Consider the following 72089-nt stretch of genomic DNA (forward strand, 5'->3'; position numbering starts at 1 on the left):
GTTACCGTTATATGGAGGCTATACCCAAACGTGGACCCAGGTCCACGATTTTTGGTGGATATGTTTTGTGACCACTAAGAACCCTAAGTACCAAATTACAGCTAATTTAGTAGGAAAATATGGCTTAAATATCCGAAATACCGAAGATCGGAAGGTACCGCTATAAAGGGGCTATACCAAAACATTAGTCGATATTGTTCATATTCATCCAAAAATGATGCTACAGCATCCACTAGTCAAATACAATACGCTAACGTTTAAAAATTAGCAAAAGAAGGAATTGCAGAAGAACGACAGACGCCGGCTTATTCAGTCGACGACCAGCAAGAAAAAAACCTTTCATATCGACTAAAAATGAAGGAGCCAGACTGGCATTCGCCAAGACCCATTTGAACTGTTTTCCGATGAATCTATGTTTAATTTAAAGTATTCAGATGGTAAAAGGCTTGACCAAATGGGCAACCGTTAAATCCTAAATATTGCAAAGACGCTGTAAAACATGGAGGCGGAAGGTTTTTTGCTGGTCGTCGACTGAATAAGCCGGCGTCTACCGTTCTTTTGCAATTCGTTCTTTTGCTAATGTTTAAACCTAAGGGATTTAGTATTTGACCAGAGAATGCTATAGCATCATTTTTGGATGAATATGAACAATATCGGCTAATGTTTTGGTATAGTCCCCTTATAGCGGTACCTTCCGATCTTCGGTATTTCGGATATTTAAGCCACATTTTCCTACTAAATTAGCTGTAATTTGATACTTAGGGTTCTTAGTGGTCACAAAACATATCCACAAAAAATCGTGGACCTGGGTCCACGTTTGGGTATAGCCTCCATATAACGGTATCTTCCGATTTTCAGTATTTTGAGGATTTAAGCTAAATTTTCCGAAAACCGATTATTTTGCCAGCAATAATTAATAATTTAGTATCCTTTATGACTAAAAGATGTGATTGTGTCATCCAGAATAGAGGATACGCAACGAAATATTGATTTCAATAGTTTTTGCTGTACCACAAAGGGGGGGGGGGGGGTGCTTTAGTTTTGTCCGCTTATATTTGCGACCTAAAATGTTTTTTGATTTTTAACTTTTGTTTATTAAATTCTGATCTCCTTATTTTTGTATTTTTCAATTATAAAGATATAAATAAATAAAAAGACAAATAAAAAATAAATTTATAATTTAGTTCTCATAAAAAAATTATCATTTCAAAAAAAATTACTAAGGGGGTGCTTTAGTTTTGGCCGATACTGTACCTTCAAAACGAAAATATATGCGACCGAAAATCTATACGAAATAACACGTAAACGTACACTTTTCCATGTAAGTTTGGGTTTAGGAATTTCGAATGGACTGTCTTTTGTAGAAAGCGAATGTCAAAATCACTCACTTGCTTTGTAGCTGTCGAGTAGAAAGCAAGCTCGCGAATAACACCGAAAATCTTAAATCAAATTTATGCAACATATTCTTGAAACAAAATAAAATTTTTATAGACACGTTTTAAAGGCGGCTTCATTCATTATTTTGAAGTAATTAAATAAAATATTTCAAAATACTGACACATTTTATTTTAGGGCTGCTCAAAGGGCGCACTTCTGCTGTCGGTGTGTGTCAATTTGCTCACTCACATAATTGAAAAAGAGAGCTTTTGTTTTTGGAATGAAAATTTTCAATACACACATTTTTTCCATTACACAAGACAATCCAACAAACCAACATTACTTGAACAAAACATCATATTTGAATTATAAATTCTTGTGTGCCACCGAAGAATAAACGAAACTTGATTCTCTTAAAAATAATGAATGTGTATGCTAGTTATTAGCTTATCCGTGTAATTGTAGAATGTATTTACGCGAATTGTTTTTCGTAAATATTATAAAATCAGACTGAATGGTATGTTGGGAATTGATAGTTTCCCAACGTTTGTGTTTCAAAACCAACTCAATAACAAAATATGTTTGTAATTGTATGAGCAGCCCTATTTTATTTTCTCAATCAAAACAAATCACACCCCTGCCAGCAATTGGAAGTGAGTTTCGCACTCCCTCGCCTAAGACGTCACTCAGGAGACACTCCAAGGAAGATCGTTGGTGAATTACACAAACAATTTCTATAGCCTTATTGTGATTACGTTTTATCGCGTATTCCGACACTTCGGAGTGACTTCCAAGGCGATTGTTTGCATTTATTTAATGATTCAACACATTTGAACAAATACAGAACATTTTCTATCTGATGATTATATGAGGCGGTGGTGCAGTGGTAAGCATACTCGCTTTGCACTCTGAAGGTCCGGGTTCGCTTCCCAAGTCAGGCAACGAAACATTACATTTTTAAAATTACAAAATTAATGTAGGCAGAAATTGCAAAATATAATGTCTCTAAAGGAGAAGAAAAATAAAAAAAAAATAAAATTAAAAGAAAATAAAAATAAAAAATTTAAATAAAAATAAACAGAAAAAAATATATATCGTCTGCTCCGTCGGCAAAGGTCGTAAGTCCACTTTTTGTGGAAATTGCGTTTTTGTTACAGGATGATAGTACAAGTCAAAACACGTCGTATGATTCACAGAAAATGGTAGTATGTCGCGTTTTTCTATATGTTTTGCCCCTGTCGGAAAAGGTCGTAAGTCCACAAAACGTACAAATTTGAGTACGAAAATGTCGTAAGTCCACAGGAAAATGTATACTTTAAAAGAATACTACAGCTAAAGTTGTTCAGATATGATGTTTAACGTCATCCATGGTTGGGGTACAATGTAAAGAACTTGCCTACACCTTTGGATGATAATTGGATGATATTTCGCGGAGCCTGTGGACCAAACTTTTAAAGAAATGTGATAATTTCTATATTGCAACGAAAATTTACATTTGAAATCTATTTTCCCCTATAAGCGAACTGATTATGAAAAATGGACTTCTGGCCTTTTCATTGATACAAATTTGGATGCTGTATGTGCTCAAATACCTCATATATTGAAAAATTTGTAAAAAAAAATCAAAATTTTTACAGTTTTTACTGTCGTATATATAACTTAACTTTATCAATTGGTAATTTGTTGTTTCTTTAGGGACATTTATTCACATTACGAGATTAGTATGTATTCTGAATTCAATAAAGTAATACCTTCTAACGGACGTTTAAGTGCAATGTTTATATTATTAAATGATTCTGAAACAATAGTTGATTGAAATGTTATTAAACTAAGGGGACATCATGGTTCTTGCTAACAAAGAGCAGTATGAATTTGGAATCGAATTAGACGATGGTGTCATGGGTCTTGTTCCCTATGGTTTTCACAGTGATTCTGAAAGCTCTGATGATAAACTTCCTAAACGCCGGAAGACATTACATGCTGAAGGTTCTACATGGTTTGCAGACAAAAACATAAGACGCAGGGAGTTGGGGCAGAAATACTTGGCAAGACAAAAAAGGACACTATTTGGGATTACAATGTAGCTAAGAAACCACGTACACTAAACACACTAAATATTACCCGAACCGGTCCACGTTGCTGGCCCTTGTAACAGTTTATGTTGCCTTTTCTTAGTCAATTATATTTTTTTGCACAACAAATTAGTTGGGATATGCAAGTGACTATCAATAACAAGTAAGAACGTCGTTAAAATCGGCCAGGCCGAACTTGTTATACCCTCCATCATGAGTTGTATTAAATTTTACTTTAATTAGTTTCCTTTCGTTTATGAAGTAGATTATATACCAAATTTCAGCGATTTCGGTAAAACAATGTGGCTAAGCTTCGAAATACTGAAATTTGGGAGGCACCGTTCTATAGGGCTATATGAAGGCATGGACCTATATAGACAAATTTATGGGAGAAAGTTTTATACCCCAAACGAAGAATAAACACCAAATTTCAGCCATATTGAGGCCACACCTTTAAAATCTTAATTTCAAAAGACGGACAGACGTTCATGGTTATACCGGCTTAGAATTTTACTCTGATCAAGAATATGTATAATTTATAGGGTCTCCTCTGAATATATCGATATGTTACAAACTGAATGACAAATTTAATTATGCCCTCCATATTATGGTGGAGTGTGTAAAAATCTTCAGAAATGTTGGTGTCGATATGCAATTTTGACATACCGCCAAATAACTGATGACTTGACTCATGCCGACTGTGTCCACCTTTATATAATGTATTTTATATACCTGATGAAACTATAGATATCAATATGTTGCCTTCTAATCTAAGCACTTGCTTTCCAATAAGACCAAAGCTTCGTTATGCATAATATCTGGTATTTCCATTGATTTGTAGCTTATTTAAGAAAGTGGGAATGGTCGGGTCTTATTGCTAAAATATGTACCCCAGATTAAGGGTAGATTAAATACCAAATTTCAGCGATTTCGGTAAAACAATGTGGCTAACCTTCAAAATACTGAAATGTGGGAGGCACCGTTTTATGGGGCTATATGAAGGCATGGACCTATACATCATCACCATGTTAAATTGCAAGCTTCTTCTTTGTCTTAAATTCACTTCATTCTTAAAATTTCGAGCCGATCGGAATATTACTGCGATCTACAGGAAAGCTACAAAGTCGGGAAAAAATTGTGGGTTTGGTCCATTTCACACCTTTCGATCATAACCAACATCTAATGGGGTCACTTCTTGTCGGAACCCGACCTCTCCACAAAATTTCGTGACGATGGACGGGCACACATAGCTAGATCGCTTTATCTCGTCAAGATATGAAAAAATAGCAAGTTTTGTAAAGTATAAATATTTTATTTTAAAAATGTCCGTAAATTGTAGGAAAATGTCGTAAGTCCCTACAAAAATACAAAACTGTACAAGGAAAAGGTCGTAAGTCCAAAGACATCCAATTATCTCCCAAACGCGACGGAATTTTTTCAAACAAAGTACAGGTATTGAAGCGGAATAAATAAACGAATAATACTGCTTTTACCACCATAATAAAATCTGTAATACAGAAAGCGCTGGAATGTTTTTTCTTCCTCCTGAAAAATTTATTGAGAGGGACTTACGACCTTTTCCGACGGAGCAGACGATATATTTTTTTTTAATTTCTAGATCTATCGCGAAAATGATCTTCTAGATGTGTCGCTGGAGTGACTTCCAAGACGACACGCCGGCGTGGTTCATTTCTTCACAACGGAGGTCACTTAAGAGTGACTTCTGCGACTATCGCCGCGACTGTTTTCATCGCCCTAGGCGACACGCCTTAGGCACTTCCGGGATAGTTTTTGCTTGCAGGGTAAGTAAACGTACACTTTTCCATGTAAATTTGGGTTTAGGGATTTCGAATGGACTGTCTTTTGTAGAAAGCGAATGTCAAAATCACTCATTTCCTTTTTGCTGTCGAGTAGAATGCAAACTCGCGAATAACACCGAAAATCTTATATCAAATTTATGCAACATATTCTTGAAACAAAATAAAAATTTTATAGACACGTTTTAAGGCCGACTTCATTCATTATTTTGAAGTAATTAAATAAAATATTTCAAAATACTGACACATTTAATTTTAGGGTTGCTCAAAGGGCGCACTTTTGCTGTCGGTGTGTGTCAATTTGCTCACTCACACAATTGAAAAGCTTTTGTTATAAAAAAAAAATAAAAATGAAAAAAAATTAAATAACAATAAATAGAAAAAAATATTTTTTAATTTCTAGAACTATCGCGGAAATGATCTTCTAGAAGTGTCGCTGGATTGACTTCCAAGACGACACGCCGGCGTGGTTCATTTCTTCACATCGGAGGTCACTTCAGGGTGACTTCTGCGACTATCGCCGCTACTGTTTTCATCGCCCTGGGCGACACGCCTAAGTCACTTCCGCAATAGTATTTGCTTGCAGGGACATATTCCAAAGTTTGTATGTATATGTGGATTTTGTTTTTATACCCTCAGCATTTATGCTAACTAGGGTATATGAGGAAAAGTCAAAATTTTTTAGTTTCCATGAAGCCAAGGTTTGCACTATTATAATACGCGAACTATTGTAGTTTACCAGTAACTATGACTATTGCTGGATTAATTTAGATGTTTTTGTACAAAGCTCAAAAATTTAGCAAACAAATTTAATTTACGTGGTAGTTACAACCGCATAAAGGAAAAAACATAGGTAAAAACACGTTGAAGCTAAACAAGTTTTTTACATTGCTATTCGATTTCTGATTAAACCATTCAAATGACGGACATCTGTCCAAAGTAAAAACAGGAGAATACAAAATGAAGATTACACTTCTAATGTATCACTTTCCAAAATTTCCACTGCATCCACCTTTTATGGATGCTGACATTTTGAAGCCGGATTTCAGGTGTTTTTTGTATTTTTTATGTAACTGGGACGCGCATTCGGATATTTCGAAAAACCAATTATAGGATTAAAGAACTCGCGATTTGGCATAATCTGATATGTATATTGAGTATGTAGCCCACACAGCAGCAGAGTAATCTACTGCCAAAGGCCAAAATTTAGTGCGATATTTTTTCTAAAAAACCTATTTTTTGGGTACAGTATTTACAATATCGTTTTGAGTGTGCTGGTACCCCGCGATATTTTAGTTTTCGACGATCCGGATCATATGAATCACCGATCGTAAAAATCCATCTACTAGAACGGCGGAAATGGCTACTGCAAAAATTGAAAAATTTGGGAAAAATGTTTTTCAAAATATCGCTGACTAATTCGCGTTTTATGTGGATCGTTTCCATTTCAATGAAGAAAGTGATTCATCACTCGCGTTTGTGCGAAAACAGCGGTTTGAAAAAGTTAGTGGCATGGGAGCTGTATCCGATTTATCCAAAAAATACTGTGTGATGCTACATCCACGGTTCTTGATGGATTTTATTGAAATATGTTTAGATCGATGTATTTTTTCACGGTTGATAGTGAAATCGGATGCGCATAAAAAGTGTATGCACTTTGTGCAAAATATAAGCGTAATACAGTTTGTTGCACACTAAACTGCAGACGATGCTACATCTTAGCGGCCAAACTAAATCCTGGCAAATGTGTACAAATTAAAAGAGAAGAATTCGCTGTATTGGTAAACCGCATGCGCATCAAGTGATTTTGAGGATTTCGCGATTTACACGCATTTCAAAATGAACATTACCCGACACAATTTTATTTCAAGATTATACCCCATTTAAAGCAACCCAACATTTATTTGAAAGATATCCATATCTTCCGCTAGATGTTAGCGTGTATTCGAGAAGTGATTAGAATAAAAAATGTGATTCTTTGCGTGAAAATTAACTAAAATAGAAAAATAATTCTAACCTATTTTTCCTACAATTTCTTCAACTAACTCACAAAATAAATTTTAATAAATATTTTCTCTTACAAAAATATTATAAATTTCCTCAATATATTGTTTTGTTTTTGCTATAATATGAAAACCACTAAACGCATTTGTATAGTTTTGGTTTCATTTGAATCTTCGCGATGTATAGATTACGTACATATTTTTTATATATTTTTCAGATGCATAAACAGCTTGAATTTTATTAAAACAAGTTGCAAAGTACCAATTTTTTTAACTCTTTCTCAAATTCCGCGAAAACTTAAAACTTTTTCACTAATGTTATGGGGCCTCAGTAATCATATATTACGTAGGAAGCCCCTAATTAAGAGAGTTTCTCAATATAATGATTAGAGTCTTTTAAAGATTTTTTTCTTTTTATCAGAATTGAAACCGCCATAACTTTTGCGCGCAACAACCAAAATTAGTATCTCGAACAGATTTAAGAATGGGATTTTTTTTCCCAATCTATGTACCAAAAATCTTTCATGTAGCTTAAAAAAAAATTTTTAATTTTTTTCTTATGGAAAACTAAAAAATTTTGTCTTTTCTTCATATACACTTTCATACGGGCAAAATGTGCCTCATCGAAATAATGGTTTCAGACCCGAAGTATGTTGGGCGAAATGTGTTTCAGACAATTTGGCGTTGATTTAGCCATGTCCGTCCGTCTCTGTGTCTGTCTATCTGGCTGGCTGGAGCGCACGATAATTCTCGAACGGATCAACCGATTAGCTCCAACATTTTGCTTTCGAAATATTTTGTCCAAACTTAGTTTAAGTTTCAGGATGGGTTAAATCGGTCCACTCCTTCCAGTACCTCCCCAACAAGAGTTCGGAAATGTTCGGAAAATTTGTGCGCACGATAACTCTTAAAGGATGTAACCGATTTGGTCCATACTTTGCACATTGTGAAATTTCTACCAGACATAGACGAGGTTTCAATACGGACTCAATCGGTCCACTCTTTTGGGTACCTCCCACACAAGATTTTGGAAAAATTCAGTTTAGGACCTGCTCTCAAATCGCTTTGATTTTTGTTGTAGCATCTTGTATTCACTGCCCCCCATACGACGCTATAAGTTTCATCAGGGACAAGTCCATACTTCCTGAGAAAATTGCCTAAAACGTACAAAAAACCCTTATGACACCGTGTGTAGTGGTTGGAGCGCAAGATAACTCTCGAACGGATCTGCCGATTCGGTCCAAAATGTGGCCTACGTAATATTTTGCGCAAACTTGGTTTAAGTTCGATGATAAGCCATATCGTTCCACTCCTTCAGGTATCTCCGCCACAAAAGCTCAAAAATGTTCGGAAAAATTGTGCGAACGATAACTCTTGTTGGGAGTAACCGATTTGGTCCATACTTTACACATCCTAATATATCTACCAGATATAGATCAGGTTCGAATATGGACTATATTTGTCCACTCGTTCGGGTACCTCCCTCATAAAATTTTGTATAAATTCAAAAAATTTGTTTGGATAGTTTGACAGTTTTTAGCATAGACTTACTCAGGACAGTTTTTCGTACGATCATTTTATGTGTTTTTTACAGCGACTTGAAAAAATCACTTTGCAAAAAAAAAATGGAATTTACATGTGAACATTTTCGTCCAAGAATTTTTCACAAATTTTGACGTAGATAATCACCGCAATAGTGTATCGATCAAAATAAATCTTTGCATGTCGCTAAAGGACCATCCTATAGGACTGTGAAAAACTGGTTTAATGAATTCAACCGTGGTCGGCACTCGCCAAGAAACGAAGGTCGTAAGGGTCGCCCAAAATCGGTCGTTGTGCCAGCAAAAAACTATTCCGTGCCTGAACGGATAATGCGAGATCTCAATGTTAAGTACCGTAATATAGAGGCATCCTTGGGCTTTTCTTTCACCAACTAACATTTGATATTGCACAAACACCTGGACGCAAAAATGGTTTTTTCTCGCTACATTCAGCGAAATTGGACAATCGCTCAAAAAAGGCTCCCGTGAACTGGTTCAAAGAAATTGAGCATAAAATCGATCGCTGTGCTTCAAACGACGATTATAAGATCGTCACAGACGACGAATCTAGGATCTATGCTTACGAACCTGAAACAAAATAGAAATGGACCTTTTGGGTCTTCGAAAGGGAGTCAAATAAAACGAAAGTTGTTCATGTAAGAAGCACTTCGAAGCAAAAGGTTGCTTGTTTCTTCAGAAAAACTGACCGTGTGGCGACTATACGGCTTGAGAAATATAGGACGGTTTATTCTGAGTGTTACACTATAAGTTGTTTGCCTGAAGTCTGCTGAGAAGTTCGAAAAACGAACAAGAGAAGACAAATCATTCTGCATCATGACAATGTGGGCAAAACCTGACAAAACGTGGAATTGATGGGTCATCCGTCGTACAGCCCTGACTGGGGATCCAATGACTTCATTTGTTTCCAGCACATCAAGAAAAAAGGCGTGGTCAACGATTTTTTGGCCTGAAGATGCTGTATAACGTTCAAAAACCATATTTTGGAGGTGTCTCAATCGGAGTGGAAAAAGTGCTTCGCCAATAGGTTTGAGCGCACGAAAAAGTGTATAAAACAATACAATCGTTTTTGATGGTAGGCCAGAAAGTTATCGTTCAGCCCTCTTATATACAAGTTTTCAAATTCAGCCTTTGTCTAGCACCACATCTAAATATGTCTGATGAGCTGAATTAAACCACCAGCGAAATGATCGTAACACATTGGTTGGATGTGTGTGGACTTCGCTAGATACCACTTTTTAATACAAAACTCCTTAGGGCATTAAATTTTAATGTTGTATTTAAAAGTTGGACGGTATCAATTACCAGTAATTAATTAAATATAATTAAATATCAAAAACATTATATCATGATCTTTATAGTTTGATATGAAATTAAAGAAATATATATTTTACTTTCTGGCTAATTTTAAGCTACAACAATCGTTCATATATTTTATTTTTACAGTGTTTTATTTAACTTGCTTTGGTGTGTGTTTAGTTCAAATCTGGTAACTCATTTTTTACACGGTTGCAGTTGACCAATCGAACTAAAACTTTGCACACTTTTCAGATTTGGATGACAATACACGAATATGAAACCAAAACTAATATTGGTCCATTTTTTCCTGTAGCTCCCATCCAGCGGTACCACTCGATTTAAGGTATTTTATCTTCATTTAAAGCCCGTTTTGGCTGTTTTTTGACAACTAGGTTTTCCTATGGTACAGAAATGTACCCATTAAAAATTATGGACATAGGTCCAGGTTTTGGTATAGCCCCCATATACCGGTACCGCCCGATTTCAAGTGTTTTAAGGATTTTATCTTCATTTTTATACCGAATTGCGTGTAACTTGGCATTTGGAGATCTCAATGGCACAGAAATTTCTCCACCAAAAATTGTGCCATAGGTCCAGGTGTTGGTATAGCCCCCATATTACGGCTCCACCCGATTTCAAGGGTTTTTTTGTCTTAATTTTTGGGCCGAAATGGCTGTAACTTTGATTACGAGTTCCCAACTTCTCCACCAGAAATTGTGGACATAGGTCCAGGTTTTGATATAGCCCCTATAAATGGTACCACCCAATTTCAGGCATTTTAATGTTTGTATCTACATTTTCGGCCTAAATTGGTTATGTGGCATTGAGTCGTGTAAGATCGCTGGATGGATTAAGAATAGAAGAACTGGATTACTCGAAACTAACAGGAAAGAAGCCATGCAATAACGAAGCGTTAACTGAAATCAATAGGATGGGAAACTACCAACCTAAATAAATTTTTACTAAAATTATACATTTAAGTAATAAATGTAAGCACATCATTAAATATCATTTATAGTCTCTTCTTCTTCTTTATTTGCCATTCCGTATTCGGGTTTTAGCGATCATACAATTACATAATGATAATTTGGTATATTTGACAAATCAGTTTATTAATTTATATATAAGTTTCTGTTTTTGGCGGCATTCAGAAGAGTTCTTTCATTATGATGTCCAGTCCAGTCTTGAATGTTTTTGAGCCATGATGTTTCCCGTCGCCCTCTCGGTCTTCTCCCATCGATTTTTGTTTGGATAATTGTTTGCAGAAGCTTATATTTTTCATGCCTCATAATGTGACCAAAATATGCCGTTTTTTGTGTTTTTATAATTTTTATTAATTGGCGTTCGACTTGCATGCGTTCTAACACTTCGTCGTTTGTAATGCGCTCGGTCCATGGGATCTTTAAAATTCGACGCTATATCCATATTTCAAACGAGTTCAGTCTTTTTTCATCTACAGCTTTCAAAGTCCATGTTTCCGCAGAGTACAATAAAACGGACCATATGTAACATTTTACAAATCGTATTTTTGTAGTAAGACTTATGTCGTGGCTAAGTAAAACTTTGTTATGTTTGAAAAAATTGCTTCTTGCCATTTCTATTCGGCATTTAATTTCTCTTGATATGTCCCATTTATCGTTGATTTGAATTCCGAGGTATTTGTAGGTTGTCACTCGCTCTATTTCATCGTTATTTATCTTTAGTGGCGTATTATTGTCGGCATGATTCCCGCTTACTACCATATATTTTGTCTTCTTAACGTTGATTTTTTTTAATCCGTATATTTCGCTATTTTGTGTTACTGCGTCTATTAATTTTTGTAGTCCAGCTATGCTGCTTGCTACTAATACGGTGCCATCGGCATAGCGTATGTTATTTATAAAGGTGTTGTTTAGTTGGATACCAATATTCTTTCCACGTACAGATTCTTCGAATATTTTCTCGGAATATATGTTAAATAAAAGAGGGGACAATATGCAGCCTTGTCTTACGCCTCTTGAAATTGGAACATCGTCAGTTAATTCATTATCTACTTGAATGTTTGTTATCTGTTTCCAGTATAGGTTTTTAATGCAGTTTATGTCACTGTCTTCCAATCCGATTGAAAGTAGGATCTCTATCAATTTATCATGATTTACCGTATCGAACGCTTTTTCGTAGTCTACGAAACATAAAAATACATCTTTTTGTACCTCTCGACAATTTTGTATTAATACTTGTACAGCTAGTAACGCTTCTCGTGTCCCCATGCCTTCCTTGAATCCAAATTGTGTTTGTCCCATGTGTGCTTCGCAGATCGGATAGATTCGTCTATGTATTATTTTTAAAAATATTTTAAGAGCGTGGCTCATTAGGGGTATTGTGATAAATGTTGATTTGAGCCAATCTTGGGGATATTGTCCTGTTTTATATATATTGTTGAATAGTTTTAAAAGAAGCTTGGTGTTATTTCCGTCTATTAACTTAAGTACCTCGGCAGGTATTTCGTCTGGACCCATTGCCTTTTTATCTTTCATTGACATAATAGCTAGTTGTAATTCATTCTCAGTAATGTGTGTCCCTGTAAAATTAATTTCATCCCCAGAGTTGGATAAGGATGTTCGTTGGTGATCGATAAAAAATTGCTTAATATATTCTTCCCATAGTTTTTTCTTTTCTGCAGTTTCATAAATTGCTACTTTATTATTATTGTAGATAAATGTTGACGATCTCTTTGGATAAATACCAGATGTCTCTTTTAATTTTTTGTGGAGATTGAAGTCGTCTTGAAGTATTTTAAGTCGTTCAATTTCCTGACATTGCTTATTTATTTGCTCATTTTTTGCAGCACGGGTTGCGATTTTAATTTCTTGGTTTATCTCCCAATATCTTTCATAGTTTACATTTTTGTGTTTACTTCTTTCTTTCCGAAGTGCTCGAATTTCATCCGTTATCCATGGATCTTCTTTTTTGCGCATGTTGGTTCCAATTATATTTTTTGTGACATCTTTTATGGATTTTTTCACTTGGTTCCATAGGTGTTCGACATTACATATTGTTGCATTTATTTCAATGAGATCGGCATTTAATTGTTCCTTTATCGTTTGTTTCGTTAATGGGTCATTCAGTTTTTCAATATTGATTCTTGGTTCCGGCTTTTTCTTGCGAGTGGTAGCAAGTTTAATTCTTAAATTGCACATTAAAAGGTTATGGTCTGAGGGGACATCAGCACCAAGGTAGGTAGAACATTTTGACACACACGTACAGTACCTCCTATTTATCAAAATGTAGTCTATTTGGTTTCTTACTATGTTGCCATTATTATCCTGAGGTGATTTCCACATATAAAGTCGCCTAGGGTGAAGACAAAATAATGTGTTGGTGATTTTGTATTTATATTCTTGGCAAAACTGAATCAATTTCTCTCCTCTTTCATTTCGTTTTCCCAGTCCGAATTTGCCTGTAACTTCAGCTGTTACTTCTTGCCCGACTTTGGCATTAAAATTCCCTTGGATTATTGTGATGTCGTGCGGTTTTGTCATTTTCAACAATTTTTCCAAGTCGTTGTAGAACTGTTCTATTTCGTCGTTATTGCTATCAGAGGTGGGTGCATAAACTTGTATTATGTTTATATTAATTGGTTTTCCAGATATTTTCACCATCATGACCCTATCTGATATTGGAACCCATCCAGTGACGCTGGCAGCTATTTTGTTCTTGATCAGAATTGCAACACCTCTTCTATGAATTCCTTCAGGATTTCCGGAGTGATAAACTTTTATATCATGAGATACAAATTCTCCATATTCGGTCCACCAAGTTTCACTAATGCCCAGCACATCTATCTGTAACCTTTTCATCTCGTTTATGGTATTGTCCAATTTCCCAAGTTCGTAAAGACTTCTGACATTCCACGTTCCTACGTTTAGTTTGGTTTTACCTCCGGGGATTCTTAGCACCCTCGAATTGCCGGAGACTGAGGGCCGTTTGTTATTTCCTGTATCCATTGTAATTGTATGGTTTTCAAGGGATTATACTTCAGTGGTTTCCCGTTGCCTTCTGCAGGGGTTTATAGTTTTCCGTCTTTTTTGTTCAGCCGTTCCTCTGGAATACAGACGCTGTTTGTAGCCGCCCAATATGGGCGTCCCTTAGGCTAGATTTTGGTCACCCCCGGGTATTTTATTTCCCCGGTGTCCTGTATGTTGTTGAAACACACCGAACGTCCCCAATTCGCCAATGGGAGGGTCCCGATGGAGGATCTAGCAAGCCCCACACAAATAAAATTGAAAATCTTAAAAACGTATTTACAAAAAAATTAAAAATAATTATAAAACTAATAAGTTTCAGTGTTCTATTTTTAAATGCACTAAAAACTAGAAAATAAGTATATAATTAAAAAAAATTAAGTAACAGTGTTTTATTTATAAATGCACTTAAAAGTAGAAAATAATTTTTCATGATGAAATCTATATATATAAAAGAGTAGTGTGGTGAGTGACTGACTGACTGATTGACTGACTGATTCATCAGCGCCCGGACGAAACCGCTGAAGCTAGAAAGTTGAAATTGTGGGTGTAGGTTGCTGTTGGTGTGTAGGGGTGAGATAAGGCTGGGTTTTTGGAAACTCGACCTAGAAGTGTACGAAAAGTACTAAAAGGTACTAAATATGGTACCCTTTGTATTAGGCAAACGGTAAGAGCTAGAATTCTGAAATTTGGAATGAGGGTAACTGATGGAGAGCTAGAAAGATGTACCAACGGGTTTTTGGAAATTCGAACTACAAGGGTACGAAAAGTACTAAATGGTACTAAATTTAGTACAATTTGGATTTGTGTGAACGGATAGAGCTGGAATCCTGAAATTTGAAATGGGAGTCACTAATGGAGAGTAACAAAGAAGGGTTTTTGGAAATTCGACCTATGAGTGTACGAAAAGTACTAACTGGTACTAAATTTAGTACAATTTGGATTTGGGTGAACGGATAGAGCTGGAATCCTGAAATTTGGAATGAGGGTCACTGATGAAGAGTAACGATGAAAGGCTTTTGGAAATTCGAACCATAAGGGTACGAAAAGTACTAAGTGGTACTAAATTCAGTACAATTTGGACTTCGGTGAACGGATAGAGATGGAATCCTGAAATTTAAAATAAGAGTCACTGATGAAGAGTAACAAACAAAGGTTTTAGAAAATTCGAACTATAAGGGTACGAAAAGTACTAAATGGTACTCAATTTAGTACAATTCGGATGTCGGTGAACAGATAGAGCCGGGATCCTAAAATTTGGGATGAGGATCACTGATGGAGAGTAACAAAGAAAGGTTTTAGAAAATTCGAACTATAAGCGCACAGAAAGTATCAAAAGTACCAAATGGTACTAAATTTAGTACAATTTGGATTTGGGAGAATGGATAGAGATGGAATTCTGAAATTTTAAGTGAGAGTCACTGATGAAGAGTAACAGTGAAAGTTTTTTGGAAATTCGAACTATAAGTGTACGAAAATTACTAAATGGTACTAAATTTAGTACGATTTGGACTTCGGTGAACGGATAGAGATGGAATCCTGAAATTTAAAATGAGAGTCACTGATGAAGAGTAACGATGAAAGGTTTTTGGAAATTCTAACTATAAGGGTACGAAAAGTACTAAATGATACACAATTTAGTGCAATTTGGATTTGTGTTAACGGATAGAGCTGGAATCCTGAAATTTGGAATGAGGGCCACCGATGAAGAGTAACAAAGAAAGGTTTTAGAAAATTCGAACTATAAGCTCACAGAAAGTACCAAAAGTACCAAATGATACTAAATTTAGTACAATTTGGATATGGGTGAAGGTATAGAGATGGAATCCTGAAATTTTAAGTGAGAGTCACTGATGAAGAGTAATAATGAAAGGTTTTTGGAAATTCGAACTATAAGGGTACGAAAAGTACTAAATGGTAACAAATTTAGTACAATTTGGATTTGGGTGAACGGATAGAGCTGGAATACTGAAATTTGGAATGAAGGTCACTGACGAAGTGTAACAATGAAAGGTTTTTGGAAAGTCGACCTATTAGTGTACGAAAAGTACTAAATGGAACGAAATTTTAGTACAGTTTGGATTTGGGTGAACGGATTGACCTGGAATCCTGAAATTTGGAATGAGGGTTAGTGATGGAGATTAACAAAAGTACTAAATGGTACTAAATTTAGTACAATTTGGATTCGGGTGGACGGATAGAGCTCGAATCCTGAAATTTGGAATGAGGGATCACTGATGGAGAGTAAAAAAGAAAGGTTTTTGGAAATTCGAACTATAAGTGTACGAAGCGTACTAAATGGTGCTAAATTAAGTACAATTTGGATTTGGGTGAACGGATAGGGCAGGAATCTTGGAATTTGGAATAAGGGTCACTGATGGAGAGTAACAAAGAAGGGTTTTTGGAAATTCGAACTAAAAGTGTACGAAAAGTACTAAAAATAGTACAATTTGGATTTGAATTAACGAATAGAGCTGAAATTTGGAATGAGGGTCACTGATAAAGAGTAAGAAAGATGCACCAAAGGTCGAAAAGTCCTAAATGGTAGTGAGTTTAGTATGGATTTGGGTGAACAGATAGAGCTGGAATCCTGAATTAAGATTACTGTTACTGTTACTTGGAATTAAGATTATTGTTAGAATGTTGAATTGAGATATGGAGGTAACTTTGGAAAATTATACTAATGTGCACGAAGCAGTACTAGATGGCACTAAATTCGATACAATTTGTATTTGTGTGAACAGATTACTGTTGGAATGTAGGATTCGTACTTATGGAAAAGTTAAATGAAACTACAATGGCTGTAATTTGGATTTAGGTGAACGGAAAGAACTGAGGTATGAAAGTAGTTTTTGGAAAATCGTGTACGAAAAGTGGTAAATGGTACAAAATTTGGTACCTTTTGGTATTTGCTATATGTGACAGAATTTTGTACAATTTGTGATTTTGTAAAGGGGTAGAACTGGAATTTTTAAATTTGAAATTCGGAATTAGATTAGCAATTGTTGTTTAGAGTGGAGGTAGGGAGGAGGTTTTGAAAATTCGAACTTATTTATACAACAAGTGAGAAAAGGCTATAGTCGGTACGGGGCCGACTATGTGATACCCTACACCACTACCTCTGTGAATAATCTTTTCACTCGAAAACATTTCTTTCATGAGATACGAAAGTTTTCACCTACCTGGCTTTTATACCAAATGACTTAAGGCGAACTGAACCAAAATAATTAATATTTAATTTTATATTTTATAATTTTATATTTGACTGAGAAAATTTCGTGATGATCCGATCAAAATTCCGACCTGTAGTGTGATTGCAGAAAAAGTGGAAAAAAGGATGCATTAACGACTATTGCGATATCTCTATTATTTGACTACCTACGCCAACCTACTTTGCATAATTTCAAAGATGGGATTTTCTACTTTCTTAGTCTGGCTTTGCTTTTAGAAGGTCCCCAACCAAAGGTGTGATGTCCGTCATTATTATTAAAATCGCAAAAATGAGAAGTTGGGTTTTATTAGCGACTATTGCGATATCTTCGTTGTTAGACCATCTACGACAACCTACGTTACATTGTTGTAAAGGTGATATTTTATATATATTTTATATATATTTATATTTATATTATATTTATATTTATATTATATATATTTTTTTCTCCAAATAAAGTTTTTGCTCATTCCGACCCCTAAATATTATCCGACCATCATCAAAATCATAAGGCTTCTTCCTCTGTGAGACCCTTATTAACTCTCGAAATTTCGTGACGATCCGATCAAAATTGCGCCCAGTAGCGGGATTTCAAAAAAAAAAGAAAAAATGAAAAATGGGATGTATTATCGAATATTGCGATATCTCCGTTATTTGGTCACCTACGCCGACCTAATTTGCATCATTGTAAAGATGGGATCTTCTATTTTCATAGTAAGGCTTTGCTTTTGGAAAGTATCCAACCAAAGGTGTGATATTCGTCATTATAACTAAAATCGCAAAAATGAAAATTTGGATTTAATTTGCGACTATTGTGATATCTTCGTTGTTTGATCACCCACGAGAACCTACTTTACATCGTTAGAAAGGTGATATTTTCTACTTTCATTGTCAGGTTTTGCTTTTGGTATACCCCTTACAGAATCTGAGATATTAGCTTTGGAAAAAAACGTTGTCTTTTTATCCAAATAAGTTTTTTGCTCATTCCGACCCCTAAATATTATTCGACCCTCACCAGAATCAATAGGCTTCTTCCTCTTTGGGATCCGCATTAACTCTCAAAATTTCGTGACGATCCGATCAAAATTGCGGCCTGTAGCGTGATTTCCAAAAAATGAAAAGATGGGATGAATTACCGACTATTGTGATATCTCCGCTATTTGGTCACCTACGCCGACCTAGTTTGCATCATTGTAAAGGTGGAATCATCTACTTTCATAGTCAGGCTTTGCTTTTGGAAAGTCCCCAGTCAAAGCTGTGATTTTCGTCATTATAACTAAAATCGCAAACATGAAAATTTGGGGTTTATTTGCGACTATTGTGATATCTTCGTTGTTTGATCACCTACAAGAACCTACTTTACATCATTAGAAAGGCGATATTTTCTACTTTCATTGTCAGGTTTTGCATTTGGTATACCCCATACAGAAGCTGAGATATTCGCTTTGGAAAAAAACGTTGTACTTTTATCCACATAAGTTTTTTGCCCATTCCGACCCCTAAATATTATCCGACCATCACCAAAATCAATAGGCTTCTTCCCCTCCGGGACCCCCATCAACACCCAAAATTTCGTGACGATCCAATCAAAATTGCGACCTGTAGCGTGATTACAAGGTTTAGATGGACAGACGGACAGACGGACGGACGGACGGACTGACGGACGGACACACATAACCAGATCGACTCAGTTCGTCGAGACATTCATTTTGATATATATAAGTATGGGTCTACGACCATTATTTCGATGCGTTACAAACTTTTTGGCCAAAACCAACTTATAATACCTCCCCACATAGTGGTGTAGGGTATAAAAAGTACTAAATAGTACTACGATTGGTTTCAGGGGAACATATAAAGCTGGAAAACTGAATTGCGGTTGGGATATATGTTAAATATAAGGAAGTAAGTTTTGAAATGTTTAATTATGTGTACGAAAAGTTTGGTAACATGTTGGTACCAAAACCATTTTGGTATTTTGTAAACAGTTAAAGTGAGAAATACCTACTATAGGGGAACGAAAAGTACTAAATGGTACTAAATTTGGTGTTAGGTGTAGGAACAAAGCTTGGATTATATAATTTGGACAAAAAATACGAAATGGAAAAATATTTGTTATCAAGATCACTCTGAAATTTGAGATAAAGATCGGAGTTTGAAAAATTGAACTGAATATTGTTCCATTGATTTTATGTTAACGCGAAGGCGTTCCTAAATAATGTACTAGAATTATGCAGTCAAACGTGAAGTATCTTTTCAAAAAATATTTTTTGTTTTTTGTATGTATGACAATTTGGAAACGTGGTCCAATGCGACAATTTTGTTGACTACAATGTTTTCAACAGATAATAAAAAAGCCTAAATTGAAATGCATCAAAAAATGTACCGTTTACCGGTTGACATACCCGTGCACATTAAAGACATTTTTTTAAAATAGTTTTTTTCTAACCTTTCATGCCACAAGTTCTGAATTTCGGTTGGAACATGTGCATAAAATCTTGAAAATGCTCTAAGTCTTCAAAATATCTCTTCTAATAAAAGTGGATTGAAGTAGACATTTTTTAAGCGTTTATATCCTCTGAGTATTCAATGTCCAAATGTAAAGAAAATTGGACAGCAGATTTTTGTTCTATTTTTAAAACACACTAAGTCGAGGGGTACCGTTATATGGGGGTATATTCCGAAAATTTTACGAACCTATTCGGGTTCTTGGCGAAACTGCTGAAGCTACAACCTTGAATTGTGAATGTGCGCTATTGTTGTTGTGAAGAGGTGAGATAAAGTTTCTCGTAGTGTTTGGAAATTCGTATTGGGAGGGAATGCTGTGTTAGTGAAGGAGTAAAACCAGAAGTTAAGTCTGAAATTTGCAATATGAGTCGCTGTTGGTGTATATCAGTGATATGAGGTCGTAGTTTTGGAAATCCGAAATAAAAAATATGGTAGCTGTGTAGGGGTGTGATACGGCAGATATGTTTTTTTTTTTGGAATTAAAGGAATTAAATCAATTAAATGATGGTATTAAAAATGGGTTTTAGTACAACGTCAGTCAATCGTCAGTGTTCACCACTTCCATATTAAATATTGTTTATATTTATTTTATGCCCTTTCCGCATACGAAGTAGCGGGCATTTGCTAGTCTCTCAAATAAAACGCTTGCATTTGAATTAAAAATTGTGACAATATTGAACGGCAAGCGTTTTATTTGAGAGATTCCATCATGAAAAATTATTTTCTACTTTTGAGTGCATTTATAAATAAAACACTGTTACTTAATTTTTTTTAATTATATACTTATTTTTTTTTTTTTTTTTTTGAATAGTTAATATTTTAAATTTCTAAATATGAACCATTATGACAAACTCAACAGATTTTTTAGTAATACGGCATACTTTTTCACTTTACAGCTAAATATGGCAATTTATAAGCGAGCAAATGGTTATCGTCCATTTCTATACAATGTTACCAACGATATTTGCCAGTTCTTCTTGCATCCTTACCGTTATCCGGTTATGAGAGTTTTATTGTCAACTTTTATGAAGAATTCAAATATTAATCACACTTGTCCTTATGAGGTAATGTATCATAAAATTACAACGGAATATCTATTGCAATATTTTATTTTTTAATTTCAGGACGATATTATTGTAAAAGATTTGGTATTAAATGAAAATATGTTCAGTCTACTTCCTCTGCCCGATGGCCAGTATATGTATAAGTTGATTGTGTTCGCTTACAATGATCGTAAGGCTACAGTTGAAGCTATGTTTAAAGTATACGAATAAAAAATATGTGTTCTTTAAAATGCATTCTACGTTTTAAATACACATACATGTGTTAATATGTTTCTGCTTGAAACACTTCATCCCATTTGCATATTGTATGGTAAATTATTATTACTGTAGTCTGCTTGTTTATTAAAATAAATAAAAATTGCGCTTTTATGTAAAAAAAAAAAAACAAATACGTATCCCTAATCTGCATTCAGTCGTAATTAAACAATTTAGGTATTTTGGTACCAAAACCTGATCTGTTGATATTATATATTTTTTTAATAGAAAATACGGGTAATGGCGTGTAAATTAAGATTATTTTTAAAAATGTAAATGTAATATTAGATGTGGTCATTAACATGTTGTGTCAATAAGTGATGTTTTTTGATGTAGTCTGTATTATCGTCCATGTGTTCTTTGGAGTAGAACTTTCGGTATCGGGTCGTATTCTCGTAAATATATTATATTTGGTGTGAGGTGACGATATCAGCTAACAGTTTTTGAAAAGAAATTTTGCGTATACTTGCGAATTAAATAGAAATCAACTTCCAGATTTCGTAAAACTAAAATTTTTGGATATTTTTAATTTTTGGTTGGAAAACCAGCGAAGTTTAATAGAGGTGTCAAAGACAACTACATGACGGGAGTTAAACAAGGAAATTAAAAAACATTTGTGCACGCTTTAACCAAATAAATTACTTCTGTCGGACGGGGCCGACTATGTGATATATTGACAGACTCTTCTCTTGGCTGATTTCGGCCAGAAGTACCGAATTTAATCCGGATCGGAGTTATTTTACGAATTTACTGTACAATAAACATCAAATCGAATGAAAAATGTATATGGGAGATATATTCAAAAATGAACCGATTTAGACATAACTTGGCAAACTTATTTATTATTCGAATTCCGCAACATTTCCCAATTTGCATTAAAATTAGAAAAATTTTGCGTATTTGGTGCACCGAATACCTCAAATCTGTCGCTATATCCAAATCTGAAGCGATTTCAGTATAATTTGGCAAACTTTTTCCTAGTGCATTGAACGGACATAGCGTGATTGGTGCAGCAAATACCTAAAATCGGGCGAATATATATATATGGGAGCTCTATCCAATTCTGAACACATTTCAATATAACTTGGTAAACTTATTTATAGTCAGAATTCGGTAGCATTGTTCAAATTTCATCATAATCGGACAGAATTTGCGTGTTTGGTCCATCAATTACTTGAAATCGGGCGAACATATATATGAGAGGTATATCTATATATCAACCGATATCAACCAAATTTGGCAGATTCGTTTCTATGCTGATTATAAGCATCTGCACGAAATTTTGAAGGTCTAGCTTGCCCCTGTGATTTTTTGCCTCAAACCCCTGACTTTGGCCCCACACTATAGTGTATTAAAATAAGGTTGTTTTTGTATCAGATTACCTTCCTCAGAATGTGGATCATATTTCCAAACCTTTAAATGGCACACTTGTTCGTGGAAAAATCAATTTATTGAACAAAACGTCAAGGTTTTTATAAGAAATTTTGACATTTTTCATATTTATTTTGAAAATGTTCCATCTTATCAGCATCCGAAGCACTCGATTGTATTCGTCGAGGTTATATGTGTTATATTCTATCTTATTCTGAAGAAATATGACATAACTTCGCGACTCCTATTTATATTTGGAGAGGTTTCAATTATCTGTAAATTTAACCCATTTTACGCTGTTATTTCGGTGTCCGCGTTATTATTTATTGGTTTTGTTTGGTGAAAAATGATTAGAAAGCCCTGCTTTATCGACTGAAAGAAAATTTGAAAATTTGTTTCATATGGAACATTAGCTGTGTCTTTTTATGTGATAATTAGTAATAATTATTACTAATGTTTCAGATATTGACAGTTGTATAAAGGAAAAGTTGCTGAAAAAAATGTTTCAGCAACATTTAGTAAGTAAAAAGACACCCCTATTATCGACATTTACAAAGATTTAGGTGTTCTGTTCTACTGACGTGGAGTGTATATAAAATTCTGTCATGATGTTCAAAATTAAACTCCTCCAAAACGGCTGGGCCTAATTTGATGAAATTTTTCATGTGGAATTTTTAGGCCTAAGAAGCTATATTTAGTGGAGGGTCCGGGATACCTCCCAACAAAAATGATAAGAAAACGCGAAATCCAAGATATTTTTGAACGCATTGTTCAAAAATTGCTTGCAATACTATGGTAATAACGGTCTTGATCCTGAATGGTCATCTCAGTAGTAGAATATAGCGATCAGCCCAATTTTTCAAAAATGTTAAATTACAGATAACATCCTTAATTTTAGTAAGTTTGACTACAAAAACGATAAAAGCACCGGCTTTAATAAGTGGGAAAGCGTAAAACCCCGATAATGTAAAATGTCGATTGATCAAAATTCCAAAAAATCGATTACGAAATCCGGCAAAATTATTCAAAATTTAGTACGTTAATATATAACCTGATTTAACAAACCAACTGGGTTCCAAACGACAATTGCATTGGGTATACGTCAAATAAATCCTTATAAAAAAGGTTAACCCGGCAAAAAGCTATTATATAAACAGCCTATAATATAGCTGCTTACAATGCAAACAAGAACGTCTAAAACTTTTACATTGCTCACCAATAGGTGTGCCCAGAAAAATATATGTTAGAAATATGTTTGGATCCAAACAAATATTTGTTTGGGACTGATTGCAAACAAGTATATGTTTGGATCCAAACATAATTTGTTTTTTTTTTTTTTTTTTTTTTTTTTTCTTTTAAAGTTTTTGCCTTTTTAGGGGCGAAGGCCATTATTTGTGTTTTTGTCCAAACAAATGTACGTTTACAAAATTTGGTATGTTTGGGTACCAACATATTTTTATACCCTACACCACTATGTGGGGAGGGTATTATAAGTTGGTTTTGGCCAAAAAGTTTGTAACGCATCGAAATAATGGTCGTAGACCCATACTTATATATACCAAAATGAATGTCTCGACGAGCTGAGTCGATCTGGCTATGTCTGTCACGCTACAGGTCGCAATTTTGATCGGATCGTCACGAAGTTTTGGATGTTGATGGGGATCCCGGAGGGGAAGAAGCCTATTGATTTTGGTGATGGTCGGATAATAATTAGGGGTCGGAAAGGGCAAAAAACTTAGGTGGATAAAAAGACAAGGTTTTTTTCCAAAGCGAATATCTCAGCTTCTATACGGGGTATACCAAAAGCAAAACCTGACAATGAAAGTAGAAAATATCACCTTTCTAATGATGTAAAGGTAGTGCTCGTAGGTGTTCAAACAATGAAAATATCACAATACTAGCAAATAAACCCCCAATTTTCATTTTAGCGATTTTAATTATAATGACGAAAATCACAGCTTTGGTTGGAAACTTTCCAAAAGCAAAGCCTGACTATGAAAGTATAAGATCCCGTCTTTACAATAATGCAAACTAGGTCGGCATAGGTAACCAAATAACGGAGATATCGCAATAGTCGGTAATACATCCCATTTATCAATTTTTTTGGAAATCACGCTACAGGTCCCAATTTTTATCGAATCGTCACGAAATTTTGAGGGTTAATGGGGGTCTCACAGAGGAAAAAGCCTATTGATTTTGGTGTTGGTCGGATAATATTTAGGGGTCGGTATGGGCAAAAAACTTATTTGGAAAAAAAGTCATCATTTTATTTCAAAGCCAATATCTCTGTTTCTTTAAGAGGTATATCAAAAGCAACACCTGGCAAGGAAAGAAGAAAATGTCACCTTTACAACGATGTAAAGTAGGTTGTCGTAGGTGGTCAAATAGCAGAGATATTGCAATAGTCGATAATGCATCCCATTTTCCGATTTTTTTGTAATCACGCTACAGGTCGCATGTTTGATCGTATCGTCACGAAATTTTGGGGGTTAATGGGGGTCCCAAAGAGAAAGAAGCCTATTGATTTTGATGATGGTTGGATAATGTTCAGGGGTCGGAATGGGCAAACACTTATCTAGAGAAAGGTCAACGTTTTATTTCAAAGCCAATATCTCTGTTTCTTTAAAAGGTATATCGAAAGCAAAACCTGGCAAGCAAAGTAAAAAATATCACCTTTACAACGATGTAAAGTAGGTTGTAGTAGGTGGTCAAATAGCAGAGATATGGCAATAGTCGATAATGCATCCCATTTTCCGATTTTTTTGTAATCACGCTACAGATCGCAATTTTGATCGGATCGTCGCGATATTTTGGGGGTTAATGGGGGTCCCCCAGAGGAAGAACCCTACTGACTTTAATGATGGTCGGATTTGGAGAGTGGTCAACGTTTTATTTCAAAGCCAATATATCTGTGTCTTTAAGAGGTGTATCAAAAGCAAAACCTGGCAAGGAAAGTAGAAAATATCACCTTTACAATGATGTAAAGTAGGTTGTCGTAGCTGCTCAAACAACAGAGATATCGCAATAGTCGGTAATGCATCCCATTTTCTGATTTTTTGTAATCACGCTACAGGTCGCAATTTTGATCGGATCGTCACGAATTTGTTGGTAGTTGATGCGGGTCCCACAGAGGAAGAAGTTTGGTGATGGTCGGATAATATTCAGGAGTCGGATTAAGCGAAAAGCTTATGTGGAGAAAAGTCAACGTTTTTTTCTTATGCGAATATTTCCGCTTCTAGTAGGAGTATTCCAAAAGGAAAGCCCGCCAATGGAAGAAGAAAAGATGTCCTTTATATTGACGCAAAGTATGTTGGCATAAGTGGGCAAACAACCGAGATATGGCAAAATATATTATAAAATATAATATATCCCATTTTTCCATTTTTTTGTAATCACGCTACACAGTGTCACGACCGTGGCCAAAAATGGTAAAAACTAAATACTTCGTTGAACAAATTTATTAATGGGAAGTGATAGAAAACATATTAATTAAGAATAATCTGAATTTTGGTACTAATACGTGAAGTAGTTTTTGCTATATGAGGATTTAAATCCGACAATTTTAGTTAATACGTATTTTTGTGTTTTTTTTTTTCTAAAATTAATAAATTATATTATGCGTTAATATTTAAAATTTAAAAGTAACGGTCGCTGCAAAAATTGTTCCTAAGTTCTCCTGGGATGTAATAAACTTGGCTATACTTTTGTTTGGATGTAAATATTAATCATTTGGTGTTTACATTTACCCAAACATTTATTACTAAGTTTATTAATTTTCTGAAGCAAATTTTAAATTGAGTGGAGTGGGAAAAAAATTGTATAAAAGTGTATATCGATATTTTTTGCTATATGAGTAGCAAAAAGTGAGTACTTCAAATATATAAAGGTCCCAGCTGCAGAGGTTTGCAGACGAATGTGTCATTTCTCTTTTTCAGCGACCACCTCACTGAGAGGAGACCCCCTTTTTTAACAAATCGTTTTGCGGTGTTGGTTATAGCGCGAAAACGAATGAACTGATCGTCATATATTTTTGTGGGCTTATTAGGTACCTAATAATCTTACTTTCAAACGAAAGAATTAAAAAAAAAACAATTTTTAAAAAAATTGTGAGCAGCGAATGTCAAAATTCGAATTTTTACAAAAAATTTACCGTTTTTTGACCACTAATCGGTCAAAATTTTTTTAAAGGACATTTCTCATATATAAAGACAAGAGTTTGATATATTCAATATGCTCACAAACAATATGAAGACTAAACACCAAATTTCAGTCATATCGGGTGGATATTGAGGCCAAAACACTCAAAATACCGAAAATGAGGAGGCACGGTTCTATGGGGGCTATAGGAAGACGAGGACCTATACCGACATATTTCTGGTGGAAGGTTATAAGTCCCCCAACGGACACTTAATACCAATTTTCAGCCATTTCGGTGTGATAATCAGGCTAAAACCTCCAAAATACCGAAAATCGGGAGGTACCGCCCTATGGGGGCTATATGAAGGCGTGGACCTATGCAGACAAATTTCAAGATGAAGGTATAATGCCCACTACGAAGACTAAATACCAAAATTCAGCAACTTCGGTGTAATAATGAGGCTAAAATCTTCAAAATACCGATAATCGGGAGGTACCGTTGTATGGGGGCTATATCAAAACGTGGACCTAAGCCCACAATTCTCTGTTGGAATGTTTGATACCTCTGCCGAAGGCTAACCACAAAATTTGAATACTTTCGGTTGGCCATTGTGTCTAAAAAATTCAAAATACTGAAAATCGGGAGGTACGGTTCTATGGGGGCTATATCAAAACGTGGACCGACCAACCCAATTTTTTGTCCTGAAGATTGCAAGTCAATAATAGGTACGTGTACCAAAATTGATGCACCTACGACAACTCCTTCTATTTTTGGCCACAGTTAATATGAACTCGCGACATTGTGCGCTACAGGTTGGAATTTTGATCGTATAATCACGAATTTTTGGGGGTTGATGGGGGATTCACAGAGGAAGATGCCTATTGATTTTGGTGATAGTCGAATAATATTTAGGGGTCGGAATGGGGAAAAACTCATGTGGAGACAAATTCAAAATTTTATTCTTTGTGAATGCATCGATTTCTAGTAGGGTTATTTCAACGGCAAAGCCTGTCAATGGAAGAAGAAAATATTAACTGTACATTGGTGTAAATTAGGTTGGCGAAGGTGGTCAAACAAGGGATATACCACAATAGTCGGTAATGCATCCAATTCTTCCATTCTACAGGTCGAAATTTTGATCGGATGGTCACGAAATTTTGGTTGCTTATGGGGGTCTCAGAGAGAAAGTGGCATATTTTTTGATTAAAAACCAAAATATGTTTGTTGGTAGTTGGATTATGTTCCCTAAAATAAATGTTTACCAGTGAAAAGCTTATACACAGGTGTAGTGGTGTAGGGTATCACATGGTCGGCCCCGTCCCGACTATAGCCTTTGCTCACTTGTTTATGGGTGGAGAGGATTTTCGTCAAAGAGAGTAGCAACAGGGCTCTCGCAGTTGCGGAATGCTGGTTTATAACACTGTACACCAAAATCGAACTTTTTTAAAAATTATAAGAAACCCGGCACAGATTATGAAAAGGACCGAAAAAAAGAAGACACGTGTATCGGTGTTTTGAAAGTTTACGTCGGGAAGTAACCTAAATAGGCGTGGCAAGTTCTACAGGTAGATTCCTTGGAATCCTTGTATTTTTAGGTATAAAGTGTCTTTAGCAATATTACTGACAACAATGCGGGGTATCTTTTTATGAAAAAAATTAACCCTCATCCGAGTCACTAAAGGGGTCTTTTTGGTCCCTTTTTCAAAACCGTTTAAAAACTCCTTTAAAATGTTATCGTATCAGATCAAAATATTCTACAAAATTATTTGTCATAAAATTTTACTATAGGTCCCCAAATACACTGAAACTCTAAATCGTACCTAAACGCCAGGAATCTGCCAAAAGTAAAATCACGTTTTAGGGTTAATGTTCTACTTTATCTGAGTTTATTAAGTTTTGTCCCACAAAACTTCATTCCAGATAGAAGACGTCGAAGACAAAAATAATCTCCATCAAATTTCAATATAAGTCGCCGAATAAATGAAATACGTATTTGCAATATATATCAAGAAAATGTATACATAATATTTTAACAATATGTTTGTTCTCTTTTGTTGTTGCTATAATATGCAATTTATAAAGCCAATGTTTATAATTTTGGTTTCAAATTTTTTACGCGTTGTCTAGATTCTGTACGTATTTTAAATTTATTTTTGTAGGTTTATACGGCTCTGATTTTTTTAAAATGGAATTGTAAAGGAAATTTGATTTTTACCATATACACTTTCATACGGGCAAAATGTGTCTCATCGAAATAATGGTTTCAGACAATTTTACTGTCTTCCTGGAGCGTACGATACTCTCGAACGGATTAACCAATATGCTCCAAACTTAGTTTAAGTTCGAAGAAGGCCCATATCAGCCAACTCCGTCGGGTACCTTCACCACAAAAGTTCAATTTTTTTCGCAAAAATGATGCGCACGATAACTTTAGAAAGGACTAACCGATTTGGTCTATACTTTGCACATGGTAATATTTCTACCAGACATAGGTAAAGTTCGAATATGGACTATATCGGTTCACTCATTCGGGTACCTTTCACACAAAATTACCGAAAAGTGTAGTTTAAGATCAAATCCTTTTGCCCGCCCTCACTACGACGGTGAACGTTTTTTAGGAGGAAGTCCATACTTTCTGAGAAAACGGCCTGAAAGCTGTAAAAACCCGATATGTCACCATGTGCTGTAGATGGAGCGCGCGGTAACTCTCGAACGGATAAACCGATTCGATCCAAAATTTGGCAATCGGAATATTTTGCCCAAAGTTAAATCAAGTTCTAAGATGGGCCTTATCGGTCCACGCTTTTGGATACCTCCCCCACAAAGTTTAAAACTTTTCGCTAAAATGGTGCTCACGATAACTCTCGAAGGCAGTAACCGATTTGGTCCATACTTTGGAGATCGTTATATTTCTACGAGGCATAGATCAGGTACGAATATGGACTATAAATGTCAACTCCTTCGGATACCTCCCACACCAAAGTGCAGGTTAGGACATCCTCTGGAATCGTTTTGATTTTTCTTGCAATAGGTTGTACGCAGGTCCCCTATTGTGGCAAGACCATATTTCTTGAGAAAATTACCCGAAGACTGTAGTGGCTGACACACGACAATTCCCGAACCAAATACTGCGTTGGTCCACACTTTGCATATCGTAATATTTTTATACCCTCCACCATATGGAGGGTATAATTAAACTTGTCATTCCGTTTGTAACACATCGAAATGTTCGTCGGAGACCCTATAAAGTATATATGTATATTAGTGATCAGCATAAAGTTCTATGTAGATTTAAACATGTCCGTCTGTCCGTCCGTCTGTCTGTTGAAATCAAGATACAGCTCGCAATTTTAAAGATAGAGAGTCAACATTTGGTGCAGAAGTTTTTATTACTTGCAGGATGGTTGGTATTGAAAATGGGATATATCGGTCCACGTTTTGATATAGCCCCCATAGAACGGTACGTCCCGATTTTCGGTATTTTTAGGGTTTAAGCTTCATTATCCTACCAAAATAGCTGAAAGTTGGTACGTAGTCTTCTTTAGGGGTATGAAACTTTTGTCGGTATCGGTCCATGCCTTCATATAGCCCCCATAGAACGGTACCTCCCGATTTTCGGTATTTTGAACGTTGTGGCCTCAATATTCCACCGAAATGGCTGATATTTGGTATTTAGACCTCGTTGGGGGTACTCAAACTTCCCCTTGAAATTTGTCGGTATAGGTTCACGCCTTCATATAGCCCACAGGTTGTGGCTTCAATACTCCACCAAAATTGCTGAAATTTGGTATTTAGTCTTCAATGTGATATAAAACTGTTCGCCAGAAATTTGTCTGTACAGGTCCACGAATTCATATTGCCCCATTTCCGACTAAAATTCGTCGGTATAGGTCCACGTTTCGATATAGCCCCCTTAGAACGGTATCTCCCGATTTTCGTAATATTGAAGATTGTGACGTCAATATCCCACCGAAATGGCTGAAATTCGTTATTTAGTTTCCAAGAGTTATAAAATATTCCAGAAGAGTATTATCAGTATAGGTCCACGTCATCCTATATCCCCATAGAAACGTACTTCTTGATTTTCGGTGTTTTTTAAGTTTTAGCCACATTCTCTTACCGAAATATAGAAAATTTGGTATTTAGTCTTCTTTGAGTCTAAAAAGTTTCCGTCAGAAATTTGTCGGTATAGGTCGACGTTTTGAAATAGCCCCCATAGAACGGTGCCTCACATTGTTTTACCGAAATTGCTGAAGTTTAGTATTAAGTCTTCTTCATACACAAAATGAAACTAATTATTCCATTTTACTTCAATACAACTTGTGGTGGAGGGTATAACAAGTTCGGCCCGGCCGAACTTAACGCCGTTCTTACTTGTTGAAAAAAATAAATATGTTTCAATTCAACAGGTGGATGTATACCTCTGTCGGTAAAGCCGACTGATACTTTTTTACTTTTTTGTAAATCAGACAATCTTAAGAGAATTCAATATCCATAATCATTAACCAGCAATTCTCTTATTTCCTTGCATAGTTCATAACGTCGTTGTAATGATTAGATCATTCTTCACGCTGAATATAATTCGCTTTTAAATAACTTATCCTCCATTCAACCTTACCCCCTTATTATAAATGTAAAGTTTTTTTTTAATTCGCCAATTATTCAATGACGAATTTCAACACCACAATTTATCAAAACTGAAACCTTTAACAAAACCAGCGATGATGAAGATGAATTTGGCAATGATGCAAAGAATTGGGCAATATGTCTCTAGCAATTTACCAAAAAACTGCTTCTTTCTACAACTAAATTTTTAAGGAGTGTTGGAATCTCATTTTAACCTAGATGTAGGAAAGAGAGCGGCGGCGGGGGCCAATGAATATTGACATCAATTACTTCTCTCAACCATTCATCTATAAATCTAAGCATCTAACATCTTTTTTTGTCTGTCCTTTAGTTGGTACACTTTTAGTGCCATGGCTTTCGGTTTAGCACACAACAGAAGGGGCTGCAACAGCCAGACAGCTTCAGTGCATCCAAGAGTCGTTTGACTACAATCATTTTGATTTCTGTGGTTAGCTGGGGCACTGTTGCATTGTGCCACACTTTAGTGTAGTATGTCTGTGTGTACTTTTAGAGCACTGAAGACAATCATCGCACACCGCACTACACCGTTCTTCTTGTGCCACTGTCATATTGTTTCCCCCCAAGAGGCAAACAGACAATAACTGCTTTGGAAGACTTTTCGGCTGCATCATTGTTTAGCGAAAATTGTTAGATTGCATAACATGCAGCAGCTTGTTGCCACTTTTATATCTTTGTTTTCTATTCAACAACGGAAAAAATTAGGAGTAAGAGATCGAACAGAAAATAAACCACAAAAAGTTAAAAAACAAAAAGCGGACAAGGAAACCAAATTGACTTTTACTTCTGCCAAAACGTGCTGATGGCACAAATGAATGAATGAATTGACGAACGAAACAAAGTACGGACGTTTGGATGGACGGACAGATGCAATTTTTGATTGGTGCTGTTATTATGGCATCTACACATTATGTCAGTTTTGCCATTTGCCCGTTTAAGGCATTAGAGCAAAAGACCTGACGATGATCATAGAAAGCAAACCAATTAATTTAGCATCAATGCAACAACATTGCATTTGCCAATTTGCTTGCGGCAATTTAGATGTTGCCTCTTATGAAGTCTTGTGCTTTTCCTCATCTCGTTTGACAAAAAAAAAAAAAACTCATCTACTTTGCAACAAACATCGCATATTGGTGACTATTTTACTAATGTGATTTTAATTTTTTGGGATACAGAACTACGAGGAGGGGGTATATTAATTATTCAGGTCAATGGAGGCAAAGAAAGAAGGGAGTCAATGTGATACCATGCTAAGACTACACGTTTGCAAAGTGAATATCTGATTTCGAGTTGTGGCAGCTGACATTCTTCTGCTGGGATGGATAAGGGCAATCTTCAAATGCGGATTCAACCTAATATTTATGCACTGCCTGTGCAACTGCATCATTGTGAATTATATTTTGCCTAATAAGTTCGTGAGGTCCTATGTAGATAAATGTCCTGTGAACAGATACCCAATTTTAAACAAGTGAGCACAGGCTACAGTCGGTACTGGTCGAATATGTAATACCCTACATTATCAGCCACAGTGGCTAACTGAACCAAAATAATTAACGGAATTCCACAAAGTGGAAATTGGGATACACGACCGTCTTTTCCTATATTTCAATTATTTAACCACTTTTAGCAACGCAATTGGGACAAATTTAAAGCTCAGAATGTCTTCATTAGTATAGGTCACTTATATTGAAATGCACCTAACCGAATCAGGTTGTTGTTTACAGTCACTTCAAAAAATCACTTATCAAAAAAATGGAATTTAATTGTGGACATTTTCGTTGGCAAGAGTGCATCGATCAAATTAAACCTTGGTATGTCGATAAAGGTCCATCCTATATCACTATGAAAACTGGTTTAATGAATTCAATAGTGGCCGACCTTCGCAAAAAGAGGAAGGTCGTGAGGGTCGGCCAAAATCGGCGATCTCACCATCTTATATACCGTGAGATAGAGGCATCCAATTTCAATTCAATTTTGCCAAAGGCCATATTTATTTGGATAGATATCTTACATTCGAACAGAATGGCTTACTTACTGTACTAATTAAAAAGAAATCCCGTAGCTACTTCTCTATCTACTCCATATATACATATATCGCTGTGGTCATGCCACTAGCAGCAATTTAACAAATTATAATAAAAACAAAATTCGATTTACGCCCCAAAAAATCCAACAAAAAAGGGCCATATTAACATTTACATGTACTTAAAAACTAAAAACTAAAACTAAGTCTTAAACTAGGAACTACAACTACTATTTACAATATATTTACATAAAAAAATTATTGTGCGTTATTATACACAATGCTATTTACATTTAAGGAATTATATCTTCTATGGTAGAAAAGAAGTTCACCATCCACAAACAACAATCCCTCATGAAGTAAGCACAGCTATGCACCTGGAGGCAGGTGACGGCACTCATTTAATCCGTTGATATCAAGATGACAATTTAAGGCGTTTTCAACAACCCTGTTGTCAGTCATATTACATTTTTGCAGAAATTCAAGGGCCCCCGACACAAGGACCCTGTCGATTCTGTCACCCTCAGCTCTGTCATATATGGCCCTATTAGAGTGAGGTCTAATAGTACCATTATCGCCGTAAATAATTCCTCTCATGCCGAGACATGAGGCAAGTACTCTCCGCTCCCATTTCCTAAGCCTCTCCATCTGGTGTGACGATATGTCAAACCAAACAGGAAAGGCATAGGAAATCATGGGTCTAATAATCTGCCTATATATTAGGAGTTTAACATCAGGGGATTGTCCACCCCTCATTTTCAGCAGCCCCTGATAGCTGAAGAACTCTTTTTTCGCTCTGGACAGGATGTAATCGATGTGCCTGTTAAAGTCAAACCTCTTGTGAAATACGACCCCCAGGTATTTCATCCTGTCCTTTATTTCCACAATGTGGAGCCCAATTTGTACAACAGGGTATGTCCTATAACTGGGAAGTACGTCTTGTGTTTTACCAGTTTGTTCCCAACAGGTGAAATACCGATCGAGGACTGCAAGGTAGTCGTTTATTTAGGCTTCGGCATGGCGGGCCAGTTGGCCCGTCATAGCCACCAACACATCGTCAGCATATGACAGCACAAGACCTTCAGGAGGAGGCTGTGGCATGTCGCTGACGTATATGTTGTAAAGCAAGGGTACCCCAGCCAAGATGGGTCTACGACTTGAGAGTCGTTCTCCAACTTTGACTTTAAAGGATCTCCCAGTGAGGAAACTCTTTACCAGCCTGCACGTTTGGTGATCGAGACCAAAGCGCACCATCTTGGCCAACAACCCGTCATGCCAGACAGTGTCGAAGGGTTTGGAGAAGTCAAGACTTAGAGCAATAGTGCCTTGCCTCTTGTTCAGCCCGTCAACAACATAGGACGAAAACGCAGTAAGGGCATGGACAGTCGATAGGCCTGTCCTGAACTCAAACTGGTTGTCCTTTAGTACACGTTTGTCCTCTACGAGTTTCTTTAATCTTTCCAAAATAAAGTGCTCGTAGAGTTTACCGAAAGCCGATAGCAGGGATATCGGCCTGTAGCTACCACATTGCTCTGGTGGTGAACCCCTTTTGTAGATGGGAACCAGCATGGCTTCTTTCCATGCTCTGGGAAAGTACCCAAGGTTTAGGCAGTGGTTAAATAAAACCGTCAGAAAACCAAAAATTACCTCGCCTGCTTTCTTTAAAGCAGCATTTGGTATTTTATCTAGACCACAGGATTTTCGTGCTGGTCTGCGAGCTAAAGCCTCGCCCACATTCCTGGGACGTATGAAGCCGCCCTCGTTCCAGCGAGTGACATCGTCAATTACTGATCCATCTGCAGAGAACGTGCCGGAGAACTTAACCATTGGGGACCGGTCATCGGTCCCCTCAACAGCCCGACTGAGCTGCGGAAGGAACCGAACTCCCCTGGGATCCGATCGATCGGACCACCAGAGAAGCCAATGGGCCGAAACACTCCCTGCACATGGTCTGCTATGGTTTCTGCCTTAAGACCATCATCGGTGATAATGGCTCCATCACCGTTAACAAGCTGGTCAATGGGATCTTTCACTGCCAAACCAGCTGCCCTTTTGACTTTGCCAAAAGTCTTCCTATCTACACGTATACTCCCAAGATACGTTTTGAGTCTATCCCTTTCGAATATTCGAATGGAGTCCTCAATTACGTGATCCAGATTTCGGATATCAGCTCTAAGAGCTCGGTATCTACCTGGATCACCAGATCTACGAAGCGTGCGGCATAGCCTGCGACGCTCGCGGATGAAACCTCGAATTCTCATAGGGAGATCCACCAGAACCTGGTCCCTAACTCTTTGTTTCGGCACCGATTGCTCAATAGCGTGACGAAAAACTTCTCCTAAATTGTCTGCACAATTGTCTATTTCCTCGACAGTGACATTCCTATCTGAGGGCAATAGACACTCATCCAGACCACGTCTCAGTTCCCGCCTGAAACGTCCTACTTTTGTACGATTGAAGTTCAGATAAGTCAGAACTTCTTGTCTTGCAATATTTCCTACATCAATTTGAATCTGGATCACCCTATGATCCGATTCAAAGTCAAAAGCCATTGACATATTTCCACCACAAACCAGTGAGAGTCCTGGCGTACGTAGAAATATGTCTAGGTATAAGCCGGATGCATCATTAGGCCTAGATGGTATGTCCGACCCTATGACTGAAAAGTCGGGACAGTCAAATAATAGCCTTTCCAGTAGCATCCCACTAGTATTCCTCGTGGTTCCTCCCCACGAGTCATGTTTTGCGTTTAGGTCTGCACCGACTAGTACTTCCCCACAATTATAAAGATTCATGACTTCTGTCATGTCTTGAGCCAAAAGATTTTCCTGCGGACGAAGGTACAAAGAGACGAAAGCTATAGAGGAGCCATCGTCTCTCCATACCCTCGCCGCACAGGATTCAATGCGGTATGAAATGTTGTCTAAAGCAACAGCTTTAATATTTAACCCCGATTTCTTCTCCAAGAAATCGATGACTTCCTCTCTAGGATAGTCATCGGAGAGTTTTTCTATGACCAACATATGAGGCCGCAAATGTTTGGTAGTGTGGGTATGAAATCTATACCCACGCTCAGTTAGAATTTGTCTGACTGTATTATAGACGCTAAGACCTTTTGGCTTAACGTTTACTATAGATTTACCAACAAGGGTTGTTGTAAACTCACCTTCTTTTAAGTGCTGGTTCAATATACCGCTTATCTGATGGGAACCCACCTCATATACGGTGATTTCTGGCATGGATTTGCCGTTTGCGTTGTGGTTAGCTTGCACTTTAGGGACGGAAGCAGAATTTTTTGCTGACTTTTCAGCCTTCTTGGGGGTTGGGTGAATGTTGTCAGCAGCATATGTCTCCATCAGGGGTGGTGGTTGACTAGTATTCTCTTTGGTCTCCATCGTAGCAGTTGGTTGACCCATGGTTTCTTTAGATACATACTTCAATACATATCGTACTTTTGGGTTAGCACCTTTCTTCTTCGTTTTCTTGACTTCAGTCCACGGCTGTTCGACTTCAGTCTCTTCCTCACACGCCATACCGGGGGATTCGGGACCCGGCAGCCAAAACAGAATTATTGCTGGTCGTAGGGGCATTTACATTGGTTAAAATGCTATGATTTTTCAAAGCCTCTTTGACTGCTATCAGGCTCTCTCGTTCTTGTTCTAGACGTGCAATAGTTTACGTTTGTTGACGAATAATGGCTTCCAGTTTAGGGTTCTGGTTGTCCGTATTGTCCATATTGCAGTGGCAGCGTTTGTGTTTGCCTTCACTGGCGACCGAATAGCCGCCATCACTAGTTGCATAATCAAATGCAGCCATATTGGTTGATGTAGGTAGACCAACCAATATTTCGGTAGTTGATTTACCACTTTTTGCTTTTTAGGCGCCGGCAAGTTGTTTATGATCCGGCACCGGAGTGTCACATTTTTCATTATTATCTGCCATTGTAGTTATAGCAGAAAAACCACCTTTTACTTTTCCATCGCCGTCAAAATTCATTAGCAGCGACTCAGGAGTGTCGACGGGGTTGAATTTTCCCGTCAGGAGAGGGGGTTGATTAGCTGTTTGAAACACCAACAGCCAAAAATAAGGGTTGACTGCCTTCTATGCGGTTCTCACACTTTACACGTAACCACAAGAAATTATTTAGTTTTTACGCTTTTTGCGTCAGAGATAAAATTTAGTTTTGAATCAAACTTGAGATAAATTTTGTTCAACACATGGTGAATACAACACTTGGTAATATTTTTTCACTTTTTTAAATCACTTAACACTTCACGAAAGCACAAGAACGAATCAATAGAGATAGAGGCATCCTTGGGTAAATTGATAAATTAAAAATTGATATTGCCGCAAAAATTGATTTTTTCGCTGGGTCCAGCAAAATTGTTCAATCGTAAAGAAAGGCTCTTGTGGATTTGTGCAAAGAAATTGTGAACAAAAACTATCACGTTGCTTCAAACGAGATTTATAAGATCGTCACAGACGACGAATCGTGGATCTATGCTTAGGAGCCCGAAACAAAACAGGAATCGGCCGTTTGGGTCCTCGAAAGCGAGCCAAATCCAAAGAAAGTTGTTCATGGAGGAAGACCTACGAAGCAAATGGTCGCCAGTTTCTTCGGCAAAACTGACCGTGTGGCGCCTATACGGCTTGAGAAGTGTAGGACGGTTAATTCTGAGTGTTACACAACAATTTGTTTGCCTGAAGTCTTCTGAAGAATTCGAAAAACGAACAAGATAAGACGAATCGTTCTGCATCATTACAATGTGAGCTCTCACACATCGATTCAAACCAGAGCCTGTTTGACCGGACAAAACGTGGAATTGATGGGTCATGCGTACAGCCTAGCCTGTCCTTGGTACGTTAAGGCTAAAAACTGTTAAACTTTCCAAAAAAAAAAATGCCAAAGACCGCTGGCGACACTGCGTGTTGCCTGGGCTAGAAGGTTTTTAGTGCCCTTCGTACCTCCATTGTTTGACCAACCTATTTTACATCAATGTAAGAGTGGGTGATCTTTTCTTCTTCCATCGACGAGAATGCATCTACTAGAAGCGGAGATATTAATCTAGACTTTTTCAACTCTATTTTGATTACAAAATTCACGAGGAAAATTTTTTTTGGTCCAATTGATCCTTTAATTTTTTGCAAGCAAAAGTAAAGCTCTATAACAATCGAGTTATAATTGAACATTTTACGTCTTCTCTATATAAGTCCTACAAGTCTTCTTACCAAGGTCTACTGGTTTTTTCATCTTTTCTTTTGTGAGAAAGCATCCTTGTCTTGTATTAAAAGACCTGTTGGACTCCGTCAAAAAACTTTGTGGTCTCTTCGGATATCCTACTGATTACACTGTGACACAAAATGGAAGGTCTAGGGGTGAAAAATTACTTTTGGGAATGGAAACCAATATTGAGTGTATTAAGTAACCCAAAGGATCCCATAGCTGATATTTCTGAGTTATGAAGTAATGATTTTTTTGATTGGTCCCCAATAACGCCTGAAAATAATGCTTTATAGCTTTGTTTGACGATATTGTTTCATCATTTTGTGATGACATATTCTCAGTTAAATAGAATATGAACTATTTTTGTAGAATATTATGACCTTATAGCTCAGTTCCTTCCATGTCTGTTTTGGTCTTGAACTGAAAAAGAAAAACAAGACGGAATTTTCTACATGAAAAAATTCTAAAAAAATGTTCCACCGAAAATTTTATGTAGGTTCCAAAAAATCCATATTGTCACGTTTTGCATTGTCCTTTATCAGTTTTACCCGTTCCTTTCTCAAAAAATCCGTATGTTTATGTATTTCACATTTGCAGACCGAATTAGCTATAATTTGGGATTTAGGGTTCCTGGGGGGCAAACAACATATCTACAAAAAATTATGTATATAGGTCCAAGTTTTGATATAGCCCCCATATAACGGTAATCCCCCGATTTACGGTATTTTGAAGTTTTTAGCTACATTTGCAGACCGATTTAGCTATAATTTGACATTTAGGGTTCTTAAGTGTCAATAATAAAAACGTACGAACGAACTTTCTGTAATTTGAAATTTAAGACCCAACAAAAATTCTGCAACAAAAATTGTCCCCATGTTATGTATCGATTTTCGGTGTTTTCAGGATTTTAGCTACAATTTTTAAGCGAATTAGGAGTTATTTGACATTAAAGGCTCCCATCAAAAACTGTCAACATAGGTCCACGTTTTATTTTAACCCTTATATAACGGTACTTCCCAATTCCTAGCCCACTAAAAATTGTCAACATACATAGTTAGATATACGCACCATAAAAAATGGCCACCCGAATGAAGCATTTTAATGTACATTATCTGACATTTTAACGTACCCACTTAAAGTTGGGACAGGAATGAAAACTAATTATTCCATTTTAGTTCAGAATATTTTATGATGGAGGGTATGAAAAGTTCGGCCCGGCCAAACTTAACGCTTTTTTACTTGTTTGATTTGTATTGCCCTTCATTTTCATATATTTTGAAGGCGTAAAGATTTTCGCACGGGAAAAAGGTAAAACTGAAAAAAATTTTCTGAGTTGTATTTTGTTGCTATTTTTCAATATAAGATTCAGCAGAAATAATATAAATATGAATGTTACTTCATATTTGTGTTCTGTAGATGAGTACTAATGAACATTCTAAAGAATTGTTAGGAAAAAACAAGTAAGCCAAGGCTATAGTCGGACGGGCCGACCATGATATACCCTACACCTTTACTCCTGGGAATTAGCTATCCACATATCAACATTTCTTTATGGAACAAATAAAATTATTGTAAAAAGTAAATTTGTGGATCTGGTATCGTATAACACCAAGCTTTAATAATAACATAATAAATGTTTCACAAACATCCCAAAAGGGACAACACTCAATGATATGAAACCCACACCAATTGTAGAGTAGTCTTACATGACTGAAATACTCAGAAAATGTCGCAAACCTTACTGAAGGATATTTTGCAATCGTTGAAAATTTGATTTTGCCTGGCTGGGGAATCATTTTGAAAGAAGGAGGCAAAGCGACCTATGCTGTAATGTATGTATAAAAATCCAATTGGACAATTAAAACGTTAGGGCACCATGTAATTTGCAATAATGCAACAACTGGGAATGGGAAAATGTGGTTCTCTACACAAAACCCTTTATACAAGGTGGCGCAAAAGTAATCCTCCTATCAGAAAATGCTATAATTTTTGCGATTGGCCCCTAATGTCGGTTCTGTTTTAACATTTGTGTAGTAAACACATGTCAAATACACGTTAATAAACAATGTTACGCTACACTACTCCAGAACGCGGAATATTGGTGACTATTTATTTGACCAATAATCGGTCGGTGACTTTGGCACAACGTGAATTTCGTTGCAGACGTTTAGCGGCTCGCCTCGAAGAGACTGGCACAACACGTGATGCTGCCATGCATTGCAGACCACGGAGTATCCGTTCTGCTGAGAATATTGCTGCTGTAGCCGAGGATGTCATGGAAGCGCCGTCGACATAGGCCAGATGACGTGCCACGCAAATGGGTATCAGTTGACGGTTTTTACAGCGAATTTTGGTACAAGATTTGAAAATGTTTCCGTACAAAGTCCAGACGGTGCATCAGCTGGTAGATGCTGACCGCCAATCGCGTCTAACATACGATCAAGCCATCCTTAATCACCACCAAGAGGAAGATGATTTTTCATCAAAAATAATCATGAGTGATGAGGCGCTCCAGACTTCTTTTTGTTGGGCTTTTTGAAGTGGCGGGTTTATGTTAACAAGCCTCAGACTCTTTCAGCTCTTAAAGACAATATCCGCCAAGAATGTGAGGACCTATCGCCGGAAGTTTTGGCCAAAGTGATGGAAAATGCCATAAAAAGGGCTCAAAAGACAATAAACTGTGCCGGCGGCCATTTATCTGATATCATATTCTCGACATGATGTAAAAAAATTAAAAGACCAAATAAAAATAATCCACAAGAAAAATCAAAGTTTTTTATATTTTTTTTAAATTACAGCCAAAAAACTTCGGAAGATAACTTTTGCGACACCTAGTATATTAAGCAATAAATAACGGGCCTACCGTTATTTAGCAGACACTTTATTGCAATTTCCATCAGGGGGAAGATCTGTAGTTTTATTTCCATATGAAGTTTACTTTGCAGGTATATCTCAAGGAAATAAAATATTGACCAAAAATATTTTTTTTTATTTTTCATACAAAAGTAACGGTCCATGTCACCCGCTAAATAATATCAGATCATCATCCAAAATTGTAAGCATCTTCCTCTACCTAAACTCTTACCTCGTGCAAAATTTCGTGCTTATTGAGCTATAATTGCGACCTCTAGCGTGTTTATGATTACACTACAAACAAATAACAGGGTATATTAGGCTGTAATTCTCTTATCTTATCATGTACACCAATACAATTGACATCAATAGAAAGGTCAAGCGTTCCTCTTCCAAGTATAGCTTACTTGCCCGGAATGTCTCTTCCAGGAATAAAGATATAAACTGTATATTAAAAATTTTCACAATTTTCACACAAAAGTTTTAGTCCATATAAATATTATCTGATCGCCATCTCAAATTGCAAGCTTCTTCTTTGTCATATACTCTTACCTTACACTGTGTGTAATTTTTTGAGTCATGGAAAATTAACCATATTCTGACACCGCAGCGTAATGGAAATCGAAAATTAAGAAGACACGTGTCTCGGCGTTTTTCCCTGTTACTTCGAATTTCGCGGTTATGGGCCCCCAAAAACCTGAGGCCTTGATGTCAAAAAGGACCATTTTGTCAGGCTCATATCTTCTAAACCGCTAAGAATTTTGGTTTACTCGTGGAGGCAAAGTTGTAGCTCTCATCTTAAAGAATAATAACTGTGAAGACATAAAATCCATTCAACCTTATCTTCAAGGTCAAAATCGTTAAGGTCAAGTTTCCATTATAATTTTTTCTCAGATTTTGGCCTACAGATATCAAACCGATCAAAATTGAATCAAACAGCCAACTACAAAAATTTACCTTAGATCTCAATAAACAACTTTCTAGAATATACGAACCCTGTAGAAATGGTTCTTAAAGGTCAAAATAGCAAAACAAATGCACTTTTTATTTTCTTTTTTCAGTTTCTGCTCCATAGAAATTAGACCATTCAAAATTCAAGAAAACATTCAACCACAATAATGTAGCGAATATATCAGTATACAACTTTGTGGAACATCAGAGCCCTCTACGAACTGTTCTTAAAGGTCAAAATAGCAAAAACTTTAGAAAATATTCGATTTTTATACTTTTTTCTCCGATTCTGGTCCATAGATACCGAACCGTTCAAAACTCAAGAATACAAGCAACTACAAAAATTTACCTAAGATCTCAGTTAACAACTTCCTAGAACATATGAACATTCTAGGAACGGTCCTTCATGTTCAAAATTCACTAACAATTATATTATAGTTAATGCTCAGGTCTGGAAATAACAAACTGTTCAACACTCTATAAAATTTGAAAGGTTTGTTATTTACGGACCTGACCAGGAAAGAATGGGTAAAACTAATCGAATTTTGAGCTTAAAGGGCCGCTCCTAGAATGTTCATATGTTAAGTGAGATCTTAGGTACATTTTTGTAGTTGCTTGTATTCTTGAATTTTGAACGGTTCGGTATCTATGGACCAGAATCGGAGAAAAAAGTATAAAAATCGAATATTTTCTAAAGTTTTTGCTATTTTGACCTTTAAGAACAGTTCGTAGTGGGCTCTGATGTTCCACAAAGTTGTATACTGATATATTCGCTACATTATTGTGGTTGAATGTTTTCTTGAATTTTGAATGGTCTAATTTCTATGGAGCAGAAACTGAAAAAAGAAAATAAAAAGTGCATTTGTTTTGCTATTTTGACCTTTAAGAACCATTTCTACAGGGTTCGTATATTCTAGAAAGTTGTTTATTGAGATCTAAGGTAAATTTTTGTAGTTGGCTGTTTGATTCAGTTTTGATCGGTTTGATATATGTAGACCAAAATCTGAGAAAAAATTATAATGGAAACTTGACCTTAACGATTTTGACCTTGAAGATAAGGTTGAATGGATATTATGTCTTCACAGTTATTATTCTTTAAGATGAGAGCTACAACTTTGCCTCCACGAGTTAACCAAAATTCTTAGCGGTTTAGAAGATATGAGCCAGATAAAATGGTCCTTTTTGACATCAAGGCGTCAGGTCTTTGGGGGCCCATAACAGCCAAATTCGAAGTAACAGGGAAAAACGCCGAGACACGTGTCTTCTTATTTTTCGTCTTCTATCACGCTGCGGTGTCAGAATGTGGTTAATATTTTTCGTGTCGCACAGTGTTATTTAAAATTTCGAGGCGATCTGACTATTATTGCGACCTACAGAGCATCTTTAAAATCGGATTAAATTTATGTTTTTGCTCCATTTCACCCGCTATATATTTCACGATTATCACCAATTAAAATAGCGATCTATTCTGACGTGAAACCGACCTCCATACCAATTTTCGTGAAGATCGGTCCATAATTGCGGCCTGGAGTTTGATTACAATTTATAATGGACAGACGGGCACACGGACGGACGGACACACATCTCAAAATCGCTTTATCTCGCCGATATATGAATATTGGTATACCACATTGGGGGTCTCCGACGAATATTTCGCGGTGTTACATGAATTTTTACCAAAACAAACTTATAATACCCTTTCCACATAGTGGTGTAGGGTATAACACACAGATTAGCCTATTTGGGACCAACTATAGGAAAAAGTTAAACAATCTCTTTTCGCAAGAGATTATTTGCTAAACCATATTTATTTCACTACAAAAGAAAGTTAAACGAAAAATTCAAACTAATTTTCACCTTCTACGAAATCCCCCCACATAGAAATGTACCGCAAGCTCAAATACTAACAGAAAAATGTACTTTCGTCATCTTCCCTAATAGTTTCTACAAAATTCGCAACACTGTGATTATTATTGTAAGTTGTCGTATTCTTTAAAGTTTGATTTCATTTTCATTTCTTTTTATTTCGACCTCTTTTTCTTCTGTTGCTGTTTCGTAACTCCGTGTTTGGAAAGTACGTATGTATGTCTGTGAATGGTTAAATTGGAACAACTACAGAACTAAGTTATTCATTTTGCAGCCCACTTATTTAATAAGTTATGACGGTTTTTTGGCACTTTTACTTTTTTCTACCTAAAAATAGCTCTGTTTGCCGCTATTAAATGCGAAATAAGGTTAGTGAGTTACTGAGCAAAGCGTTGGTGATGTTTATGCCATGAAAAAGGGTAGCCACCAAATTCTAACACTCAAATACAAGTTTCGATAGTTGTTGCTTAGCTTTTTGATATTTTTTCGGGTGCTGCTTCTTCAACTTTTTTTTGCGACGGCTTGCACAACAAGTTTCTCTCTTTTTGGGTTAGCTTATGAAACAAGTTGACAAACGCAAGTTGAAAGAAAAACAAGTAAGAACAGCGTTAAATTCGGCCGGGTCGAACTTGTTATACCCTCCAACACAAGCTGAATTGAAGTAAAATGGAATAATTAGTTTCCTTTCGAGCATGAAGAAGACTTAATACTAAATTTCAGCAATCTCGGTAAAACACCGTTCTGTGGGGCTATTTCAAAACGTCGATCAATACCGACAAATTTCTGGCGGAAAGTTTTTAGACTCAAAGAAGACTTAATACCAAATTTCTTATATTTCAGTAAGCGAATGTATCTAAAACTTAAAAAATACCGAAAATCAAGAAGTACGCTTCTATAAGGATAAAGGAAGACATGGACCTATACTGATAATACTCTTCTGGAATATTTTATAACCTTGTAAGACTAAATAACGAATTTCAGTCAGTATTACGAAAATAGGGAGAAACCGTTCCATGGGGGCTCTATCGAAACGTGGACATATACTGACGAATTTTAGTCGGAAATGGGGGCAATATGAATGCGTACAGACAAATTTCTGGTTAACAGTTTTATATCACCAACGAAGGCTAAATACCAAATTTCAGCCATTTTGGTGAAATATTGAAGCCACAACCTTTACAATACCTAAAATCGGAGGTACCTTTCCATGGGGGTTATATGAAGGCGTGGACCTATACCGAACAGTTTAAAGAGAAATTTGAGTATCCCCAACGAAGTCTACATACCAAATTTCAGCCATTTCGGAGGAATTTTGAGGCCACAACCTTCAAAATACCGAAAATCGGGAGGTACCGTTCAATGGGGAAAGCGTGGACCTACACCGACAAATTTAAAGAGGAAAGTTTAGTACCCCTAACGAAGTCTAAATACGAAATTTCATATTTTTCGGAATAATATTTAGGCCACAACCTTTAAAATACCGAAAGTCGGGGGGTACCGTTCTATGAGGGCTACATGAAGGCGTGGGCCTATGTCGACAAATGTAAAGGCGGAAATTTTAACCCCCAGCAAAGATTATATACCAAATTTCAGCCATTTCGGTGAAATATTGAGGCCACAACCTTCAAAATACCGAAAATCGGGAGGTACCGTCCTATGGGGCTATATGAAGGCGTAGATCGATACCGACAAAATTCTGGGGGAAAGTTTTACACTCCCAAAGAAGACTATGTACCAAATTTCAGGCACTTCGGTGTGATAATGAAGCTAAAACCTTCAAAATATCGAAAATCGGGTGGTACCGTTCTATGGGGGCTATATCAAGGAGTAATAGAAACTTCCATACCAAATTACAAAGCTCTATCTTAAAAATTGTGAGCTGCATCTTGATTTCAACAGACAGACAGACGGACGGACAGACGGACATGGTCATAGAATTTTATGCTGATCAATAATATATATACTTTATAGGGTCTCCGACGAATATTTCAATGTGTTACAAACGGAATGACAAATTTAATTATACCCTCCATATTATGGTGGAGGGTATAAAAATGACAAATATATATATATGTATACTTTATAGGGTCTCCGATGAATATTGAGAGTATAAAATAGTTTACGAAGCGATCCCATGCTGCAATATTTGTATAAAAAATCCAATTGGACAACTGAACTGAAAAATTCTCTGTCATGATAGAGACAATTTGTAGTATGGGAGGGAATTGTGGTTCTCTACACAAAACCCATTATATTTTTAGGCAGTAGACCCGTTATCTAGCAGACACATTATTGCAATTTGCATCAAGGGAAATGTCAGTAGTTATTTTTCCATATGTTAGCTACTTTGCTAGTATATGCCCTCCAGGAATTAAAATATGGAACAAAAATAAAATTTGTATATTTTTCATATAAAAGAAATGGTCTATGTCACCCGCTAAATAATATCAGATCATCGTTCAAAATTATAGGTAGTTTCCTCAACCTAAACTCTTATCTCGTGCAAAATTTTGTGACTATTGAGCCATAATTGCGACCTCTAGCGTGTTTATGATTACACCTCAAACAAAAAACTGGATATATTATGCTGTAACTCTGTTATTTGATCTTGGACTTCAACATTATTGACATCAATGGTAAGGACAAAAGATTGTCTTCCAAGTATAACTTACTTGCCCGGACTGTATCTTCCAGGTATATTAAAAATTACAGCACCGTTACAAAATTTAATAAAAATAATGTTTTTGGTCCATTTCACCGGCTAAATATTTCATGATCATCACCAATAAAAATAGGGATCTATTCTGGACTGAACTCGACCTTCATAGAAAATTTCGTGACGATCGGTCCATAATTGCGGCCTTTAGTGTGATTACAATTTATAATGGACAGACGGGCGGACGGAGGGACGGACGGACGGACGGACCCACATCTCAAAATCGCTTTATCTCGTCGAGATATGAAGATTGGTATACTACATTGAGGGTCTCCGACCAATAGTTCGCGGTGTTACATGAATTTTTACCACAACAAACTTATAATACCCTTTCCACATAGTGGTGTAGGGTATAAAAACAGAAATGAAAACCAGTAAGAAAAGGATCAAAGTCGGGCGGGACCGACTACACCACTGTGAATAGGTAAAATATATATGGGACCTATATCCAAATATGAACAGATTACGATATAATTTGGCACATATATTTCTAGACCAAACACCGTCACACATTCCAAATTTCATCAAAATTAGACATACATAGCGTCTTTGGTGCATCAAATACCAAAAATCGGCCAAAAATATATATGGGAGCTATATCCAAAGCTGAACCGATTTCAATATAATTTGACATTTATCTACAGACCTAATTTCATCACACATTCCAAATTTTATCAAAATTGTACAGATACAAAATTATCAAAATTGTACAAATACCTCAAATCGGCTATATACAAATCTGAACCGCTTTTCACCAAAAGCAATAGCGTTCTTCATTAGGCTAAAACAAATCTTCCCCAAATTTCAAACGTATGAAAAATAGTAAAGATCGCAAACTTTCAACATAGGCAAATTAAAATCATCGCGACCACTATTTGGTTGATCCGTAGCTAAATATACTGGATCTATAAGAGGGAGAGAATGTGTTGATGTCATAGGATATGAGTTGTCATCAAATCAAAATGTTATGAAGTATTCGATTACAGAGTAGTCATAAATGCATTGAATGACTTGGAAGGTGCTTGAAAAAAAGCATAATTGACCCAGGAATTTGCTCGACTATTGATCTCTTTGAGGTTGAGCTTTCTTGGAAGGTCCATAGGAGTGCCTTTTTGAGGACACGAAAGTCCTCGACACCGAAGAACACGACAAATTGAAAAAAGCTATTAATTCCGATTTCTGCACACCTGCGTTGGCTTTTGATCAACCTTTTAAAGTCAAATTTCCAAGCATGAAATAATGGAATAAGGGATTACCACTGACTGGTTACTACATCAAGGTATACACGGAAGGCTCGAAGATGAATTGTGGAGTCAGATCTAGTGTCTTTCGGAAGAAGCAGCCAAATCTACATCTTCAATGATACCTGGAAACTACAGTGTTAGTCCCTTGAAAAATATTGTTAAAAATCCATGAGAATTGTCCTGATGGTCAAATAAAGATAATCCTTTGAAAAATATATCTAAAAATTCCTTTAGCCTTGTTAGTCCCTTGACAAATATTCTTAAAAAATCCTTGGTACTTATGGTCCTTTGAAAAATATTCTTAAAAATAAAAAAATAAAAAATCTTTTTAAAAAAATCCTTGGTTATGGTCCTGGTGGTCAATTAAAATATTTTTCTATAGTACCTTGAAAAATATAGTTCCTTCAAAATATTAAAAAATTGATGGTCCCTTCAAAAATCTGTATTTGTAAAAAATCCTCAGAGTTTTAAAAATCGAAGTTTTTGATCCTGATAATCCCTTAAAAAATTCTTAAAAAATCCACGATTATGGTCAATTAAAATATATGTCTATAAAATCCAGGTTCATGGTGCTGATAGTGCCTAAAAACATTCGCAAAAAATCCACGGTTATGGTTCTGATGGTCAGTTGAAAAATATTCTTATTAACTCCAAGTTAATGGCGCAAATAGTCCCTTGAAAAATATTTTGAAAAAAATCCACGGTTATAGCCCTAATAATTCGTTGAAAAAGATTCTATAAAAAGTCCATGTTTTTGGTCCTGATAGTCCATTGAAAAATAATTTGAAAAAAAATCACCATTATGATAATCGCTTCGTTTCTGGTAGTCCATTGAAAATTATTTTTAAAAAGTCCCCAATACTCTAAAAATCCACGTTCATGGTCCTGATATTCATTTGAAAAATATTCTTAAAAACCCAAGTTTATTGCCCTGATGGACTAAAAAAATATATTCTCAAAGGACCCACGTTTTTGGACCTGAACGCCCCTTGAAAAATATTATTAAAAAATTCACGTTGATTCTCAATTAAAAATATGCCAAAAAAAGTCACCGTTTATGATACCGTTAGTCCCTTGAAAATATTTTTAAAAAATCCTCGGTTAAGGCCCTGAAAATCCCTTGAAAAAGATTCTTTAAAAAATACAAGTTTTTGATCCTGATAACCCCTTGTCCTGATACTATACCTTGACAAATGTTCCTAAAAAATCCACGTTTATGGTGCTGACAGTCCTTAGTAAAATATTTTCAAAAAAATCCACGTTTACTGTGCCGATAGTACCTATATTTTTCTTTTTCAAAGAAGTCCGCGTTTTTCGAATTGATAGTCCTCTGGAGAATGTCCTTCAAAAATTCACGTTGCTGGTCCTGATGCTCAATTAAAAAATATCCCTAAAAAGTCAGTGTTTATGGTCCTGATGCTCAATTAAAAAATATCCCTAAAAGTCCTCGATAACGTTAGTCCCTTGATAAATACTCTTAAATCCGCGTTTTTTGTCCTGATAGTTTCCTGAAAAAATTTCTTAGAAATTCTGGTTAATAGTCCTGATGGTCGATTAAAAAATATACCTAAAAAGTCCATGTTTATGGCACTGTTAATCACTTGAAAAATATTCTTTATAAAAATTCCTCGTTTATTGTCCCGATATTACCTAAACAAATATTCTCAAAACATCTACGATTTTGGATCTGATAATTCCTTGAAAAATATTCTTGAAAAAATTACGAATATGGCCCTGACGCTCAATTAGAAACATCTACAAAAAGTCCACCTTTATAAAAAAATGATATTCACTTGAAAATAGTTTTAAGAGTCGACGTTTATGGTCCTGATAGTCCTTAGAAAAATATTCCCGAAAGATCCACGTTTTTGGACTGAAAGTCCCTTGAAAAATGCTCTTAAAAAATTCAGTTTGATGGTCCTGGTCAATTAAAAAATATCCTTAAAAATCCACGTTTATGGTCCTAATAGTCCCCAGAAAAATATTATCAATATATCTATGTTTTTTGACCTGCTAGTCTCTTGAAAAATATTCTTACAAATCCAAGTTTACGTTCATGTTCGTCCCTTGAAAAATACTCAAAAAATTCACGTTTATGAACCTGATATTTCCTTGAGAAATATTTCTAAAAAGTCCACGTCTACGGTCCTTTATAAAATATTTCAAAACTTAACATTTATGATGCAGATAGTCCATTGAAAAATACTCTAAATATTGACGTTTATATTCTTTATTTATTTTATTCTTAAAAATCCAAGGTAGTGGTGCTGATAACCACTTGATTTTTTTTCTTTTTTTTTTTTTGAAAAAATCCACGTTTATTATCCTGATAGATAAAAAATTTGCGTTTCTGGTCCTGATAGTCCTTAAAAAAATAGTTCCTTGATAAAATTGTAGTCCTTTAAAATTTTTGGAAAAAATCCACGATTATGGTTTTGTAAAAAATTTTCGTTTTTGATCCTGATAGTCCTTGAAAAATATTCTTAAAAATTCAGGGTTATGGTTCTAATGGTGAAATAAAATCCACGTTTATGGTTCTGATGGCCAGTTAAAAATATTCTTAAAAATCCACGGTTATGGCCCAGATTATAAATTAAAAAATATTTTGAAAAAATCCGCAGTTATGGTCCAGATAGTCAATTGGAAAATATTTTGAAAAAATCGACGCTTATGGTACTGGCTGTCAAGCGTTTTCAAAAATTTAAGTATATGGCCTTAATAGTCCCTTAAAAAATCATCGTTTGTGGTCCTCATGGTACATTGAAAAATATTCTTAAAAAATGAAAAATAGTTGTTAGAAATGCACATTTATGTGTTTAATAGCCTTTTCAAAAATAATCTTAACAAAACCATACTTAAGGCTCGTTTAGTTCATTGGAAAAGACTTAAAAATTATTCTTAAAAATTGTCAAAAAAAATTCCACACCGTAAACAATTCCCTTGAAAGAATATAAAAAAAATCAAGTTAATATCCGTAAAATATTCCTACGTACCTAAGTTTATAAAAATCCTAATTTAAAAAAAAAATCTCTGTAACCAGTCTCACAAACATTGACTTAAAATAGTATTTGACCCAGCACTACGCAACGCTCATACTACGCTTGGTTATAACCACTCAATTGAAACATTTAACAGTTGACCACATTCTGTGATCCACAGTGTGAGGTGATGGTAAATAAAGTGGTTTTAGCTGCGAGTGTCTTATTTAACTGCTTCTATTTCGCTGTTACAGCTTTGTCGCTTTGGGGGCTTTGGAGTCGGTCGGTGGGTCGGTATTATATCAAAGCTTGGCCTAATGGAGCAGCTAGCTACGTTCTCCAATCGATGATGGTGGCAGTAACCCAAATATCTGTTATTGTCTCTTTTGTTGTATGTATTTACTTAAGAAGTGGGGGGGGGGGGGGTTATTGTTGTTTCGTTTGCTATGACTGTGTTTTGATTGTTGTTTGTTACGTTCCTTCAATTCGATTGTCTTGTCGACTTGCCTATTTGTTTTGGACATTTTTCTATTTTCTATATATTTTTGTTGTTGCTGTTTTTTTTTGTTTCACTCCATCTGATTTACGATGAAGCTTTAATTCATTCAATTTGATTTGAGTGACTGACTAATTGTTGGCCTGTCGAGAGGCGACCTTTAAGTAAAGTGTGTTGCAAGCCAGACCGCACCGACATCAATGACTTCAACACAAACGAGGTTGTTGTTTTTTGTTTGATTTTTGGGGAGCTATTTTTGTTTTTTTATTTTATTATTGTGATTTACAATGCCGCATAAAGTGGCAGGGAGTGCTGGGGGATAGTGTTTATTGCCTTTGTTGTAGTTGTTGTTGCTGTTACTGATGGTGTTACTACTATTGTAATCTCTCTGTTAGTTATTGTAAATTACTCTAGAGGTATTTTTGTAATTTTAATGAAAAATAAATACAAATATTTAACGGTTTAAATACATCTCGGATTAAGTAATCAAATGGCGATGGTTCGTTCATTCGCTTCTTGGCCATATGTTGTCGTTGATTAAGCTTTTATTGATGTTGCAACAACATTTTGTTGTTTACCGTTCATCATCGTCATGCTGTCTGATATTGTTGATTGTTTTAATTGCACTTTACAAAAAGTTAAGAAGAATTTTTAATTTTGTTTCATTTTTTGTTATTTTTGTTGTAAAGCTGCAATACGATTGATGTAAACAATTTAAATATACTGACGAGGGAAGTAAAATTTTCAAATAAAAAGGTAAACATAATTTTGTGATCTTGGATAAAAAAAATAAATTATTCAAAATGCGATATTTTGTAAATGGACACACACTCTTTCCAAGCGTTACACATTTCTTTGCAATAGCTTTTAAAGACCCTTTAGGAAAGAAAGGGTGCTTCCATAGACATTTTAGGACAGAAAAGGTGCCTTTATAGACCATTTCTGAAAAAAAGGTGCTTCTCCCTTTAGGACAAAATGGGTGCTTCTATATACCCTTTCCGAAAGAAGTTGTGCATTTATAGACTCTTTCTGAAAGAAAGGTTGCTTCCATGGACCCTTCCTGAAAGAAATGTTGCTTTTATGGACCTTTTCTGACAGAAAGGTATCATCTATGAACCCTTTCTAAAGGAGCGGGTGTTTCTATAGACGATTTCTTAATGAGAGGATGCTTCTATAGACCATCTCTGAATGCAAAGTGTAGTTCTACAGACCCTTTCTTAAAGAAGGGGTGCTCCTGAAAGGGTATACACTTTCAGGAGGAAAGAGTGCTTCGATGGACCATTTCTGAATCAAAGGGTGCTTAGGCCCTCTCTGAATGAAAGGGTGCTTCGATAGTTCCTTTCTGAAAGAACGGGTGCTTCCATAGACCCTTTAGGAAAGAAAGGGTGCTTCCATAGACTCTTTCTGAAAGAAAGCGTGCTTCTATAGACCCTTTCTGAAAGAAATAGTGCTTCTCTAGACCCTTTCTGAAAGAAAGAGTGATTCTATAGACCCTTTCTGAAAGAAAGGCTGCTTCTATAGACCCTTTCTGAAAGAAAGGCTGCTTCTATAAACCCTTTCTGAAAGAAAGGGTGCTTCTATAAACCCTTTCTGAAAGAAAGGGTACTACTACTAGACCCTTTCTGAAAGAGAGGGTACTACTACTAGACCCTTCCTAAAGGAAAGGGCACTTCTTTAGAACCTGTCTGAAAGAAAGGGTGCTTCTATAAACCCTTTCTGAAAGAAAGAGTGCTTCTATAAACCCTTTCTGAAAGAAAGGGTGCTTCTATAAACCCTTTCTGAAAGAAAGGGTGCTTCTATAAACCCTTTCTGAAAGAAAGGGTGCTTCTATAAACCCTTTCTGAAAGAAAGGGTGCTTCTATAAACCCTTTCTGAAAGAAAGGGTGCTTCTATAAACCCTTTCTGAAAGAAAGGGTACTACTACTAGACCCTTTCTGAAAGAAAGGGTACTACTACTAGACCCTTTCTGAAAGAGAGGGTACTACTAATAGACCCTTCCTAAAGGAAAGGGTACTTCTTTAGAACCTGTCTGAAAGAAAGGGTGCTTCTATAAACCCTTTCTGAAAGAAAGGGTGCTTCTATAAACCCTTTCTGAAAGAAAGGGTGCTTCTATAAACCCTTTCTGAAAGAAAGGGTGCTTCTATAAACCCTTTCTGAAAGAAAGGGTGCTTCTATAAACCCTTTCTGAAAGAAAGGGTGCTTCTATAAACCCTTTCTGAAAGAAAGGGTGCTTCTATAAACCCTTTCTGAAAGAAAGGGTGCTTCTATAAACCCTTTCTGAAAGAAAGGGTGCTTCTATAAACCCTTTCTGAAAGAAAGGGTGCTTCTATAAACCCTTTCTGAAAGAAAGGGTGCTTCTATAAACCCTTTCTAAAAGAAAGGGTGCTTCTATAAACCCTTTCTGAAAGAAAGGGTGCTTCTATAAACCCTTTCTGAAAGAAAGGGGCTTCTATAAACCCTTTCTGAAAAAAGGGGCTTCTATAAACCATTTCTGAAAGCAAGGGTGTTTCTATAGACCTTTCGAAGAAAAGGTGTTTCTGTGGACCCTTTCTGAAAAATGGATGTTTCTATAAATCCTTTCCGAAAGAAAGAGTGCTTCTTTGGAACCTTCCTGAAAGAAAGGGTGCTTCTTTGGAATCTGCCTGAAAGAAAGGGGGCTTCTTTGGAACCTTTCTGATAGAAATGGTGTTTCCATAGACCCTTTGTGAAAAAAGTGAGCTTCTATAGACTCTTTCTGAAAGAAAGGGTGCTTCTATAAACCCTTTCTGAAAGAAAGGGTGCTTCTATAAACCCTTTCTGAAAGAAAGGGCGCTTCTATAAACCCTTTCTGAAAGAAAGCACCCTTTCTGAAAGAAAGTCTGAAAGAAAGGGTGCTTCTATAAACCCTTTCTGAAAGAAAGGGTGCTTCTATAAACCCTTTCTGAAAGAAAGGGTGCTTCTATAAACCCTTTCTGAAAGAAAGGGTGCTTCTATAAACCCTTTCTGAAAGAAAGGGTGCTTCTATAAACCCTTTCTGAAAGAAAGGGTGCTGCTATAAACCCTTTCTGAAAGAAAGGGTGCTGCTATAAACCCTTTCTGAAAGAAAGGGTGCTTCTATAAACCCTTTCTGAAAGAAAGGGTGCTTCTATAAACCCTTTCTGAAAGAAAGGGTGCTTCTATAAACCCTTTCTGAAAGAAAGGGTGCTTCTATAAACCCTTTCTGAAAGAAAGGGTGCTGCTATAAACCCTTTCTGAAAGAAAGGGTGCTTCTATAAACCCTTTCTGAAAGAAAGGGTGCTTCTATAAACCCTTTCTGAAAGAAAGGGTGCTTCTATAAACCCTTTCTGAAAGAAAGGGCGCTTCTATAAACCCTTTCTGAAAGAAAGCACCCTTTCTGAAAGAAAGTCTGAAAGAAAGGGTGCTTCTATAAACCCTTTCTGAAAGAAAGGGTGCTTCTATAAACCCTTTCTGAAAGAAAGGGTGCTTCTATAAACCCTTTCTGAAAGAAAGGGTGCTTCTATAAACCCTTTCTGAAAGAAAGGGTGCTTCTATAAACCCTTTCTGAAAGAAAGGGTGCTTCTATAAACCCTTTCTGAAAGAAAGGGTGCTGCTATAAACCCTTTCTGAAAGAAAGGGTGCTGCTATAAACCCTTTCTGAAAGAAAGGGTGCTGCTATAAACCCTTTCTGAAAGAAACGGTACTACTACTAGACCCTTTCTGAAAGAGAGGGTACTACTACTAGACCCTTTCTGAAAGAGAGGGTACTACTACTAGACCCTTTCTGAAAGAGAGGGTACTACTACTAGACCCTTCCTAAAGGAAAGGGTACTTCTTTAGAACCTGTCTGAAAGAAAGGGTGCTTCTATAAACCCTTTCTGAAAGAAAGGGTGCTTCTATAAACCCTTTCTGAAAGAAAGGGTGCTTCTATAAACCCTTTCTGAAAGAAAGGGTGCTTCTATAAACCCTTTCTGAAAGAAAGGGTGCTTCTATAAACCCTTTCTGAAAGAAAGGGTGCTTCTATAAACCCTTTCTGAAAGAAAGGGTGCTTCTATAAACCCTTTCTGAAAGAAAGGGTGCTTCTATAAACCCTTTCTGAAAGAAAGGGTGCTTCTATAAACCCTTTCTGAAAGAAAGGGTGCTTCTATAAACCCTTTCTGAAAGAAAGAGTGCTTCTTTGGAACCTTCCTGAAAGAAAGGGTGCTTCTTTGGAATCTCCCTGAAAGAAAGGGTGCTTCTTTGGAACCTTTCTGATAGAAATGGTGTTTCCATAGACCCTTTCTGAAAAAAGTGAGCTTCTATAGACTCTTTCTGAAAGAAAGGGTGCATTTTAAGACTCTTTCTGAAAGAAAGGGTGCTTTTATAGACCTTTTAGGAAATAAAGGGTGCTTTTATAGACCCTTTAGGAAAGAAAGGGTGCTTTTATAGACCCTTTAGGAAAGAAATGGTGCTTTTATAGACCCTTTAGAAAAGAAAGGGTGTTTTTATAGACCCTTTAGGAAAGAAAGGGTGTTTTTATAGACCCTTTAGGAAAGAAAGGGTGCTTTTATTGACCCTTTAGGAAAGAAATGGTGTTTTTATAGACCCTTTAGGAAAGAAAGGGTGTTTTTATAGACCCTTTAGGAAAGAAAGGTTGCTTTTATAGATCCTTCCTGAAAGAAAGGGTGCTTTTATAGATCCTTCCTGAAAGAAAAGGTGCTTCTATGGACCCTTTCTGAAAGAAAAAGTGCTTATATAGATCCTTCCAGAAAGAAAGGGTTCTTCCAAAGACCATCCTAAACGAAAGGTTGATTAAAAAGCCCCTTCCTTAGAAAGGATGCTTCCAAACACCCTTCCTAAGAAAAGGCGCTTCTATAGACCCTTTCTGAAAGAAAGTTTGCTTCTATAGACCTTTCTGAAATAAAGCGTGCTTTTATAGACCCTTTCTGAATAAAAGGGTTCTTTTATAGACCCTTTGAGTAAAAGTTTACTTCTATAGACCTTTCTGGAAGAAAGGGTCCTTCTATAGACCCTTCCAGAAAGAAAGAGAGCTTCTATAGACCCTTCCAGAAAGAAAGGGAGCTTCCATATACCTTTTCTGAAAGAAACAGTGCTTCTACGGACCCTTTCTGAAAGAACCGGTGCTTCTATGGACCCTTTCTGAAAGAACCGGTGCTTCTATAGACCCTTTCTGGAAGAAAGTTAGCTTCTGTACCTTTCTGAAAGAAAGGAAGTTTCTATAAACCCTTTCTAAAAGAAAGGGTGCTTCTGCGGAACCTTTCTAAAAGAAAGGGTGCTTCGTTGGAACCTTTCTAAAAGAAAGGGTGCTTCTATAGACCCTTTAGGAAAGAAAGGGTGCTTCTATAGACCCTTTAGGAAAGAAAGGGTGCTTCTATAGACCCTTTAGGAAAGAAAGGGTGCTTCTATAGACCCTTTAGGAAAGAAAGGGTGCTTCTATAGACCCTTTAGGAAAGAAAGGGTGCTTCTATAGACCCATTAGGAAAGTAAGGGTGCTTCTATAGACCCTTTAGGAAAGAAAGGGTGCTTCTATAGACCCTTTAGGAAAGAAAGGGTGCTCCCATATACCTTTTCTGAAAGAAACGGTGCTTCTATGGACCCTTTCTGAAAGAACCGGTGCTTCTATGGACCCTTTCTGAAAGAACCGGTGCTTCTATAGACCCTTTCAGAAAGAAAAGGACCTTCTATAGACCCATACAGAAAGAAAAGGAGCTTCTGTAGACCCTTTCAGAAAGAAAAGGAGCTTCTATAGACCCTTTCAGAAAGAAAAGGAGCTTCTATAGACCCTTTCAGAAAGAAAAGGAGCTTCTATAGACCTTTTCAGAAAGAAAAGGAGACCCTTTCTTAAAGATAGGTTGCTTCTATAGACCCTTTCTATAAACCCTTTAAGCACACTTTCGTTTGCTTAAAAAGCCCCTTCCTTAGAAAGGATGCTTCCAAAGACCATTCCTAAGAAAAGTGCTTCTATGGCCACTTTCTGAAAGAAAGGTTTTATTCTATAAACCAACTGTGTATAAAAAATTATAAAATTGTTGTTGTAGTTTAAGAATTGTTTTAAGTAATTGCGTAAACCATAAATAGTTCCTAAATAAATTAGTTTTTGATATATTTTCTAGAATTTAATTACATTCATATACAACAGCGTTATAAAATTATGTTCTCCCAAACTTAAATTGTTAAGCTATTTTTGTGTTTAGCACAGCACATCATCTCCCTCAGCGTTTAATAGCAGCCCACTTTTTAAAAGTGATTAATGATGAATGAATAAAAGTTTTGTTGTTCACCACCACAATGGTCAGAATCAAAGCTCTTTCCGGGCAAGTATATCTCCTATGAGTTCTCTTAAAAATTAAGTTATCTTGAAAATAACGTCTGTAATACAGAGTCTGTATCCATTCATTCTCTTATATGCCACAAAATTATATTAGTTATTCCCACGGCATAATCCCCCATGGCTCTCTCGCTATTTGTTTGTTTGAGTTTCCATTGATAGTCACTTTAAAAATAGAAATAGATTTTTATTGTTTGCTTCCGAAAATAGTTGAACGAGAAAATATTTGGTCTTGATTTAAACGCAGCAACAACAAATGCTTCTCTAGCATGTCTGTCTGTCTAAGAATAAACAATTTCAACTTGTTTGGGGTAATGGATAAAATTTGCATTCGTGCATACCAAAAGGGGTGTGTAAGTGTATGTTCCCCAAAACTATGTGTCTATATATATATCCATATGCGGTGTGTATTTTATCATATTGGAGACTTATTTGTATGTTGAAAAATAGTATTTGTATTTTGAAAACTGTTTATTTTTCTGTGAACTAGAAAAATATAATTTTCACTTCAATTTAATTAAATAAGGTAATGCAATTTGTTTTCACCTGCTAAAAAGCCAGCTAAAATGTTCGGACAGGGCTGAACTGTTTATCTCTTAAATCTTCACTTACAACCTTATGAAGTGACGGATGCTTGCAAAACATCTCATATTAGTGGGTTCCTTTATATGATTCCTATGATCTGCGAATCTTCGATGCACATGCAAAGTACAAGGCCGATATTACTGTAGTACTGGAAAAACGATGGATTGACAAATGTATTACAACACCAACAAGAGGTGAAATATGAAAGAAGCTCTCCGAACAGTTTAATACCAAAAAATGTTTCAGACAAGGAGGCATTCTTGCGTGTGAGAAAAAAGACGTCGATGATACAACGAGATTAAACGTTATTCAAAATTTGAAAGAAAAGCAGTAAATAGAGAGGAGGAAGAACTCTATTCTTAATTCGGCTTATAAGACAAATATTCTGTAGAGGTCCATCTAAGATTATGTAAATTCATATGGTTCCTATATCAAAACATGGACCTGTATATATTGAAAATTTTCTCGAAGATGGATTCCGATTGGACAATTTTAAAAAATAATAAAAATCGAGCGTTTCCACTCCACTATGACTTCGTCACAATCAAAAATTTTTTGCAAGAAGGTTTTCTGTGGGCTATACCAAAACACTGGTCAACAACATTTATTAGGCAGGTCATTACAGCTAATTCGGATGGAAAATGTGCTAACATTTATACTAGCCGTAATCTGAAGTTGGGTGACGTAGGGGATGAAAGATACCAAACTTTAACCTGGCAAAGCCCAGGACTTATTTTGGTCCCTCATTCATCTCAAGTGGACGCCGTTCACACCCCTTAATGGTAGTGAGCTAACGTGTGCTGCGCGTTCGCCCACATTAACAACAAGGACTTGGGTTGGGTGTTTGGCTAGTAACCCATCCCTTCAAAAAGCAACATACTATGAATCTGTGGACAGATCGAGTGTATTTAGGGTATTTTCAAAATTTTGTGGTCCTTTTTGTCGACAAAAATGTGTATTAGGATTAAAGTTTAAAAGTGTTGCGGAGGGGGCACTTCCAGGAATGGACCGACATAGTCCATTATGGAAGTGCATCTTATTTTGGGAGTCATATCTTTTCGATAGATAACGCGCCCATTAGTCATTTCAGTGGGTCATCGTATAACTTTTGGACCAGTATACCAGGAAACACTGTAACAGGACCACAGCGAACAGCATTACCATACATTTCCAAAGGATCTTCGAACAGACCCTAAACTGCACTTAGACACAAATGTTAACTTTTGTGGGGAAGGTACCCAAAACACGATATGGGTCATCTTAGAATTTAAACTATATTTGGACAAAATATTAGGAGATCCAAAGTTTGGACCAAATTGGTTGCCCCGTTCAAGAGATATCGTGCATACCAATTTAATGACATTTTTAAATACCGGAAGTTGTGGACGGGTATTGCCCATCTTCGAAGTGAAACTATGTTTGCACAAAATATGACAAAGGCCAAATTTTGGGCCAAATCGGTTGATCAGTTCGAGAGTTGTCGTGCTCTCCAGCGACTACATATGGTGCCATAGGTGTTTTTACACATTTCGGGATGTTTTCTCAAGTATGGACTTGCCCTTGAACAAGTACAAAAGTATCAGTCAGCTTTGCTGACAGAGATATACCCTCAGCCTGTGTATATTGAAACAATTTTTTCCCAAAAAAACGTATTGTTTTAAAAATTTTGCATGTATGAACCGACAAAAATGTCGATTACGATTAAAGATCAAAAGTTTTGCGGAGGAGATACTTAAAGGAATGGATCGACATTGACCATTATGGAAGTGGATCTCCAGCCACTACATATGGTGCCATAGGAAGTTTTTACACCCTTCGGGCTGCTACCTCAAGAAGTATGGACTTGCCCGTGAAAAAAATTTTACCATCGCAATTGAGGCAGCGAATGCAAGTGGCTTCAACAAAAATCAAAGTGATTCGAAAGCAGGTCTTAAAGTGAACATGTATCCGAAATTTTGTGTGGGAGGTACCGGATGGAGTGGACAAATATAGTCCATATTTGAACCTGATCTATGTCTGGTAGATATATTAAGATGTGTAAAGTATGGTCCAATTCGGCCACTCTCTTTATGAGTTATCGTACGCACAATTTTAGCGAACATTTTTGAACTTTTGTGGGGGAGGTACCGGAAGGAGTGGACCGATATGGCTTATCTTCGAACTTAAACTATGTTTGGACAAAATATTACTAAGACCAAACTTTGGACCGAATCGGCAGACCTGTTCGAGAGTTATTTTGCCCTCCAACCTCCTCACACGGTGTCATAGGGGTTTTTTGCAACTTTCAGGCTATTTTCTCAGGAAGTATGGACTTGCCCCTGATGAAACTTATACCGTCGTATGGAGGGCAGGGAATAAAAGTTGCTAAAGCAAAAATCGAAGCGATTCGAGAAATGCTCCTAAACTGCACTTTTCCAAATTTTTGTGTGGGAGGTACCCGACGGAGTGGACCAATTGAGTCCATATTAAAACCTGATCTAAGTCTGGTACACGCTCCACGATGGGCAAAGTATGGACCATATCGGTTACTCCCTTCAAGAGTTATCGTGCGCACAAATTTTCCGAACATTTTCGAACTTTTGTGGGGGAGGTACCGGAATGAGTGGACCGATATAGCTCATCTTCGAAATTAAACTAAGTTTGGGCAAAATATTACGAAAGCCAAAATTTGAACCGAATCGGTTCATCCGTTCGAGAGTTATCGTGCGCTCCAGCCAGCCAGACAGACAGACGGACGGACATTGCTCAATCCACTCCAAATTGTCTGAAACACATTTCGTCCAAACATACTTGGGGTCTAAAACCATTATTTCGATGAGGCACATTTTGCCCGTATGAAAGTGTATATACCCTTCATAGCCTAAAGGCTGAGGGTATAAAAACATTTACCATCGTAATTGAGGCAGCGAATGCATGTTGCTTCAACAGAAATCAAAGTGATTCAAGAGCAGGTCTTAAAGAGAATTTATCCAAAATTTTGTCGGAGGTACTCGAAGGATGGGACAAATATAGTCCATATTCAAAACTGATATATATCTGGTAGATATATTACTATGTGTAAAGTATGGACCAAATCGGTCACTTCCTTCAAGAGTTATCGGGGCGCACAATTTTTCCGAACATTTTTGAACATTTGTGGGGGATGTACTTGAAGGAGTGGACGGATATGAATTATCTTCGAACTTAAAGAAGTTTGGACAAAATATTACTACGGTAACATTTTGGAATCGAATCGGCAGATCCGTTCGAGAGTTATCTTGCGCTCCAACCATTACATATGTTTTTAATTTTCAGGCTATTTTGCTCCATATGAAACGTGTACCGTCGTATAGCGGGCGGTGAATACATGTTGTTACAACGGAAATTAAAGCGATTCGAGAGCAGGCCCTAAGCCGAACTTTTCCGAAATTTTGTGTGTCCATATTGGAATCTCATCTTTGTCTGGTAGAAATCACGTTGTGCAATGTATGGACCAAATCGGTTACTCCCTTCAAGAGTTATAGTGCGCACAAATTTTCCGAACATTTTCGAACTTTTGTGGCGGAGGTATCGGAACGGGCGGACCGATATGGCTCATCTTCGAATTTAAACTAAGTTTGGACAAAATATAAAGAAAGACAACCAAACCATTATTTCGATGAAAGTGTATATACCCACGTTGGCATAAAAGCTGAGGGTATAAAAAGTTGACCACCTCCACAATCGTTTTAAGGACTTTGAGCTACTAATTTGCACCTGGAATGCCCGGACTCTTTACAGAGTAGGTGCGGTTTGCGCACTAAGGGATATACATAATAACTACACAACTGATGTTATCGCCTTACAAGAAGTGCGATGGAATAGGGCAGACGTAAAGATCAGATACCATTACGCATTGAGTTACTGCGGTAATTAAACGCAACCTGGGCTAGTTGTTGGATTTATGGTAAATCTGAGGCTTGAAAATCTGGCTCCAAATTCACTCCGGTTGATGAGTCTAATCTGATGATAACAGACCAATGATATATTATTCGACTGCCTCGAGAGAGCATATTATCGCTGTCCTGACCGCAACATTAAGATTGCGCTAGGAGATTTGAATGAGAAATTTGTGAATGAAAGTATCATTGGCCAGCTTCATGAGGTAACATCCTGTCAGCTTCATACATATATACAGACCTACACAAGGTAGTGATAGCCGAAAGACACTCTTCCAGTGTGCTACCTGTCCGATGGATTAAAGGACGAAACATCGAATCGGACCATGCCCGCCGCATTCGGAGCAATTCCTGTAGCCACAGGAAGCGCCAAGGAAAAATATCGGAAGAAGAGGAGAGAAGCGTATTTTCAGAAAGAAGAAAAACAGTAAAAACGTGAGCGTGAGAAACTCGAGATGTACAGGAGTCAGAATGAAGTCCGAAAGTTGTACCAAACACCAGACTGAAGAGATGATGCAAAGATGTTGAAGGGAATCCGATAAATGATACAAGTAGCGTACTGAGGATCAGGAAGGGGCACTTTATTATGCTTTTGTTGTGAAATATGGACGGCGTTGAAGATACCCCATAAGCAATCCAAAACAACAGCATTGAGGTCAAGAGCTGCCTGTCGAACTGTTCATGACTGGCGACATACTGACAAGGAGTATGCATTACTTGATTAGCGGAACTTGGCTGGAGGAATGCATAGCCAACTGGAACTTCAGTATACGATGTCCCGTGCACAAGAAACGAGACAAGACGGTTTGTGCCAACTGCAGATGTATATAAAGTATTGTCGGATGTATTGCGTGAACAAACATATTGTCAAAGGATTAATCGAGTCATGCCAATGCCTTTTGACATCGGAAATCTATAAAGGATCAAATATTCACTCTACCCCAAATCATAGAGAAAACACATGAAAAACAGATTGCCCAATAAAATAAAAAGCGTTCCAAGCTATGTCTGAGTTTCAATACCAACGACGTTTCAGACAACCTGACAATCTGACGTGTGTTAAATAATGTTTAAAAACAATTAAAAAATCCTAAGTACGGCCTACCCTCCACAGCAAAATATTCTTAACTAAAATATAATAACTAATGGAATAAATTAGGTCAGAAAATGTATCTAAAAATTTCTTCTGTCGGGCGGTATCTCTATATGCAAGATCCAATGTCAAAACATGGAACTATGTCTAAAATTTGTGATGGAGAAGTTTTCTGACCACAGAGAGCCTCAAATGTTAAATAACAGGTTGGTTAAAATAGTTAAAACCGGGAGTTACATTTATATGGGTGCCATACCAAAACATGGACCTATGTTGACAATTTTTGGTTGAAAAGTTTCGTGACTACAGAGAACCTTGACTGTCAAATTGTCTAAAAACCCTCAAAAAATGTATTCGGGAGGTACCGTTATATGGAAGCTATAACAAAACATGGACCTACCTTAACAATTTTGGTTGAAGAAGTGTTGTGGAAGTGTCAAATTACAGGTAGTTTAGCTAAAATTCTGAAAATACCGAAAATCCGGAGTTACCATTATATGGGGGCTATACCAACAAATGGAGCTATTTTGACATTTTGTAGTGAAGAATTTTTCTGCCCACTGGGAACCTCAAATGTTAAATCATAAGTAGTTCGTTCACAAAATGTAATTAAATTCATTAAAAACCCTGAAATCGGATTGTACCGTTATATGGGATCCATACCAAAACAGAGACCTGGTTTTACAATTTTTGGGTGGAGAAGTTTAGTGACCACTGAGATCCTCAAATATCAAACTGCAAGTAGTTCGGTATAAAAATGCAACTAAATTCCTCAAAATACCTGAAATCGAGCGGTACCGGTGCTATACCATAATCTGGGCCCATCTTCGAAACATCTTCTATGAAAAAAACCACACACTCGGGTGCTATAATATAGTGTTATAGCTCAATTTAGAGCGAGTGCAATAGACGGACAGAGTAACATGGATAGAACGAGTCAGAATTTTATCCTGATCAAGAATATTTATTTTTAATAGGGTCGGAAATGATTATTTCAATGCCTTACAAACCGAAAAACAAACCATTAAGGCATTAAAATAAGATTAGAATTACTTAAAAAATTTTGGATTTTGAAGTAAACTTGCTGTGCTGACCACCGACGTTGCCAAGAAAGTGTTCAGGGCCCCAGAGAACCGGGAAATTTAAAAATGATGTCCATTGAGCAGCCCCTCATTCAATTTGTGACGAGATGACAATTAAACATTACTGGTATCTCTCAAATTAATGACAAGTTTTGCGGCCGTTCCCCTTTTCCACTTTGAGTTTTTCGTGCTTTCACTACATAACATTAATTCCCTGACCCACATATTTATATCACGAATTATGGTTTATTTTTTTGTAAAGTACCTTCTATAAAATAACATCATTTTCCCTTTCTCATTAAAGTTTTCAATTAAAAGAAATTATATGTACATTAACATTTTCTAAACATATCGTTGATGAAGAAAATTAATTGAAAAACAAATATAGACAACCTACCACCAACTACACCAACAATCAACACCCCCTCTAAATATCTATCAGAAATTGTATGGTAGGCGAGTTTATGGGGGCGGAGGAGGATTTGCCCGGCCATAAGCATTTATTTCTAGTCTCAAGTTTATTTTGTTTATTATTGTATTTGGGTTGGCACTATTGTGCCACATACAAACGATATTCATTGTGGAGTAGTTCCACATTCATTGTTATGGGTCAATCATTTGTGGCCCAGACTGATTCGACGAGAGTATCTGCCACAAGTCTATTATTAGGCATTATATTGTTGGTGTGTACATTCAACATGGTGTAGACGAGCAAGACGACAAAGAAGAGGTAATATTATTCCCAGGGTAAGTTTATAGGCGGTGAACCGAACACACGTAGGTACATACACACAATGTTGTTGATACGATAATAATAAAATTCCGTGCTAATGTTTATAAAAATCCAAATTTTATTACAGCAATCAAAGTTTAATCACTTTATAAATCCACCAGGTGATTATCAATATCTTCGTATATTGAAGTGGACTAAGTATGTTGGTTGATTTTTTACAATGTGTTAAAACGTTTGGGTTTTATTTACAGGACTTCGTTTTATAAATCAAATAAACCAATAAACACGTTTCTTTAAATGAGGGATTTTTAGGTGAATGTCATATTGAAATTATCTCACTTAAGTCCGGAGAGTAAAAAATGTCTATTGGGCACCAAATTTATCAGTAGAGAAATTAAAAAAAACCTGACCTTAAATCGTTACGCGACAAACCTTTTACGAATTTTTAAACAATGAACCCTAATGTCCACATTGTTGTGGTTACAATTATGGTTAACTAGCCGACCCCGGTACGCGTTGCTGGCCCGTCGTAATGAGTTTAAATGAGAACTTTTCATGGACTTTATGCTTGACAATCCAAAAATAAGTACTTTCTACATCACTTCTTGGGTCCATTGTCAAACCGAGGAGGCCATCGCTGTACATTCCCTGGCAATTTCAGGAAAATCAGTCCATTAGTTTTTGTACAAAAGATAAAAATTGAACATTAAAAAAGGGCTTAAAACTTTTTTTGCATTAAAACCTAAGTCGGGTTATGGCGAACATTTCACAAAAAGAATTTTCCAAATCGGTTCAGCCGTTCTCAACTGATGCCATTACCAACGAACGGAATTTGATTTTTATTTATAAAGATATGGCATTTTTAAACAAGTAAGAACGGGTTAAGTTCCGCCGGACCGAACTTGTTATACCCTCCACCACGAGTTTTATATAAGTAAAATTGAACAATTATGAAGAAGACTAAATACCAAATTTCAGCAATTTCAAAATACCGAAATTATGAAGGTACCGTTCTATGGGGACTAAATCAAAACTTCGATCTATACCGACAAATTTCTGGCGGATAGTTTGTAGACTCACAAGTAAAAAAGTATCAGTCGGCTTAGCCGACAGAGATATACGCTCAGCCTGTGTAAATTGAAACATTTTTTCTCAAAAAAAACGTATGTATTTAGAGGGTTTCAAAATTTTGGGCGTATGAACTGAGAAAAATGTTATTTAGGATTAAAGTTTAAAAGTTTTGCGGAGGAGGTACTTACAGGAATGGACCTACATAGACCATTGGGGTGCCATAGGGGGTTTTTACAACCTACGTTCTGTTTTCTCAAGAAGTATGGACTTTCCCCTGAAAAACGTTTACCATCGTTATTGAGGCAGCGAACGTAAGTTGCTTCAACAAAAAGTGATTCGATAGCAGGTCTTGAAGTGAATTTATCCGAAATTTTGTGTGGGGGTTTTTGAACTTTCAGGCTATTTTCTCAGGAAGTATGGACTTGCCTCTGATGAAACTTGTACCTTCATATGGGGGACAGTGAAAATAAGTTGCTACAACAAAAACCAAGGCGATTCAAGAGCAGGTCCTATACTGAAAATTTCCGAAATTTTGTGTGGGAGGTACCCGAAGGAGTTTACTGATTGAGTCCATATAGAAACCTCATCTAAGTCTGGTAGAAGTTTTACGATGTGCAAAGTATCGACCAAATCGGTTACTCCCTTCAAGAGTTATCGTGGGCACAAATCTTCCGAACATTTTCGAACTTTTGTGGGTGAGGTACCGGAAGGAGTGGACCGATATAATCCATCATCGAACTTGAACTAACTTTAGACAAAATATTACGAAAGCCAAATTTTGGACCGAATCGGCAGATCCGTTCGAGAGTTATACTGCTCTCCAACCACTACACACGGTGTTATAGGGTTTTTTGCACATTTCAGGATATTTTCCCAGGAAGTATGGACTTGCCCCTTATGAAACTTGTACCGTCGTACAGGGGGCAGTAAATATAAGTTGCTGCAACAAAAATCAAAACAATTCGATAGCAGTTCCTAAACTGAACTTTTCCGAAATTTTGTGTGGGAGGTACCCGAAGGAGTGGACTGATTGAGCCCATATTGGAACCTAATCTAAGTTTGGTAGAAATTTCACGATGTGCAAAGTATGGACCAAATCGGTTACTCCCTTCAAGAGTTGTCGTGCGCACAAAGTTTTCGAAGTTTTGTGGGGGTGGTACCGGAAGGAGTGGACCTATATAACCCATCTTCAAACGTGAACTAAGTTTGGACAAAATATTGCGAAAGTCAAATTTTGTACCAAATCGGTTCATCCATTCGAGAGTTATCGTGCGCACCAGCCAGACAGACAGACGGACGGACATTGCTAAATCGACTCCAAATTATCTGAAACACATTTCGTCCAAACATACTTGGGGTCTAAAACCATTATTTCGATGAGTCACATTTTGCCCGTATGAAAGTGTATATACCCTCGTTAGCATAAATGCTGAGGGTATAAAAAAAGTCTAAATACCAAACTTCCGATATTTCGGTAAGACAATGTGGTTTAAAACTTCAAAATATCAAGAGGTACGCTTCTATGGGGGATATAGGAAAACGTGGACCTATACTGATAATTCTCTTCTGGAATATTTTATATATAACCCCATGGAAAACTAAATAACAAATTTCAGTCAATTCAGTGGTATATTGACGTCACAATCCCCAGAATTTCGAAAATCGGAAGGTGCCGTTCAATGGGGGCTATATTGAAACGTGGTCCTATACCGACAAATCTATGGGCCTATATAAAGGCGTGCACCTATACCGACAAATTGGGAGGGGAAAGTTAAATACCCCCCAATGAAGACTATATACCAATACCAAATACCATTTCGGAGGAATATTGAGGTCACAACCTGAAAAATACCGAAAATCCGGAGGTATTGTTCTATGGGGGCTATATGAAGGCGTAGACCTATACCGAAAAACTTCATATGGAAAGTTTTTTACCCCAAATGAAGATCAAATACCAAACGTGAACAATTTCGGTATAATATTGATGCCACAAACTTCAAAATACCGCAAATCCGGGGGTACTGTTCTATGGGGGCTATATGGAGGCGTGAACCGATATAGCCCATTTGCAATACCAAACATCCTAGGAATAATAGAAACTTCTATACCAAACAAGTAAAAAAGTATCAGTCGGCTTTGCCGACAGAGATATACCCTCAGCCTGTGTAAAGTGAAACACTTTTTTCCCAAAAAATTTTGGACGTATGAACCAACAAAAATGTTGATTAGGATTAAAGTTCAAAAGTTTTGCGGAGGAGGTTTTAAAAGGAATGAACCGACATAGACCATGGGGGTGCCATAGCGGTTTTTACACCCTTCGGGCTGTTTTCTCAGGAAGTATGGACTTGCCCCTGATAAAACTTGTACCATCGTATGGGGGACAGTGAATACAAGTTGTTACAACAAAAACCAAGGCAATTCGAGAGCAGGTCCTAAACTGAACTTTTCCGAAATATTGTGCGGGAGGTACCCGAAGGAGGTTACCGATTGAGTCCATGTTGGAACCTCATCTAAGTCTGGTAGACATTTCACGATGTGCAAAGTATGGACCAAATCGGTTACTCCCTTCAAGAGTTATCGTGCGCACACATTTTCCGAAAATTTTCGAACTTTTTTGGGGGAGGTACCGGAAGGAATGGACCGATATAACCCATCTTCGAACTTAAACTACATCTGATTTTTATTTATAAAGATATGAAAAATTTAAAAAAAACTGCAAATAAGTAAATCAAGAAAAGTCCACAGTCCAATTCATGCATTCATTAGAAGTGTGCAAAGAGACCCATTCATTTCTTTAGTACCTGCAACATATGTTTTGTTGTTGTTTGTTCGATTGCACTTTCCCTGAATGAGTAAGTCAAAATGTAAACAAAGAAATTCACACCAACAAAATGTATGATGCCTCCCACATGTTCCCCCAACATAAAAAACACAAACTTTCACACTTTTTTTTGCTTTTGTCAACGTTTTACTTTGGCAAACACCTTAACATTAATTTGCCAATGAAAAACTTTAACAAAACATTTTTTTATTTAATGTAACGCTAATAAAAACTAAACACATTCTGTAAACGAAAACTTAATTTATTATTAATTAAATTAAACACACAACCGATAAAAGTGTTTTTATTAGAGTGTTTTAAATAACTTGTTTTAATGTCCGTTTAGTTCCATCAAATTGAACTAAAATTTGCACCCTTTTCAGATTTGGATGAAAATACATGAATATGAAATCAAAACCAATATTGGTGCATTTTTACAGTGTTTTATTTAACTTATTACATTGTTTCATTTATCTTGCTTTTCAAATTTGGTAACTCATCTTTGAAACAGTTGCAGTTGACCAATTGAACTAAAACTTTGCGCACTTTCGAGATTTGGATGACAATACGTGAATATGAAACCATTTGCAGTTCTTAATGGTAAAGGAATTTCCCAACTAAAAATTGTGGACATAGGTCAAGGTTTAGTATTGCCCCCATATAGCGGTATCACCCGATTTAATTCAAAACTAGTAACTCATTTTTAACACAGTTGCAGTTGACCAATCGAACTGAAACTTTGCACACTTTTCAGATTTGGATGACAATACATGAATATGAAACCAAAACCAACATGGGTCTATTTTTTTCTATAGCCCCCATATAGCGGTACCACACGATTTAAGGTGTTTTGAGGATTTTGTCTTAATTTTTAGTCCGAATTGGCTGTAATTTGGCATTCGGAGTTCCCAATTGTACAAAAACTTCCCCACAAAAAATTGTGGACATTGGTCAGATTTTGGTGTAGCCCCATATAACGATACAACCCGATTTCAGCCCATTTAAAGTTTTTATCTAAATTTTCGACCTAAATTGACTGTAATTTGGTTATGGACTTCTCAGTGGTCAACAAATTTATTTACTAAAAAGTTAAAAATAAAAGATAATTAAAAAAATTAAGTTTCAGTGTTTTATTTATAAATGCACTTAAAAGTAGAAAATAGTTTGTCGCTTAGTCTCAATCCACGCATAAAATGCTTAGATTTTATGGCTTTTGAATTCATAAATAGGATATAACAGGCGAAATTTTTGCGCTACACTAGTTGTATTTATAAATGACCAATTATGCTGGGTTTTACGACCCGGTGTACGGTGGATGATTAGTCAATATAAGTAATATAACTACAATTAAAACTAATTAATATCCTCTTGAGGATCTTAACAAGTGAGCAAAGGATATAGTTGGGACGGGGCCGACCATGTGATACCCTACACCACTACCCCTGTGCACAAGCTTTTCACTGGTAAACACTTCTTTTAGGCAGCGTGATTGAAAAAAATGAAAGAATTGGATGCATTACCGACTATTGGGGTATCACCCTTGTTTGACCACCTTCGCCAACCTACTTTACATCAATGTAAACGTAAAATGTTCTTCTTCCATGGACAGGCTTTGCCGTTGGAATACCCCTACTAGAAGCCGACATATTTACAAAGAATAAAACTTTGAACTTGTCTCCAAATGAGTTTTTCCCAATTCCAACCCCTAAATATTATCCGACTATCACCACAATCAATAGGCTTCTTCCTCTGTGGGGCCCCATCTACCCCCGAAATTTCGTGACTATCCGATCAAAATTTCAACCTGTAGCGTGATTACAAAAAATGGTAAAATTGGATATATTACTGACTTTTGCGATATCCCGATTGTTTGCCCACATCAATATAAAGGAGAGCTTTTCTTCTTCCATTGACGGGCTTTCTTTTTGGAAAGTGGAGATATTCACATAAGAAAACAAGTAAGAAAAGTCTATAGTCGGACAGAGCCGACCATGGGATACCCTATACCACTATCCCTGGGCAATCGCTATCCACGGAACTTCTTTTCAATGATTGTGAAAATTTAATTATCAAATATCAGAGATGTAATGTATAATACTTATGACCAAAACCAAAAAGTTATCTAGCATGACAAAGAAATTTTTGTAGCAGGAAAGGAAAATTTAGTTCACACAAACTAAAATGTAATGAAAACCACTTATGTAGTACTACTACTTCCGTTGTTTAACCGCTACGTTATTGAAATTTTTACCAATTTCACTAAAAAGTTTCAGTCCATTTAAACCAGCGACGACCACAGAAATACAACCAAAGCGAAGACATGTATGAACGTATGAGTGAAAAAAGCAACAACCACATTATGTTTTTGTTTGTTTTCATTCATTTACACTGTACTTGAGAGAGAGAAGCAAATGCAAAAACCACTCAGTGGGCGCCCTCACTATACGATTTAAGCATAGAAGCTCGTCCCTGATTTAAACGTTGGTTTGTACGCTTCTTCTTCATCATAAACTCAAACTTTGTTTAAAATTTTGCGGATTATTATTTTGACCTACAGAGCAGCTACAAAATTGGTTAAAATTTTGTTTTTGGTCCATTTCATCCCCTGAACATTTCACGATCATCACAAAAAACGAGAGATATGGGTTTTTTGCATACCAAATAAGGGGTATAGGACGAATATTTCGTGGTGTTACATACACTTTTGGAGAGACAATATGTAGCATGGGATAAAATGTGGTTCTCTACACAGAACCCATTATGTATTAGGCAGTAGGCCCGTTATCTAGCAAACAATTTATTGCAATTTA

This window comes from Musca autumnalis, unplaced genomic scaffold (assembly GCF_047663935.1).
Source record: "Musca autumnalis isolate F117 unplaced genomic scaffold, ASM4766393v1 scaffold_3, whole genome shotgun sequence".
NCBI lineage: Eukaryota > Metazoa > Arthropoda > Insecta > Diptera > Muscidae > Musca > Musca autumnalis.